Genomic DNA, 72,089 nt, shown 5'->3' on the forward strand with positions numbered 1-72,089 from the left:
TGATATTGTTAGCTATGACGTTTTGAAATGTAAACAAAATTGTGCATTGGTTTTATATTATTACTATATTAATAATATTGGTTATTCTAATAATATCAGTGCATTTTACTTCTAATATTGGCCAATATTGCATTTCTCCTATTGCAGGGGAGAGATATAAACATATAATCTTTTCCTTTCATTATTGTTGTTTGTTGTATATAATAACACCCACACCCAGTACATTACAGCCACCATTGCAGTTATCCTATTGCACTGCAGTGCCATTTGACTGGTAATATTGCATTTCTCAAACATCAGTACCCTTTCTTTTTTTCCAATATCACTTTGGTTGTGGGCTGTATGACAGTGGAATTTCTAGTGGTATAATAATATATAATGGTATAATAATATATAATGGTATAACAATATATAATGGTATAATAATAGACAAATAAGCATAGGCATATAATAACATAGGCATACAATACCACTGACATGGGATAGCAAAGAAATAGGGTAACACAGACATAGGACAACATAGACCTAAGATAACGTTTCACATAGAATAGCAAAGGCATAGGATAGCATAGACGTGGGACAACATAGACATCGACATGAACTAATTTGAACTAATTTATCGGTTAGTCTGAACAACAAGTAATAACACAATTATACTCTACTGGGTAAATAGTAATGGCAATTATGAAGTTAATTTGTAAGATCTGAGAACGGTAGTTACAGGTTTACAAAGCTGGGTCAAGTCTTATCAACTAATGATTTTACAAATTTTTGCTAAAAAGTCTTTTTAAAATCAGAAAAAACTCTTTTGACCTGTCCATACCACCTGTATTAACAACTTTTATGACCTGCCCACACCACCTGTATTAAAAACTTTTATGACCTGCCCATATGACCTGTGCTACAAACCTTCTAAACAAAAATATGCAGCTGAAGCATTTTATCACTCATTATGAGACTTGAAGTGTCAGTCAGCAGTCATGCACAAGGCACATAAATTATGACAATAAGCTAAATGATGCCTGAACTGATTTTATATTTTTTCAGATCTGCTGACAATAGACAAGAAAAGCTGTCAAACATGGTATCATGAAGATACAAAGGCACAAACTCCAGTGCAGTGAACATATTGCTAAAGGTTTATTTCATAATGCAATGTTGAAACTATGGTTGTACCAGTCATATTTTGCCAAGAGCTGTTTTTGTATGATACACTGTAAGCAAAGCTGCAACACTGTGTTAGGGAGAGAATCTTTACCTGTCTTTATATTTAACTTTTACATAAGCTAACGGGATAGGTTACTCGTCATGTTTCAGTTTCGTACAGGTTAATAGACACAATCTACTTGATATTAAAAGGTCATCTTATTCGAGTTAATAGTAAGCAGTGGGCGGAGTCAGCATTGTTTACAGTGTATGCAGTTTATGTACCTTTTCAGTAACTCACTGATCTCAAAAATTCCTGCCTTCCTTGGCTTGAGTTCGCCTACCGTTAGCCGTTAGACCGGTAACTGTCTACCAGTAGCCGTTAGACTTGGTCCCGCCTACCAGTAGCTGATAGACTTAGTTCCGCCTACCACTAGCTGTTAGACTTAGTCCCGCCTACCACTAGCTGTTAGACTTAGTCCCGCCTACCACTAGCTGTTAGACTTAGTCTGCATTTCAACACTGTCCTGTGATTTCTGTTTATATAAGAGTCTGAATTTTACATAAGCCAACCTTATTTTTAACACTACTGACACTACCGACCTTTGATTATGTAACTTTTTATAACTAGCAAGATAATTATTAGTAGGCCTATATAAGTTATATTGATATATAAGAAGAAATATAGATATTATTGGTAAAATCTGGTAAGACAGTTATTACGCAACAAAATAAGAGATGGTAATGAATAAAAAAACGGAGGAAATGGAGAATAGTACAAGAGAAGATAATAATAAAAAAAATACAGGAACGATTGTTTTTCAGCGAGTGGGGATCATGAGCTTGGTTTTGATCCAGTGTAGTTGATGGAGGTTGATCCAGTGTAGTTGATGCCTATTTACTGAACCCTGCTTTTTAACCAAGCTTACATGACTCTTCATGAGATCTTAACTAACCATGAGATTGATTTTCTTTTATAGCTAGTAGAAATAAGATCTTGCTGCACTATCTTTTGGCTTTGATATAGAATGTGACACAAATATTTATCACAAAAATTTTCTAATAATAGGTCAGATGTAACACACCATTCCATATTAATACAGAAAAAATAACTACGTTATATGTATAAGGGTAGCAGGAAGTTTTGTACTTATGTTACATTCACCAAGTTTTAAGGAGTTCTTGCATGAAAGTGGGTTACAAACTATAGTTTACAACTTACCAATCTTAGGAAGTGATTATACCTACCTTTTCAGTTTTTAGGGAAAATTGTCTCCCTTGGTTAGTCTACCACAAATCAACAAATCAGTCAAATGAAAAACCTACCTTTTTAGCAAAAATTGTCTCCTCTCATTGCCTTCTTCCGCTATCCACATTTTTTTTATTCAGTGAAGAGAGCAATATCGAAAGGCAAATAACAAAAATGTAAATGTTTACTGCAAATTAGAGCTTTGCTAACACTTCTCTTTAGTTCATCTGAGGTAGCTCGCTGTTGAACATGGGGACTAAAAAGGAAAAAAGAGGAAGACGAGGGAGTGAAGTGTTTGGATATCACAGAAGAGGAGAATTGGAACCGAGCGCAACATAACAATTGCACCAAGTATTAATATAAAGGCAGTCAGGATATAGTGCTTTTATGCAGAAATAGGGGAGGGGGATAAACCTAGCTGACCGATTTAGCTTCGCTGAAAGGAAGTCGATAATTTGAAACATTTCAGAGTATTTCGTCTAGTCATTATTAGTCATAATATGGCAATGATGAACAAGCGTAAAAACAGCTCATGAAATTATGAAGCAATTGTGTACCTAAATTACGCAACGCGTTCAGTTGAATAGTTTGTGCATTGATGTGTGACCGAGAACGCCCTTCCACACAAAAACTTTGTATTTGCTTATGATACGGTTAGTTGTTAAGTGACAGTCGTTGTGCACCGACAGCTCAAACAATCAACGGATGTTTTGTTCATGTGACCATTTTACCGAATAAGGAATGCTAATGAAATATTATGCAACGCTTCTCTGTAGAGAAAAGTATGTGTCAGCTGATCTACTACAGACAGCCATTCTTGGTGATACTCATCTTCCTTTTCTTGCAAGAATATGTTACTTACTATTAGCTCTAGCAAATCTTCTTATACACATTTTTGCTGTTCAGCCTATGAGGAAACGCCTAGCGATAAACGATTTTTGCAATGTAACAAAGGTCGGTAAGCGGATGCTTGTAGTACTAATAACACAAGTTTGTAAATATATGATGCATCACTAGTATAGAGATCATTGTGAGATGCTGCAGGTAAATACTTTAAAATGTGTCAGTGCTTATGTCTATCAGGACACCAGTCAGTCATTTGCATAGTGGAACATCAGAATGTTAAAGATCTTTATGAACTGCCATCAGAAGTCTTGTCAAAGACTTAAAGTTACTAAAAATTAAGCAACAGCTTGACTATTTTTAACTATAAAACTAAATATAAAACTAAATATAAAACTAAATATAAAACTAAATATAAAACTAAATATAAAACTAAATATAAAACTAAATATAAAACTAAATATAAAACTAAATATAAAACTAAATATAAAACTAAATATAAAACTAAATATAAAACTAAATAGTTGCCTGTTTTTAGAAATTGCTTGAAAGCAAATGCTTTAGGAGGGAATGATAGCTTTCATATTGCACGTTAGAAAACTTAGAGAAGATGTTCCACTTGACATAATTTTATGTTCAGATATTACTTTAGCTGAATATCATATGATATTGTCTGCAATGTAATGCTATAGCTAAATCTTGCTTGATTATGTCTGCCCGGTATGAATACAACTGTATATTATATAGTAGCCTTCTAAGTACTGTTAAATGGTCTACAGGATTCCGTATGACTACTTTATTTATATATGTATAAACCAGCAGATCAGATTTTATGACAGTGTATACTCTAATATTGGTGACACGTGAGTTGAAGACGACAAGACACTGTAAACATTTGATAGGGGAAACTGAGTGAAAGGTTACAAATTTTTCTGTTTAAATATTTATTTTATACAATAAAACTTCTAAAATACTAAAATAAATTAGTTTTAACTCTAATTTTAGACTACAATAAACCATGGAATACAAAATATATTAAAAGATTCTTTGATACTGTCTTGGACTGCACCTTCAGCAAAAAACTTTGCAAAGGATAGATTGCATATTTCAAAAATAGAATAAATACAATAGCACCAAATTTGATGATTTCCTAAATGCATGAAAAATGAAGAAAGTTCTTGACTAATTGCATTGCAAGATGAGGAAAAGGGAAGCTCTGGAATGCATAGCGTATGGAAAAAGTAATAACAGCAGAACGCTGTCAATGTAGGCAGGATTTTCTTAAGTAACGTTCCCAGCAGCATCACAAATATAATCTTCTTTATCTGTTTAACTCACATTTTGTCATCGTCCGATACTGCAATAAAAGGACAAGTTCCGTAAAGGATGCAGTCAGAGCACTCTCCCAAGGTCAATTACACATAGAGTACATTAGCACGGTTGCCAGAGCATTAGCCTAAAGGCCATGCCAAACCATGCAACAGAGATAAATTAGAAAACAGCATCATCTATTGTAACATAGGAGTGTTTGTGTTATATCAGGTCATGCCACTAGACACACCATTGTAACAGTGAGAGCAATGACCTCTTTCTAAACTCAAGAGTTGCTGTAGGAAGTTCTGTTCAAGTCAATAAGTGCAACACCCTGATTACTGGGTAGCTGTGGTATAATGTAATGCCTCTATTCAACTGCTCTTTTGCTAAGACACATTAAAACTAGACAGCACAACTAACTATATTAATTTAATTACTATCTTGCATTTAATTTTTTTGTAAAATGAACTTTAATACATTTTTAACCATGTACAAAATAAAGTCATTTTACCTGAGCAATGGCAAACGGGAAATCTTTCTGTTAGTATGATTATGGCGGTGAGCATGGGTATCTCTTAGAACCCTCCTCAGATGTGAGAATGGACGGATGGCTCTTACTGGCTGAATATTGGCTGGCTGGCTCTCCTTGGACAATCTGTAACAGTACTTTATCATTATTTTTTGCTGGCTAAAATGGCAACGATTTAATGTCTTTGCTATTATAAAGGTAAAAGAATGTCTGCTTATCTTAGAATGTAACTGTCATAAAGGTTTCAACGCATATATAGCAGTTACCTAGTATTAAACCTTTCCTCTCTAGATTACTGGTTTAATTCACCTCACAAAGATAAATATTGCATGCTTTATACTTACGGCAGAGCATAAGCATGCTGTCCTGTTGTAAATAAAACTACTATGGTTATAATGTATACTTTGCTGCCTGTTGTCATTAGACATTTCATGGCTGCGTCCTGGAGTTGAGCTGTGGCAGGTGGATGCTGTCTACCTCTTATAAGATAAGCTCTCGTAATTGAGCCTTTTATAGGAAGAATTAGATTCGGATCACTAAACCAGGCAATTATTCAACTCCTTGTTGCCTAGCAACAATTACTGGGCATTATGTCGCAACGCTTATCAGCAGCCTTTGGCCAGTGCAGCAGACTCCTTAGTGCGTTTGCTGTCACACTGATAATATCCTATGAATAGAGAGTGCAATTTTTGGCTGCAATATGCTAACCTAATGGTAACCTAAGACTGAAATGGTAATATGCTATTCGAAGAAAGTGCGAAATATTAAAAGCATATTTAGTATAATGGCTTGATATATATTTAGATAAAAATCAATTCTTGCATATAAAATGGATGATACTCAAAACTAACCTATTTGAAAATGTAACTAAAAAGTATTGAAATTTTTAAATTACATTTCAAATTACTTTGAAATGTAACTAGAAAGGAACGCTTTATATTGGTAAACCTCTTTACCAAAGTAAAATATTAAAAACTTAGCAAAACATGTCAATATTTAATCACAAATACTCAAAGTATTAAGTATTTGTCAACTGTCTTAATTTATTATTGAAATTACTTGAGTACTAAAAATGAATAAAATATTATTTAATTATGATTTGTGAAATACAGATAGCACACGGTGGTTATTGCACTACCACAAGCATAAGTTTATGTTGCATGCCTGTACTTCTCGTATCTCAAATATGAGAGAGCTTGTTTAGAAATTCACTCTAATATAATTTAGCTATAGGAATATCAAAGTCAAATTAAAAAGACTGAGCTGATAATACGTTTAAGTTTATAAACAAATGACTGGCCTGACTTGAGCAACAAGAGATGTTAAAACTGTTTAAAACTTGTATCTCTCACTACACTAGCCAGTTTTGGGACTCGGATTCCCTCAAACATAAAAAACAATCACAAATAATAGAAAAATACCGACACTTTTTGATAAAATCTACTAAAATTTCGTGTAAGTTCGTCTTTAAAGCTGTTATCTATCGTTACACAAGTAAGTGTCGGCAAACTGGGAGAAAATCTTATTGCCAATTCATCAGACACACAAAACAGCTGGAGGGTTTTAAAAATAGCTGTATCGTCAGTGCTGTTTTCAGGTTTTTTATCTGGAGTCAGCAATAAGAGTACAGAGTATCGGTATACTGAGTTGGGAAAGTGTGCTGTTACGGTTTATTTAAGTTGCTCTGTTACTATTAAGTACGTACTTCAGAATTCATGACTTTGTATATCAGCTGCTCATCAACTCGTAATAGAGCACAACTCCGCGCTGCCATAGTTTTATGTACATTACATTGCAGTGACCTGCAACCATCAACTATCCCATGCCTCTCTTTAATTTTACAGTTTTTACCATGTATGTTGTAGTATGCTAGTTGATAAAAATAGTGGCAGTAGATCGACATGCTGCTGATTACGTATTTTTAATATTTGTAGTTGAGTAACAGTCGCTGCCAATAACAGGTTTTAATCATTCTTAAACTTTGTATATTTTGTTCCTCATACTATTCAGTAAGTGCATGATTTGTGTTATGTTAATTTAAGCATAACATACACCGATTTGACCTCAGAGTGAAAATTGTATCAATAGGTTTATGCACTCCTGTTGTACACTGCAAACAGGAATGTTTTGCTTTTCAAACATTTTCTGTCCTGCTTAATTCATGTAAACTGTGGCAACATCAAACATCTCTGTGAAGGTTTTTAAATTTTATATGAGTATTTAAAATAAACTGTATGTAGTAGGAGGGAAAGTTGGCAACAAAGCCTCAGGATTAGGGGCATATTTTTGCGGGTGGGTCTACATATACCCTCAAACTAATCTCTTTGAAGTTAGCCTATTTGCTAAGTGAACACCAGCCGAAGTTCTTTATAACCCATAGTGATGGGCCGCTATTCAAGGATAGACTAAGAGTATTCTAAGGACACTCGACTAAATAGCTAGTGTTCCACATATTTACTACAAGTGTTGTGCAGATGGTCATCTACAATCCCAATTTGGAAATTTGCCTAAAGTTGACAATAGCATTAGCCTAAGTTCCCTAATAGTCCTGAGGCTTCAAAACTACCAGCTCGTGATCCTTATTGCAACCTTGACCTAAAGACTAGCCACAGATTAAGCCTAGATTAATAAATTGTCCTTTTTGTGTGTGGTGGTCATTTATTATAATACCATAGTATAGTTAGCCGTGCAATTGGATATGGTGCTATCAAGTGACAAAACTTCTTACCATTACCTTAGGCGCGACTTTTAACCATTACCTTAGGCGCGACTTTTAACCATCACAACTTATCTATATAGGGGTAATAACATACAGTCACCCAATACGCTTTACTGCCTGAAATGTATGCAAACATGTAAAGTATAACTGCAATTTGCAAACTTCACTAACATGTAATTGCAAATATGCCTTACTCAAGCGTATCATACATGTACATATGTTGTGTCCTAACTTGTAGCATCGTTTTAGCTTGTTTTGCCATAATGAAGTTTCACCTTCTGGGTTGCTTTTAACATACGCATTTGGCTCTCGATAATTGACTACTCTCATGAATTTTTGAGTTGTTTTACAGCCATAAGATGAATAATTTCTGATGCTGTTTCAAGAATTTCAGTTCTATAATACAACAGCCAGCTTAATCCTTCATACTTAATCTTTTGGATGACTTCATTTTCAAAATCTTGGCCGTCTGCAGGTACAGAACATTCCACCCAACTGAGGCTTAATTCTGGCTCACCATTTTGCCACTTCCATTCCCATTTCTATTTCTTGTTTGAAGTCCTTTTCCATTTCTATTGTTTTTGCTTTTTCAGCTACCCCTGTCACAGCCAATCTTTTGGTTGCCCCAAATCTAACTCCCATAACTGGGCTCACATGGCCTCTGCTCAAATGTCTCACTAAGTCCGTACCAATGATAACTTGGAAATCAACCAGTTGATGGGCCACTAAGCACTTCATTACAAAGTTCTGTCATTAATATCAATGTGTACTTGTAAAAAATTCTCTATAGGATCTTGCGTGTTCCCCATGCAGCATTTAAACTACTTTTGTTGTATTTACGGCTGCGAAAAAAAAAAAATTGATGGATTCATTGGCGATATCTGTCGCTATGTGGGTGAAAATACGCATACCGCTCACGTTACGCTGACCTTACAACGCAACATCATTTTATGCTTGCTCCCACAGCTCTTATTTGTAAAATTAACAATACTAGCTTACTTAAACTAACCATTGACAATGTGCCAGGTTAATGTCAAGTGGCAGGCTAATGGCAAGTGGCAGGCAACTACATTACTTGTCACTGTTTATAAGCTGATTTTTAATACCCGTGCAACGCCGGACATTCTGCTAGTTTTCACATATATCACTCCATACTATTGTCTGCTTACGTGCGGTATTTACAAGAGCTTCAAAACTATTGTCACCTATCTTTACTATTACAGTTTGAAGCACTAAAGCTATTGCTGCTCAGAGGTGACGCCCGGTGCTGACAATGTCATATGCTCGTTTTCACGCTGGTTTCAGCATTGTCGAGCCATATGGCCTTCATCGCCATGAGAATAACATCTACAAGGTTTATGTTGATATCCAACATACTGACGCTCCTGAGTCATACAGTCTTTTGCACCATGACCTCTGCAGGAATAGCTGTCAGTCTGCCGCACACAAAGCCTGTTCTTGACAAGAAAGCATACTCCTAGCTCTTGCAACTGAAGTGCTTAGATTTTGCCGTTTTACTGAGGCTATAGACTTCTATTGCACTGGGATAGTAGACTGTAATGCTGCCATGAAAGTACATCCAATCAGTGGCTCAGGTGATTTTTAATCCATCAATGTTACTAACGTTCATAAGTCAGACGAGTACACATCTACTAATTTTCCTTGTTGTAACACTCTCTGTCAAAGCTGATTATATTCTGAATAGGTGTCAGTACCAAAAGCCTCCAGTAAATCATCTTTCATGTTGTCACAGTTGTCATCTCTTTCTTCCGCAAAAGGTTGTTTGTATGCTGCTTAAGAAGTGCGGTAAAAATAATTCCACAATAGTTTTTCCTTGAAGTTTGGCAAGCAACTCTAGTTTTTTGATCTAATTCGCTACATCTTCAAATGTAGATTCTTCTTACACTTTGCTATTATGTATTATAATTATTATAATTAAACGCTAGCCATGATATATAATATACCAGAATAGCTTGAAATTAAATGTACAGTTTTAGAGGTGTTTAACAGTTACTACCTCCTTATTCACATTCATAGGAGCAAGTGACGTTCTGCCAACCTGGCACAAGTGAAATCTAACAGCATCGCATAATAGAAAAAATGTAGATTCTTCTATACCCTTTGCTATTATGTATTATAATTATTATTATTTAACGCTAGCCATGATATATAATATACCAAAATATTGCACAAATAGCACTAATTCACTAATAGCACTAATAGCTAGCTAGTTAGTTAGTCTACTAATGCGCTAATAGCACTCATAGCACTAATGCATGAATAGCATTAGTCATCATTCATTAATTAATGAGAGTAGTTACAGATCTATTCCACAAACAACCTTGACACCCGAGAATGAATGAAGATGAGGGCAGTGAGAATAGTAAAACTGTAAAATGTGGCAGCCATTAAATGGAAACAAATGGTAATCTTGTCAAATTTAAAATGTATGAAAAAAATGATAAACAAAGTTACTGATATAACAATATATATAAATCAAATTGATGCAGTCTAACAGTAGACTGTTCATAAACGTCTGTAGAAGGTAAGAACAGGACATTGTGTGATAAATAGATGTCCACAATAATAAAGTTTTTACCTTGTATGCACATTGAAATAATATTTGGGCAAAATGCGGATGGGCAACCTCAAATTAAAACCATTATTAATGCATCTACCAGTTGTAATGCCGATGCTAGAAATGTTAGTCATCTCCTAAAGCTTATGGAAAGCTATTTGTCCCAAGTGAGTTCCATAGAGAATGATGATGAGTAACAAACAGCTACATGGTAAAATGATTTGAAAGCAAATAATCTGGAATAATGAAAGGAGGTTAGGAAAACAATGAAAGCAGATGCATGTTTTAATATGGCCTTAGGTAGGTTTTTAACAGAAACAGTTGAACAAGTGTTGACCGCTGAAAAAACCAATTGCTGAAGTCGGGACCTGGCCCATGCTACCACTTGAGTTTATCCTGTCTGTTTTTTGGCAGTTAAAGACATAAACCACAAACGACTTCCCACCAGCAAGCTTGTTAAAACAATGGTATAAATGGAGCACATTTTTGAGCTAGTAAGCAACAAAAACAAAAAATGAAAATAGCATCAAGATTAGAGTAATATTTTATGAATAATTGCATAAAAAGGTGTTATTGTGCTTATTGCTATTGCCTAGTATTAATATATAATCTTGATTTGTGGCTAATCTAGGAGTGCGTTTATTTTGCACTAATAGTCAAAGCCAATAAAAACTGTGCTAACAGCGGGAAGTCCTTTACTTAATACACTAAATCATGAGCAACAATAGTGAGAGCAAAACTCCAAATAAAAATAAAACACCACAATACAAAGCAAGATGGTGAAAAATGAAGTAATAAGAAGAAATCAAGAATTGTGATCAATAATGTAAATGATTATCAACATCATCATTACAATGTGCATCAATTGCGGACAGACTATACTAAAGATAGTCAAATTGAGGCTAGTAAGACTGAAATGGTAATATGCTATTCGAAGAAAGTGCGAAATATTAAAAGCATATTTAGTGTAATGGCTTAATATATATTTAGATAAAAATCAATTCTTGCATATAAAATGGATGATACTCAAAACTAACCTATTTGAAAATCGTTTCCCCTTAATAAATGTAACTAAAAAGGAATGCTTTATATTGGTTAACCTCTTTACCAAAGTAAAATATAAAAAACTTAGCAAAACATGTCAATATTTAATCTTTTTAGTCTTGTAAGATTTCAAGGAAAATAAAGAATTTGTTAGTATTTGAGAGCTACATGTATAACCAGAATTGTTATATCAATAAACACTGTGATGCGAAGTTCTACATGTAGGTCATGGAACAGCAGCTGCCCAAGGCTGCAAAGCAAATATAGATGCGGAGAATTACTTGATTGATTTAGAAGAAATTATTGATTGTATTGATGGAAAGTCTATGAAAGAAAGACTGCTCTTGGCTGAAAATTAAGTAAAAACATGAGAAGATAGCAAAAACTATGGGTTCTGATCTGATGTGACAGCAGACCTTGTTTTGATATATGTATATGTTACAGATTACAAGCTTCTCCTTAAACATCATGTAAGGCTCTCAAGTGTATCACTGAGCCTGACGCCTCTCCTTTGACCCACACTAGGTCTAAGATTTCTCAGTTCACCATCGTACAGAGACATGAGGCTGCGTATGGCTGGCCCATAAGGCATTGCTTGATACACTGTATTAGTTGTTACCTCACTTGCTCCTATGAACCTTCCAATTAGAAGACCTAAGATGTAGCAAACGTCTTCATCTTCGTTATGCACAAGAATTTCACTTCCGCTCTTTCCAGGAAGCAGCCTGTCAATAATAATTACTTTTCAAAGAGGTTTAAAATGGCACATTTACTATACTGCAGAAAACATTTGTGATCAAATTCATATTCACCATATTAATAATAAAAAAGTTGCAAACGGGATCTTTTTTGCCAGACTAACAGTTACCAAGTTGACCAACACTATTAAAAAGTTTTAATATGATGATCAACTGAAAAATATTTGTTTAACAGAAGATTATAATTGGACTATCGAACTTTCGTTACCAAATATGATTATATAGAACATCCGTTGGAGTCGTGTTTCACACCAGTAAGTACTTTCACCACTAAGTGACTACAACATTCCATCTTAGATATGAGTATCACTATTTTGTATGCTTCCGCTTCCTGTATATGACTAAGCTAAAGAGGTACTATGAGTGAGTATGGTAAACACTTGGTACAAGTGACTATAGTAGACAAATAGTGTAAGTGACTATGGTAGACGAGTAGTACAAGTGACTATAGTAGACAAGTATTACAAGTGACTATAGTAGACAAGTAGTACTAGTGACTATAGTAGACAAGTGATACAAGTGACTAAAATAGACAAGCAGTACAAGTGACTATAGTAGATAAGTAATACAAGTCACTATAGTAGATGAGTCTTACAAGTGACTATAATAGACGAGTAGTACAAGTGACTATAGTAGACAAGTAGTACAAGTGACTATAGTAGACAAGTAGTACAAGTGACTATAGTAGACAAATAGTACAAGTGACTATAGTAGACAAGTAGTACAAGTGACTATAGTAGACGAGTAGTACAAGGGACTATAGTAGACAAGTAGTACTAGTGACTACAGTAGACAAGTAATAAAAGTGACTATAGTAGATAAGTAGTGCAAGTGACTATAGTAGACAAGTAGTACAAGTGACTATAGTAGACAAGTAGCACTAGTGACTATAGTAGACAAGTAGTACAAGTGTCTATAGTAAACAAGTAGTACAAGTGACTATAGTAGACAAGTAGTACAAGTGACTATAGTAGACAAGTAGCACTAGTGACTATAGTAGACAAGTAGTACAAGTGTCTATAGTAAACAAGTAGTACAAGTGACTATAGTAGACAAGTAGTACAAGTGACTATAGTAGACAAGTAGCACTAGTGACTATAGTAGACAAGTAGTACAAGTGTCTATAGTAAACAAGTAGTACAAGTGACTATAGTAGACAAGTAGTGCAAGTGACTATAGTAGACAGTAGTACAAGTGACTATAGTAGACGAGTAGTACAAGTGACTATAGTAGACAAGTAGTACTAGTGACTATAGTAGACAAGTAATCAAAATGGTTATAGTTGACAAGTAGTACAAGTGACTATAGTAGTCAAGTAGTACAAGTGACTATAGTAGACAAGTAGTACAAGTGACTATAATACATGTAGCAGACAAGTGTTATTATAGGTGACAACTGCAGGTCAAGGTTAGACAAGGATTGTTTTTGCTATAGCCGACTGTTTTGTTGGTGAACTAAAAAAATAATTAATTGGCATTGAATTATTACCACACAGTGTGTTTTATCTAGCCACTATTTTAGAAATTTGTCAGCTATAAATCAAACATTGGTTAAGAACAAACCCTTCTACTGCAGGCATCTCGATGTAGCTATTAATAATCTCAGTTACCCAGCTGAATTTCGTTCGTTCTGGATAAGTGACGAACTAAGTTTATTTTGTCTTTTATGCCTGCCACAAACCACTTTACCGTCATGATTGTTACAATTCAAAATAGCTTTAAAACTCCAAAAAGCTTGTCGTATTTGATTTACATTAATAAAACCTCACCTAATAATTATCACAAAAATTGTATAGAGTATTTTATCGTGCTTGCACAATCAATAATTAGACAAACTATAGTGCAATGACCTTGACCTATACTTGGCTAGTATTGTTTTCTGTTAGAGCAGTAATTAATTAAATCACATTTGACCTTGAAAAAGTTTTGCCGTAGTAAACTTATACTGCTGAAAAAGAAAGCCATTCTATAGTACTGTCAGTCCTTTACATATCAGTGCCCAAACATGCAAAAAATTCAAGAAATGAGCTGATTTTTGAGCAAGTGTAAAGGCATTTGCAGGCCTTTACTTGGCACAATCTAGACTATTTTATAAAGAAAGTTTTCCATAGCCTGGGAGACATTGCTAGGTGTCCGGAGTCCAGGTTTGTAGCTAATTCACCGGGGCTTTTGAGAGGGCAAGGGTTTATTTTCACTCCAACTTCGCTTTCGGAGGTGCTGCAGGAGGTCCAGAGTTCAAACCCTCACGCAAGTTCTCTTTTTCGGCATTGGTCTGTAGAGTTGCCTTTCCCATTTCGTTGAGCCTATCAGTTATACTCATTTAAGAAGGGAACTCCATTAATTCTTCATCAGGCTGCAGGCAGTTTCTTCGTGAGGACCCTTCTGGCTCCTTTCATATTTGGCCCTCTTCGAAGCCCAAGCGTTGCCGGAGCACGGCCAGAGCTCCCTGGGCTGGAATGATAGAGTTTCAACCTGGACTCGTGTTGAGTCGACTTTTGGCCCTATCTTTCTACCACATAGGTGTGGTTGGGCCAGGCAGTTATGACTCGGTAGGGACCCACGAACTTAACTTGTAGCTTAGCGTTTGCCCCCTTTGCCGCCGCCTGTTTACTAACCACACCCAATCCCCAGGTGCGAAGAGCGGTGGCTCTTTTTGGCCTGCCTGCCTAGTCTCCATCTGCACCTCCCTGAGAGCTTCATGCGCTTCTTCCAGCCTCTGCTGCCTCCGCAGCATGTAGTCACTAGCAGATTGCATCTACGTGGGAGGGGGTGACATGCTAACTAGTCAGGCAGATGCAGCTCCCTGCCGAACATCATGAAGTTGCCCATTTCGCCTGTCCGCGATATGCCCGCATAAGCTGGGGCAGGAGCTCATTCTATTTTCTTGGCCTCGTTTCAACAACATGGCCCTCAAAGAGTCTCCCAGGCCTCGATTGTTCTTCTCTATGATACCATTGGCCTGGGGATGGTAAGGAGTAGTTCGTGTCTTGCTCACCTTCCAGAGCTGGCAAAGCTCCTCCATCAATTGGCTCTTAAGTTTAGTGTCTTGGTCTGTATAGATTTGCTCTGGAAGCCCCAGGTAGCAGAACACTCTTTCATCGAATGCACTGGCCACCACTGGAGCCGTGGCCTCCAGAATGGCAATGGCATTCTGCCACCGGGGAAAGTGGTTTGAGAGCACTAAGATCCCCTTATTGCTCCTCAGGCTGGTGAGGAGGGGTCTACCAGGTCAACGGCGACTTTCTGCCAAAGTCGACCAGCGTATAACGGCTGCCGGCTTCCTGCTTGGCAGTCTGGCACACCTCACAGCTTTGTACTAACCTGCGGACAGTGGTTGTCAGCCTGAGCCAGTACCATGTAAGCTGGAGGCGGGTTACTGTCCTCCCCACCTAGAGTAGGTCATGGTATGTGTCTGCCAGATAACTGGTTCCCTCATAGCCAGGGCACACGGCACAACACCGAGTTTGACCATGAAGAGCCACTCTAGATTCCAGCACACCCTCCTGCCTGATTTTCAGGGATTCCCTCCTGCGATGCAAGACCCTGAGCTACTGGTTCCCCTACTCTAACTGTTCCGAAGGCACTTCGGTGTGGCTTCAAAGTGCTTGGTACATTATGGTTACGACACTCTTGCCCTCACTTTGCAGCCGAGTCAACTGGTTAGTTAGCTGAGCCAATGCCTCGGGTCCCAGAGCAGCCTCGACCGACTTCAAGCCGGCCTATGCCCTTGTGGGGCAGAGTGCCGGCCCATATGGCCAGTCGTCTCAGGCGCAGTCCTGGCGACCTCTGCCCAGCTCTTACGGGGTTTTTGGTGGCAACTAGTAGTGCCTCAGGTCATCACTCGCTTAATGTCAAGGGATTTCAGGATGGCCTCAACCAGACCCGGGTCAACCTTAGCTGTTTTAGTGGAAACAGGGAGTCGCACCCGTGCACCAGCCACCTTGCGCACAGGCCTGGGGACTCTTGACAGAACATGGTTTCTCCCGATCACCCTAGCTTCATCCTGGTTTTTTTGGTCCAACTCCAGCCGAGTTGGACCCCTATCGCGGTACTCTATATAAGCAAACTGTCAACAGTCTTCGCAAGTCTGTCTGCTCAAGCCATTGGCGTTGTCGTGCTTTAATCCTGCGTGATGTTCCAGCTTGCACTTGAACTCGGCTAGCACCTCTAGCCAACGCGCCACCTGGTGAGAGGGCTCTTTCCTGCAGCGGAGCCATTGCAGGGAGTCATGGTCCGTGCGAAGCCAAAACTCCTGTCCATATAAGTACGGGCGGATGTTTTTTACTGCTTTAACCACTGCCAACAGCTCTTTGCGTGTCACGAAGTAATTTCGCTCCGAGGGGGTGAGTGTTTTGTTATAGTTAGCAATCACTCGTTCCTGGTCGTGTTGCTGCTGTGACAGCACAGCTCCTACTCCGCTCCCACTGGCATCCGTATCTAGGATATAGGTATTTTCCGGATCCAGATACCCCAGCACGGACGCTGTGGTCCGCTGTGGCGCAGTTTGTCAAACGCTGCCTGCTCCTCGACTGTTTATTGCCAGGGCTCTTTCTTTCCCACCAGCCGGTGGAGGGGTTTCGCAATGGCGGAAAACCTAGGGATGTACTGCTGGTAGTACCCGACAGTATTCAAAAACTCTTGCAGTTCCCGGATTCTACACTACACTGGCCACTGCTCTACCACCTCCACTTTGGCTGGGTCCATGGCAACCCCTTCACTACTTACTACGTGGTTAAATTACCGCACTTGTGACTGTAGCAGTTCACACTTTGTTGGTTTGAGCTTAAGTCCGGCTTGCCACATCTGCTGGAACACTTCCTCCAGCCACTGGAGCTGGGTTTCAAAATCAGGTGCAGTAACAATCACATCATCCAGGTATAATAGTAAGGTTTGCTAGTGGAGCCTGTGCAACACCCTCTCCATCAATCGCTGGAAGGTGTTTTGGGCGGAGGTCAGTCCGAAAGGAAGGAGTCCTCATTTCCTCAATCCCGAGTGGATAATGAAGGTTGATTTTTCCTTGGCATTTTTGTCCAGCGGAACCTGCCAGTATCCGCTGATGAGATCGAGGGTATTAAAATATCGGCTTCCAGCCAAGGCATCCAGACTTTTGTCTATCCGGGTAATAGGTACCTTGTTCTGTTACCACATTGAACCTTCAGTAATTCACACAAAACCACCATTTTTCATCCTTCTTCTTTACTAACACAGTAGGCGAGCTCCACCCTCCTCCAGCCAGCTCAATCAACCCTCTGACCAACAGGTCCTGTACCGGTCTCTCGGCCTTGGCTTCCTTTTCAGGCCTTAAGCGGTGAGGGGGTTGACGAATAGGTCGGGTCCCATCTTTCACAGGTATGTAGAGCTCCACGAGTGACGTTCTACCCATATCGTCATCTCTAGTGCTAAGCACTGACCCAAACTTGGTCAGTAGAGTAGCCAGCTTTTTAGCCTGCTCTGCATTTTGGCACGAGGGTGTAGCAGCCTAGTACAGTTTTTGGAGATGCTTGGGGATCTGTGGCTCTGCTTCGACTCAGGTAATCGGGACAGCAGGGCCTCCCTTGAGAGGAGGGGCGCCGGCGATAGGAAGAGTCACTTCCACACTAGTGTAAGTGCCTATGGTAGTTCTCGAACAGATGGTCAGGAGTTGGGAGTTTGGGCTGAAACACCTAACCAACACCTTTCCTACTGCTTCAGGCTCATTCAGGCTTGTAGCTAGAGGCGGGCTTTCATGGTACCCTTCTATTATCCCAAGTGAACAAAAATTTTATGTGGTCAACCTACACCTGACCACAACCTCTGTTTTAGCTGGCACAACCAAGTCCCTAATTATCTGGACTTTGTTCTGGAGGAGCTTCCCTGTTCGGTCGGTACAAGCCAATGGTTTCCCATACACTTTCACCACAGGTCGTGCAAACTCTATCGGGCATTAGTGTGCCATAAAAAGGACATGCCAAGTGTATCGTCTTCACTAATCCGACTGACTATGAAGACTTTTTTGGTCTTCACTTTGCGGAGCCTCACTGGGAGCCAGGTTACACCGTAAAAGGGTAACCTGGTCCCATCAGCGAGCAGGCCATGGGTGCCAATCTTCTCCAATCGCTCTCTCATACCCTGAGAAAGTCGGTCAAACACCTGTTTTCCCAGCAAGTTAGTGGTGCAGCCGATATCCAACAGGAAGTGCACTGCTCGACCTTCAATTTCACCCGGAAGGAAGTAACTAGTAGAGTGTGGGCGCCCTAGCAGGCGTGCTTGCGCATGTTCCTTGTGCTCAAAAGGACCTGCCTGAGGCTGCTCTATTTGAGCAGGTAGAGAATGTGCCTGGACGAGTCTCTTTGGATGGCGGAAAGCTGTCTTCTGCAAAACAGGGCGCCAAGGTACCTGAGAGGAAGGCATATTGCTTACTTCGGAAGGACTCTTGCCTTACTCTTTTAGGTGTAGTGGTTGGAACGTGTTCTGAGTAGCTGTGGGGGTTGCTTGAGGTGGAGTTCTAGATCGGCCTGATTTTCTTGGATAGGTTCATCCGGATGAGGCCTTGGCCGAATCGGTACTTCGGTTTTTTTCTGGTTTCCGAAGGGGCCTTATTGCAGCTAGTAGTGATTGCTACTGCTGCGGCTTTTTTTGTTTCCTGACTTCTTTTTCTTGCACACCTTTTGGATATGTCCCGTGCCTCCACATTCCCAACAAATGCCATGCCTAGTTTCTAAAGGCTCTGTTGGCTTGTTTTGCAGCTGCTTGACCTCTTCCACCAGCTGCTTTACAGTGAATAGCAGTACATTTAAGGAGTCCTGTTTGACACTGTGTACTGCACCATGTCCTGTATTGGTTTCTGAGTCTCCTACGGCTCTGCTCAGAGCCGATTCTCCAGATTTGATTTGGAGATATTTTCCTCCAGCCCGTACTGCATTTGCGGGAGTCTCCGTGGGTACCACTAGGAGGTGCTGTTGTAGGGCAAAATGGTTTAGGGAGTTTGAGGAGTACTTTTTTGCCATGTTACTTCTGAATGGTTCAAGCAGTTCAGCGTAGGCTATTTGGCCTAGCCGTTCAATATTCGTTGCGTGCTCATGCAGGGAGGTTTGGGTTTCTTTTTTCAAACTGTTCAACTCTGCTCTGGCTTGTCAAGGAGATAGTCCAAATCAGGCTCGGATGGCGTCAAAGATGGCTGCCATCCTGACTGCCCTTTTGCAGGGCTCTGCCTTTCCTTTCTAAGCCTCTCTGAGGTGCAGTGTGCTGGCCTTCTCGGCCCACTTATTTGCAGCTGCGATTTCTCTAAATCTGGTAATGAAGTGTTCTGGGTCTCCGATGTCATTATATTTGGGCGTTTTGAACTGAAAGCCGGTTCTGGGTTCCAACTTAATCTGACAAGTTGCCCAATGGCGTCAGCTAGGCGGTCCGTGTCTCAGTCTACACTCCTTGTCCTTGTTTGAGACATGACCTGAGCTTCTCTTCGAGTGAGGGAGACCAATATAGACGATCGTGGCCTGACTTAGAGTGCTTAAGCTTCTTTTGGCATTATTAAGCGCCTTACAAAGTGGGGAGTGGTTGGCGTAGTGCCAGTCATCAACCATTCTCTGGAGTGCTAGATAACTTGCTTATTCTAAAATACCAGGTTCCTCTACGAATGTGGGAGATAGCTGTACAGCTATCTTGGCCAGATTCGGAACTCCTGGTGTTTGCGGTACTACACCAGTTTTCCTCTACTGAGGTTGATTTTGCTAGCAGGGCAGGAGGTCTGCCGGAGTTTGATTTTCAAATTTCTACATGGTGCCTGCCAGGTTCGGCTCAATTCTACTGTTACTACCAGTGTAAAGGAATTTGCCGGCTTTGACTTAGCACGATCTAGACTATTTCATAAAGAAAGAAAATGCATGTGATTTCGTTCCCGTTTTTATTATAGAAGGAAGTTCCACTAGCCGAGGAGCATACAGCTAATGCTCTGCTCAACTGAGTGAGCGGGCTTTTTTATATACCATAAACCCGCCCATTACGGCTAACGGAACCGAGCAAAAACCGTATAACATCAGTAATAAACAGAATCGGTAATCCGTTGGCATGGTTATATTACAGTGATAAACAAAGACATAATAGCCATATAATTAATGGAAAAATTAATAGCAACATAATAAAAAAAAACAACACAGCATGCAAGATATAACATATAAAAACATCTACACGAATTACAATTTCATGGCCTGGCGTCCACCACACAAGTTTCCTCCTTGATGTATGAGTAATCTTTGAGATACAAGCATGCCAGAAGGTTGTCAATGACCACTTTATGGCCAAATATGCAAGAGGCCGCTTTTAAGACCAGCATCTCTCGTTTTTTCTCCTCAAATAAGTTTGAAGAAAGTTTTCAAAAGTTTGGCTAAAAATTGTTGTGAACGCGAGGCAAAACGCAGCTAACCGGAAACAGACATTAAAAAAATAAGACAACAAAATTAAAATGAGGTCAGTGAAAGATTAAAACTTAACTTCGAGTGTGCGTTTAGTAAGCTAAACTCATTTCAAACAAACAAAATTTCTATTACATACGGTCACAAAGGTTTAGTGTACCAAATACGTTGTACTCAAGTCGTTTAGACGGCTGTTATTCACAACGTCTATTTCGAAGGTAAAACTCCATAAAGTTGTACACAGTGTTGTTGTATTTTTTGCAGAACATAACAACTACCGTAAAACCTTTAATTGAACTCCAATGCGTTCTATTTTTCAACCTTTATTCTATAGTGGCGGTCAATTGGAGGTGGCGTTCAAATAGAGGCTGGCAGTCTAATGTTCAAATGGCTCGTCAAAATTTTCGAAAGATAACTTCAGCACTATTACGAGCGATGTGAATATCGTCTATATTTTGCTCTTTTTTTTCGGTTTCCGGTGGAGCGATATTAAACCATTCTGATGCAATAATCTGCTAACTTACCTTTAACTTGTCAAAAATCTCTTAACGAGCGTGCATTGAGAAACCCAAAAATATCTTTACCAGTTAATATCTATGGCTTGAAATTGACCTGCGATGATATAATAGATTGTGTCCTTCTTTGCAATTTGTTGGCGTTTTCAATTTTTTTTTCATTCTAAACTTGAAAACATGTTGTTATTTGATATCTTTATTTAACACTGTTGAATAAAAACTCATTGAGCTCTTTGATATGTTTGCTATAGTTTGCAACAAAAACTAGACTTTTATGTGCAACGGAAGGGAAGTTATGAGCATCGATCCATTGTAAGCCGGGTTAAGATAGCCGAAAGGATAAGGATGCTATTAAATAAAATGCCACAAATCTGAATATTTATTAGTTATACAATAATAAGCCATCAAATTATACAAATATATACTTATGAACAAGTGACATAAACGAATCATACTTATATTACATGCAGAAACAAAAATTAACGTTTTTAAAACTGAAATAGGTCCATTGTTTGCTAGGATAGCTGCATTCTGATTGTTGCTTTTGATGAAAAGAACATATTCTAGTTTTTCAATACCTTCCACAATATTTTCTAGCCTCAACACTTCTTTTGCACCGCTGAAATAGTCAATATTAGCGTCCAAACTATTTTTAGCAGAGCACAACTCTTACACGCTGCATTTAGAACTAATGCAACATGTAAAAGTTTGCTTAGTAAATGTAACCTTTGGTTCAAAACTTGTGAACAGGTTTGGATATGCATGTCCTTTGAGGTATTAGGAATGCATTAAACAAAGAACTAATATTATCCTGAGACAGTAATTATTTCTATGGCGTTGCTTTCAAAGTTCCATCTACCATTGTAAATTTAAACCGTTTTTATATATGTACATGTACATATACCTGGTACTTCAAAGTATCAGGGCCGCATTAGACCGCATTAAACAAGTTGTTAGCCTGAAACCGTAATTATTTCGATAGCGTTACTTTGAAAGTACATCTACCGTCATAAATTTAGGCGGTTTTTTTTATATGGAGGCTACTTTGAAGTGGAAGGACCGTGTTAAACAGAAAACTACATACTACTAGCCTGAGACGGTTATTGATTTTGCTAGGGTGTTGCTTTCAAAAATTTAACAAAAAAAACCAAAAGCTTTGAAATTGGACAACGGGAGAATTAATTGTTATTGATATAAGTGATTCATTATTAATACAATTTTGTAACCACTTTTCTACTGATTTGTTGATATTATGGGCTTGTAAAGACCAAATAGTGTCAAAGTGGCGGTCAAATGGCGGTGTTGTTTAATTGGAGAGTGGCGATCTATTTTCAACCCTTCTCTCAGGGTGGCGATCAATTGGAGGTAGTGGTCAAATAGAGGTGGCATTCATTTAGAGGTTTTATGGCAAATAGGTATTTGTTACTTGTTTTAGCTCATGTACGGAATTACAACAACTAGTAATACTCTTCCTACCGTAATATCCTGTTTAGGTGTTTTATGTTTTTTTCATCGCATGCTAATGGATTAATTTGTACTTACATATTTTATATAGGAAATAATGCTTCAGGATGCAAGTAAATTGACATACTAGATCAATCCCAAATTGTATCAAGTGGGAAGACCCTGTATGACTGTATATTTAAAACATCAATGGCTTAGACAAATGCTCTTTCTGACCAGTTATTGATACAGTAAATAATCATGCTTATTGACAAACATTTAATATTTTACAGTGTTTAGATGATTCACTCCATTGCAACTCTTTTGGTAGTTTTTAGCAGTACCAGTAGAAATATCCAAGCATTACTGCAAAACTGAATGTGTAATGACTCCATAACTCACCTTCCGGTATTGATGGTGAATGCGAAGTGAGGAGCTATCACACCTGCAGACTGTCTTGGTTGAGACTTTGGAGTAAAAGCAAATCTCTTATCATTCTTGTCAATGGTCCGTGGCCGTTCTATAAGTTTGCCATCTTTGACACCATCAACAATCAGGGTTACATTTGCAGCACGAAGTTTATCAAAATCACTCTCATCCGTAATATCGATGTAGCCTGATACGCGAATGCTACGAGCTGGGTGAATTCTGCTAGAAATCGATGGTCCTTCAGATATGTGTGAAAGAAATTCTGATTGTTGAACTGTATTTGCTGTGATATGTTCATCCAGTTGACTAGCATTTACTTGCAATAAGCAAATGTCTGCAAGAAATGAAGGCTCGGATCGTTCTTCACAGGATGGAATAAAATGGTTATAAGCTACAAACAGTTCATCTCTGGCATAGATGCTTGAGGCATTATGCGGCTCAACTTGAAGTCTATTTCGAGATCTTTCCGCAGCCTTATCTCTAATATCCCGTGTTAAGATTTTCACAGCGTTCGGTTGATTACTATCTGCTAGCTCTCTTTGTTCATTCTCATTCAAGATGGCGTGACCAGCAGTAGCAACAAGTATCAGGTTTTTGCAGCTGTGAATATCATCTTTTAGATATCCGCCAACAACAGATAGATGTGTGCCTGCTCTCGGGTACGACGTACAAATGCGGCACGATATAGTAGAAACAAATGGTTCGGTGTAAACTGGTAAATTAAGCTTCTTGGTTCTGAAAACCGGTTCAAGTTCGGAAACTATGATCTGAAACGAATTGAAATTGTCATTCAGTCGGGTTATTTCGTCTCTAGCTTTTCCTACACCTGGTCCAAGAACCAAAAGCTTTGAATCTGAAGGTGATGGGAAAAAAAGAGGGGTTACGACTTCCGGATGTTTTTCAAATATCCTACCAATTAGAAGAAAGGATAGAATGTTACAAGTTTAGGAAGAAAGCCTTGCATTGTTACAACTGACAGTAGTAGTGAGTCCTTAGGTGGTAGTAGTAGTATATAGTCACAACTGACTGTAGTAGTAAGTCCTTAGGTAGTAGTAATAGTATATAGTCACAACTAACTGTAGTAGTGAGTTCTTAGGTTGTAGTACTATTTAGTCGCAGCTCACTGTAGTAGAAAGTCCTATTTCTGCATATCCAAAGTATATCATAACTTTTTCTTTGTGGCATTATCATGACACGACATAACCCTTTGTAAAGTTATTATTTCATGTACGTAACTTATTCTATGATAAGATGATTATTTACAGTTTTACAAAACTGTAAATGTATGTCACATGATGAGAAACTGCAGGTACTTGCCGTGCAATTTCAGGGAGCAGTTCAACATACGAAGGATTTGCACTTGGTAAAAACCGTCTTCTCTCAAGGTGGCCAATCATGGCATTGTTCAAAGAAATTCTCATTCCTTCCGCGGGGTAGCTGGCTTCAGTTGATCCAACAGAACCCATTTGAGTGCTGGAGTTATTTGGTGCACTAGGGTTAGTTGGTGAAAGAGAGTCATATAATGCACTGGTGTCAGCTGGCATCCTGGAGTCAATATCAGAGCTTAACTTCAGCTTCATGCAATCAATACTGTTGATCAAGTCCTCACTGCTTTGCACTACATAAACCAAAGAAATACAAAGTTCTATTTTCTATAACTATATTAACCCCAAAGCTAAAAACATAAATTGAATTTTACACTATAAAATTTGAAGATGATTTATAGAAAAGCTTATAATTAAATCCAATAAGTATTAAAAAGTTGAGATCATTTCCTATAACAAGCAGTTGACCATTTTCTGCCGATACAATTAATTCACAAATATTTCCTCTGACATAGCTGAGAGAAATTTCCAAAATACCATAAAAATACATAACTGAAACTATAGAAAATTAACAATTCATGTTGTCCAGTGTACAACAGTGTCAATTGCTGAGATGGTCAACATTCAGCTTCTGAGGTAAGTGAGGAACCCAAAATGGTCAACAGAATCTGATTGGTGTCATAGCTGGACAGTACGATAGAGCCATGCTTGTGGGAGATTGTCTACTTCCCGCTGTTGAAGAGTTGTCTCACTTTAGGTAGGGCTTGGCACAGATTTAATTTTGATCAGATACATGATGGCGCACAATAACCGAATTGGGTAGAGTTTGTTGAGAATTAATACATGTGTGGGTTGTGATCTAAACTATAATTGTGTTTAAAACTATTTCTAATGTTTTAAGATAAAATAATCAAATCCTCACTTTACAACAAACACATTCAGTGTGTTAAAAACATTTTGTTGCAGTTTAAATGAATCAATGAACGAGTAGTCAGAGTCGATATAAAGAAGATAACTCTAAGTTCATACAAATCTATAGAACTAAACAAATGCTTTTCACATACCCATTCCACGACAGGAATATTGGGATATTTTGACAAGTGTCCAAGTTTTGACAAGAGTACGGAATCACTGACTAAACTTGCTAACAGAATCACTTACTGAACCTACTTACGGATTCACTAATAGAAAGTACCAACTGAATACACCAGCTGAATAAAATCGATGAGCCTAAGCTAAAAATGGTTAAGAATCAGAGAATCTTCATATCTTTGATCTTGAGTAATAATAAGTGATATACAGTGGTAAATATTCTGTAGAGACAAACTAGTCCATATTCGCATAATATTACAATAGCAAAAGTTTAGTAAACTCACTTGTTGATCAGTTAAGCCACAAAATAAACGACTAATTAGTGAAGTTGTCTGCTTTTACTCAATAAATTCACTGTTTACCGTAATATGTGTAAGTGCATATTACTGTGACTATTTACCTGGCATGATATTAGCAGCATCATCCTCAGAAGATTGAAATTCAGGTAAACTGTAATAACAAAACAGTTACACTTATACAGATATTTTATAAATATTTAAAATGATTGCATAATCTTATAAAAATTAAAAGATCTTGTATTAAAATTGTGCTTTAAAAAGATGGGGGTAAGAATTAATTAATTTTAATGGCTCTGTTCAAACTACTACACATTTGATAGTAACAGATAATCCAACTCTTTCGTTACTAAATTAAGTTTTTCATTAGGACGTAATTGTATATTTGGTATAACCTAATATTTTTCATGGATACATTTAGATTGTCATACATGTAACTTTTGAACCAGTCTATAAAAAAGGAACACAGTCTATAAAAAAGGAACACAGTCTATAAAAAAGGAACACAGTCTATAAAAAGGAACACAGTCTATAAAAAAGGAATACAGTCTATAAAAAGATTTTGATACCAAACTAATCAGCATAAAATTTTACAACAACTGTCATAAAAATGTCACACTGTGTTGCAGACTGAGCTTGATCATTTTCTTGACTATTTTCACTACAACTCTGAGCATATTCGAGTTATCAATATTAGTACAGAATGCAGCGTTATTATTATTGCTAAAGGTAAAATAATATCTCTCCGCAGTAATATTGCTTAATAAAAAATCAACCAAAGTTCATTCATTCACAATTAATGAAACAACTGTAGCAGCTGTAACGCGTATGACATGACTGGTCTTTCCTCAGAACGAATAGCGATAAAAAACAAAATTGTTGCAAAGTGAAATTATGCTCAAGATGAAATGTAAACATACTATCTTTTGGCTCAATGGGTGCAAATAATTGTTTCCTTTTGCTTAAGTACAGATCTGATAGGCTAATGAGTAAATATTCACTAATCAGAAACATTTTGTACAAAGCCTACTAATTTAGCCGTACCACGAGGCGCTTGGCTACACACAAACACTGTGCCAAGTCATACTACGCGGATACTGGTACTTTTCAATACTGGTACAAAATTGAGATATCGGACTGCCTTTGTCTGGTACTTTGTCTGATCTTACAGAAATAAAATGTAGAGGCTATACCTACTCGAGATAATACAATTGCTATGTGAAAATAATTTAGCCTTTACAGATCTGGCAAACGAACGTTGAGGAAAAACCGGAAATCGGATTGCAACGGCGCATTTGAAATTGAAATGACCATTTTAAAATTACAAATTGAAAAAATAAGCAATGGCAGCAAAAAATTGATTTGTAAAAAATTTCAAAAATAACAAATGCAAAAGATAACTTTAATTAATATTAAAAAGTGCGCATTTAGCATGTGCAATCGTAAAAAGAATACAGACTACGTATATAATAAGTGCTATTGACCCGTAAGAGTTTCCATAGACTTGTGGTTAGAGAATTGGTTTACAAATATTTTGTCGTAACTTTCATGAGTTCAAATCGAGCATGGAACAGATATTTCATTCTTTAATTTTAATAATTATACATGTAGCTGGACACCCCGAAGTACAGAGTCACAGTAAAACGGTCACACAAACTTTGAGATTTATATATAGATAACATAGTTTTTCGGCTCAAACTAATGCCTACAATTGTTTCTACTTAGATTCTTGAAAACATTTATTCTGAGTAAGAAAAATAACAATACAACAACTACTTCTTCTTCTACCCTTGTTTTCTCGTTTCCTACAGCCATTGCTAAGCCTTGTCGATATGGCCAATGCCAAGAGTAAACAAACATATCGTTTGTAGTTTTTATTTGTTATTTTTCTGTTCTATCTTCTTTCCACAGTTTTGTTTTCTATTAATTATGTAGTAATATAATTCTAGCATGCATTTGTTACAGGTGTTCACCATTACATGTATTTATACAAATATTATTTCCAAGTTAAGTGGGAGCTTGGAAAGAGTTAGGGCAATTACGTGAAAAAAATCAGTTTTTACGCAGAAAACTTTTTACTTACCAAAAGCATTCCAGACCGATTATTATGTAAAAAGAGGTGGCACTGTCTACTCGATTGCACTTTTGATAGTTTCATAATTTAATAAACTACTGTTGTGAAAGAGCGCTGTGGTCAAAGACATAGAAACCGATCCCATGATAACCTGTCTCACTGAACCCAACTTTCAAATAAAGCTTGGTCACCAATGAACTGGCTAGGACGACCAAGTAATAAATAAATGTCCAAGCGATAAATAAAGAAAAGGTCAGAGCCTAACATAAAGCGATCATTATAAAAGAAGGAGAATGCCATCATTTCAGCAGGATCTGTACGTGAGTGTCATTTGTATGCACACACATTTGAATTCATGTATTTATATATATTTGTGATAAAATGTATGTTTTTTGGTGATTAAGCACGGGGTGTGTTTATTTATTGCTTTAGTTGTGCAGAGAGTAAAGGAGCAGGCAGATTCCTTTACACTTGCAGCAGCAGTGGGATCGAGAATCTCAGCTCCACAAGACCGAGTCCAGAAACAAAAGCATGTCTGAACCCTAGGGGCCGTGGGCTGGAGCAAACATCACTGTTCCCTAGTGGTTGGCGAGTACTTGCTTGAGTGAGTCTGTAGAAATGGATTTATCTGAGCTTGACAGGCCGTGTTGCATGAGCAACGCCGTCCCTGAGCTTAGCAAGCTTTTTCCAGTAAACTATGAATGGCCAACTCTCAAGGAGCAGGCCTGAGATACCGATCAGTTGAGGTCCTTGAAGGACTAACGATGCTACCTTGAGCCTAGGCCCCGATCATTCAGTTCAAGGTACCTCAATACCTTCAGGTACCTTAAGGACTCTCATACCTGCTCGAACATCATCCAGGTTAACAGGGTTTGCGCTGGCCTGCTCTCGCTCCAGCAGCCAGTGAAAAGTCAGCTAAGAGGCAAAAAGAAATGGAAGATTCTGAGAATAGCGCAAAGGAATGTTCAAACACTGATGGACATAGCTGGCTCAAGGAGAACTGAAAGGCGAAAAGCACTCATAGCTAAATAACTAAGGAGTTACAACATCGACATTGGCGCTATGAGTGGAATTCGATTGGCTAGTCATGGCGGCATGGTAGATCACAGATACACATTAGTGTGGAATGGCAAAGGTAGAGAAGAAAGAAAAGATTCTAGAGTGAGATTCGTGATCAAAAATGATCATGAATCAAGCACAAGAAACATTATCAAACCACATGGATGCATCCTCGGTCAAAGCCTTGCCACCTTTTGGACTATGTGATAACAAAGAAGAAAGATCTAAAAGATATAGTTGTCACCAGAGCAATGCGAGGTGCTGAATGTAGAACCAAACACAGCATGGTGTTATCCAAAGTTGCATTGGCACTGGAAAAACCCACAAGAAAAGTTAAAGGAAGCCACCTGTTAAGTTAAATGTGAGGAAGCTAAGAAATCAGGTTGTACTTCAGGGGTTTCAGGAACAGACGAATGAGATTATGACCTACACGACTGATGAATCACTAAGCATTGAAGGGAAGTGGGACAAGCTGAGGTTGGCTTACGGAGCAGCTGCTGATGTTTTAGGGAAACCAGAGAGAAAACATTAAGACTGGTTTGACAAGAGTGATGCTCAGGTCAACACACTGCTTGAAGAATGCAACAAGGCAAAAGCACAAAATTTACAGCGGAGCAGTCGTGTTAACACCGCACAACTTACCAAGGCTAGAAGTGATATTTGGAAATACACTCGAGATATGAAGTCTATAATATGATGAGAGGAGATAGCAGAAGGTTTACAACTGGAAGCTGATAAAAATGATATGCAAGCATTTTACAATAGCCTGTGAGAGGTGTACGAACCACAGAAAGAGGAACTGCTCAACTCACTTCACACGATGAGAATACAGTATTGAATGATGAGGTAAAGAGCTTGAAGAGATTTGCAGAACAATTCTAACAGCTCTTAAATGTACCTTGAACTGTGGATCAAGAGACACTAGACAACTTGCCAAACATGCTGACTGATAGAAGTTTGAATAACACAGTTAGTCGGGAGAAAGTTTCAGAAGTCTGGAGATATGGCGGTTTGAACCTATAAGAGTAACTGTACAAAGTGATTGTTGACATCTGGAAGTCAGAGCAAAAGTCTCAAGACTGAAAGAATGCTAATATCGTGTCTATTTTCAAAAAGGGTAGTAAGAAAGAATGTAGGAACTATAGAGGCATCTCTCTCTTATCGGTTGCAGGAAAGAGAATGGCTCATATTATCTTAAATAAAATAAATGCGAAGATCTCACTAAAAATTTTCTCTAAAGCACAAAATGGTTTCCGAAGCAGCATGAATGCTATTGACAGGGTCTTCAGCCTAAGACAAATTCAAGAAAATGTACAAAACAGAACATGGAACTGTATACTGTATTCATAGGCTGCACAAAAGCTTTTGATACAGTAACAAGGGAAGGTCTCTGGTGTGTACTGAAAAAGTTTCGCTGCACAAAAAAAATTATCAACTTGATACAAGCTCTTTATCATGGTATGAAAGCCAAAGTACTACAGGGCAAAGCTGCTTCTCAAGAATTCACAGTAACAAGCGCTGTGAAGCAAGGGTGCGTTCTAGCTCCATTGTTGTTTTCACTTATCTCACAGTAATTCTCCAAGTCTCATTCGAAGACATCATGAAGAAATTTACATCCAGACAAAGCATGAAGCTGACCTTTTCAATGTATCCCAATTCAAGGCAAATACATGCTCCACAAGATACCGCGTGAGAGAAATTATTTTTGCTGACAATAGCGGACTGGTGACGCATAGTGCTACTGACATACAACTACTGGTGGATAGATTTTCATGGGCAGCAGCTCTGTTCAGCCTGAAGATCAACACCAAGAAAACAGAATTAATGTATCAACCAATCAAACTCCTTCATTCCCTTCCCGAGCCTGTAAAAATTACCGTGGACCAAAAGCTGATCATTCAGACAACAGGCTTCATATGTCTAGGCAGCACTGTTTCAAGCTCCTGCTGGATTGACAAAGAACTTCGTAACAGAATGGGAAAGCAAACAGTTCTTTTGGCAAACTTTGGGACAGGTTGTAGAACGACACCCTTGTTTCCATAAAGGCAAAGTGTAAAGTTTACAGAGCAGTGATACTATCAACTTTACTCTATTGATCAAAAGACTGGATAGTATACAGACCTCAGGTAAAAAAACTACATGTGTACATGATGAGACAACTGAGGGACATTATGATAATAAAGCGGTACAACAAGGTGACACACAAAAAATTCGTAGATGTGCTAGCCTGCCTTTTATGGCCAACATCCTTGTAGAGAAAAACCTTTGATGGCTTGGCCATGTACACAGAATGGAGAAAAACAGACTACCCAGAAAAATGCTCTACTCACAGCTCTGCGAGAGAAAGAGGAATCGGGGAAGGCTTAGGCCCAGATTCAAGGATGTAGTGAAATGGAATATGTCCTGGAGAAACATCTTAACAACATGTTAGCAAACAACAGCAGACAACAGACTGCCTTGGAGAGCCACAGCCAAAACAAAGCTAAAGCCATAGTACGGTCTTAGCCCCTTCGACTGGCTGCAAGAAAGAAAGAGAGAGTGTTTAATAGTTGATAGTGTGCATTATTGCACAAGACATGCTACCATTATCAAAATATATTACAGTGATGCTCAAAAATAATGAACCGCCAGCACTTTCACGTGAAGGTTGCAGTTTATTACCAAATATGTTTTCCTTTGCCTGTCACAAACTATAACCAACTGTGTAGCTTTGAAAAGAAAATTTTTTACCTTTGCTTTGCAATGAAGAAGCCTGATTAAATGCTATTAATATGCATGAAGGGACCAAAGTCTTCCTCAGTCTGTTAGGATGTCTGTTACTCTGTTTTGATGCAAATGATGTTCGGCCATTGCATCATGCATCCTGTTTCACAACTTTATGCAAGGTCATCATGATTCCATTACGTATTGAGTCTTGCATTATGGTCTGTCATTGCATTAAGCATTAAATTTAAACTGCAATATCATAGTTAATCGGTTTATGAACAGCCGCCACCATTAAACATCAGGGTTGAAAAAAATTTGCTTGCATTGTGCATTTAATAGTGAAAGTCGGAGAGCTATTGATGTAAAAGTGGGTTGCCCAAAAACTAAAAGAGAGGAAGCAAAGACAAAAAATAATTGTGTTCACCCAAAGATGAGTGAGTATTAGTACGATGATCGACGGCAAATGATCAGCTGTCAAAGGTGAAATTAGGCTGAGAGTTAAAAGCCTCAACATGTATAGCCATAGCAATTTTATATGTACATTGATTTTTACTAAAGAATGAGATGAAAGGACGCAAAGCCTGACAAAAAACCATTGTTGAATGGCTGACGATGCAAAATTCAAGTACGGTAGGCCAAAATGCATCAGTGTCGTACCAAGTTCTTTGTCACAATGTGCTTTTAGTTGATGAGAGTACATTCACTGTCTAGAGCAGTTTTGGAAAAAACTATGTTTGTTGTCGCCTTGATGAAAACTTTTGCCCCAAATAGATTTTACCCACCATAAAATACCCCACATCAGTAATAAATTGAGGTAGTTTTGCTGTCATCAGTTTCCGTCGGCTTCAAGGTATTGATGGAATTATAAATTTAGCAAAGCAATGTGATGTAAATGAAAAGTGAATGCTGTCATCGATCAAAAATCTATTTACTGGTCAGCGGTTTGCTCAACCAGACAATGCACCATATCATGAGAAAGCTAAAAAGTGGTTCAAAAAACATTTTGTAAAAGTTCTCAACTGGCTGAACTCGCCCAATCTGAACCCTTATTAAGAACCGCTGGCAAAAGATTGGCTGAGCAATATCTAGAGACAAACCAGCTACAAAGGTTGCAAAGATTGGAGCAATAATAAGAACTATGAAAAAGGTGGTAACACCAGAATATCTGAAGAAATTGGCAAACAGAAAATGCCAAGTGGTTCGTTAAAACAAAAACTGGCGCAATAAGTACATGTATTATTGAAAGTTTTGTATCTCAACAGCCCTTTTGCAAAACCACCAATATTGTTCAACAGCTGTTCTATTGGCCAGGTAATAGCTTTTATCAATTTCAGTAAGTTGAATATTACTTGAGAAAACCTGTGTAAGAAAGGTATGCTTTGGCAAACTTGAAGTTATCATGTTGTCAAGTTTTAAGATTTTACACATTTTCAGCTTTCTAAAGATGTAAACTTTTGCTAGGTTTGGCTCAAAATCAACTGTGTAAATCTACAAAAAACTATGGACATGTTGGTGAATTTGAAATGTTTTTTTTTTAACAGAATCGTAGTTGTATTCTAAATAACTGCTGGAGATAACCTAGGTAAAAGCTTCAGCTTGTTATTTTCACTTTAACATGTGAGCATATCTGAGGCACCAAGTGGACTCAAAAGATTTTGCTCAAAGAAGACCTAGCACAGGACCACCTAAAAAAGGAAAGATAAATATGTGTGTACATTGCACACCAAAGAAGTAAATGAACTTACCTTGGATTGAGGGTTTTTTCAATCACTGCTTCTGCCTCATGGGTGACTAGATTTATGCTAAACTCGTTTTTATTGTCGATGTAATGGAAATTACCTGCATCACCACTGTCGATGTACCAATCTGCAAATGTTTGATTGTTGCATAATACATGAATAAATCGTTGATATATGCTTGTAAAGTTTATATTGGACACTTACATAAGACTACTACATAGACATAAAACTAGTTCATAGATATAAGACTACTACATAGACATAAGACTACTACATAGACATAAAACTAGTTCATAGATATAAGACTACTACATAGACATAAGACTATTACATAGACATAAGACTGCTACATAGACATAAGACTACTACATAAACATAAGGCTACTACATAGACATAAGACTACTACACAGACGTAAGATTACTGCATAGACAAAATACTATTACATAGACATAAGACTACTACATAGACCTGAGACTACTACATAGACTTGAGATTACTACATAAACATAAGATTACGACATAGACGTAGGATTACTGCATAGACATAAGACTATTACATAAACATAAGACTACTACATAGACATAAGACTACTACATAGACATGAGACTACTATATAGACATAAGACTATTACGTAGACATGAGACTATGTAATAGAAACCCAGACATGTAAACAAGAACCCCAGATACGTCGGAAAAGTTGGCAGCTGTCAAACTTTCTCGATAGTTCACTGCGCGTCGACATGAGCCTGCAGTTAAAATGCTCAAAATAAAAAGATGTATTTTCTTCTGAGCATTTCAACAGCGATTTGTTTGCCAATTTTAATCTAAAAAACGTCCTGACAATAACATCACCTCAAACAACAAACCAAGCTCAAGTGATAGAAAAATCTCTATACTTCTTGATACAATTTTTTTAAACTTCACATTAGAAGCATTTAATTTGAAACAGGCCATTCATGCTTTTGATTTATATTATAGTTTGTATATTTACATGTATCTACTAATAAATAAATAAATGGACTTGTGACAGTGCTCTGATAACTCGAACACTTTCGCTCGGTCCCGTGAAGTTTGAGTCATCCATGTTTGACTGTATATATTTTACTCGATTGGACGGACTTTTCATAGAATTATACTGGTACATGGATTCATTAAGGAGTTGTTCACCCATGGCAGATTTTTTCTGGCAGGTAAGACAACTCCGAATACCATACCCGATATTTCGATATATCGGTTGGCTACCCCATCATATCGTACCGAAATTTATTTTTGATGTCGTCCCAGCACTAGCCTGCATGGTGTGCACCATTTCGGCAATGATTCGCTGTCACCGATGGCTTTATCTATTTATTTCCATTTCTGATAGTCACTGCGAGACTAATATTTAATTCGAGTAAGTGGCAAGAAAGATGTTAATTTAGGAATAAATAAAATGAAAAGTGAAAATGGAAGCAAACAACAATGTCTGTTTATGATAGTGTGGACATTGCTATCACTCATGATCGTCAAAGTATTTTGGCATCAACCCCGAGATACAACGATATAGTGTGAGCCATCCTTCAGCTAAATCTAGATACAAACTTGCATAAGAACTGCCAGCTAATTGAGTTTTGTTTTAGTTAACATACATGGTGGTGTACTAGCATGATAACTAGCATATTCAGGCTGTACACTTTGAAGTTCCAGACTGAGACTTGATTCCATGTTATCCACGGCAGAGGTTTGTCGTGGAACAGATGATTCGATTGGCTGTACTTGGTGGGCAGTTTCAAATGCTAGCCTATCACTGGGTTCAGATTCTAATCGACTATGTCTTTCTAGTATTGAGGTAGGAAACCTGACATCGTCTGCAGCCACAGAGCTGTTGGAGTCCACACCTCGCTCTTTATAATAAGTGAGGAGTTCAAGCAGTCGTCCATCACTAGTTCTCCAAAGATTTTCATCTATACGAGTTACCTAGGAGAGACTTAGATGGTTGATGTTCAGTGCTCATAACTATAGCAAGTGAGCCAGCTGGGTGCATCAGCAAAGTATGTACAATATTCACAGTATTCATAACCTAAGGTGATAATACAAGGGTTACGCATTGTCTGCAATAAACTCAAAGCAAATGCAATCGTTAGTTACTTGTCTAGTTTTTGAGTGAGTGTTAAATTTGCTGTAGATATTATTTCTGTAGAGCTAAACTGCCATCTAGCTGATTTGAACTATAAATATGTTATTTTGCTTGTTGAAAACTGTCAAAATGCTACCAGAAAACCACCTGACTATTGATTGAGTATTTTGGGTATCGCCCGTGCAGGCTTATTTGTACAACTGGAAATAGGCTCTGAATACTAACAATCTACCAATATAAAAGGCGTGATATTTCTTATATTCCCTGAGTTACGACAATCATATTTCATAATATAAGGTGGGGAAATCTAAAGACAATTCATGACTTGAGAGACAGTATCATAATGAACAAAATAGAAAACCTTTTTATATGTATAAAAAGTTTCATGTATCAGATTTTTACACAGAAGATACGATCAACATGAAATTAATATTGGTATTAAAGTTACTTGTACTCAGTGCTTGCTACATTTATGCTCTTATGTGAGCACTCAAACTATCGTGGCTGATTCCTAACAATAGACGTGTGGTTAGTTAACTGGTGTAATAGTAGATGGCTAAACCAAGAGTTTCAAGCATTCAGGTCTGTATTTCTAGTTCTGGTCTGTAATTCACGCAAATGCTGAATGTGCCAATTCACATTATAAAAAATGGTTCTTAATTCTAAAATAGAAACTGGCTATATTCGGTCTAATTTATCAACATAAAATATTAGCGAATGCTTCCATACCTCTTTTAGAAAAGTGCACAGCTCTAACTAATACAAAGGCGCATATCTAGACTATAGACTGCATACCTTCAAAGTATGATGATAGAAGCTTTGCAGGCTTGTAGTATCTTTTTCTGGTAGGTGCTTTTCTCTAAAACACCAATCTGTTGATGGGGAGTACCAACAGTTTTCTGTATCTAAAACTTTCTTTAGCTACAATAGATCGAGAGTTTAAGAGTTATAATAGTTTAAAAAGTTGTAAAAGCCTAAAAAAACTGGCCACCTTGAAGCCTTCAGCCAACTTTAATCCCTTGTCCAACTTGTGTTCTACACCAATCTATATTAATAGAGTCTACTTTGTGTTGTGCATGTGTTAGTGCGAGTGTTAGTGCATGTGATAATATGTGTTAGTGCATGTAATAATGCATTTGTTAATGTGTGTATTAGCGTGTGTTATTGTTTGCACTAGTGTGTGTGTGTGTGCGTGCGTGCGTGTGTTAGTGCGTGTGTTAGTGTGTGTATTAGTGTGTGTTAGTGCATCTGTGTGTTAGTGCATGTAATAAATTGTGTGTTAGTGCGCGTGTTAATGCGTGTGCTAGTGCTGTGTTAATGTGTATGTCAGTGCAGGTGTTAGTGTATGTGTTAGTGTGTGTGTGTGTGCGTGCGTGCGTGCGTGCGTGCGTGTGTGTGTGTGTGTGTGCGAACTTGTAAATGCATGCAATTGGGGACTCACACCAGAATTTAACAGACAAATTGGGGACGTTCGGAAATTGGGGACGTCCCCAATCTTTTAAACCCTTTTTTCTTATAAAAAACTAAAAAATATATAGTTTAATCCAACTCCCGACAAAATCTGAGCACTGTCCCCAATTGCCTGCATTTGTACGAGAACATCTGTGAGTGTGGGTGTGTGAAAAAATATGTAAGTCCCCATAAAGTTTGTTAAATTCTTACACACATTTGACTTGTTTCCATTTGTTAGTAGGCAAATATTTTCGGAGTTTTCTTCTCATAGAAACTTTTTACCTAACAATTGGGGACATTATATCTTATTGGGGAGCTAATTTCTACCTTGTAAAAACTCACAATATTTGCGAGTTTCTACAAGAATGAAATTACAAGAAATGAAAACTCACAATATTTGTGAGTGAAAAGTCACAATATTTGTGAGTTTTTTTTAATGTAGCTTCGGAAGCAAATTGAGCCTTTACACTATTTTTGAACTTATGTTTAGCTAAAGGCTATATTTGCTCTTCTGCATTACAAATGTATTTTGTAGTTTAGCATTTGCAAAGTTTTTTTTACATTATAATGTATTTGGTCAGCAGTTATACACGCTCAGCAGACATTTGAAAGTGTGTCTCGTTTGCTTCCTTCAATAGTTCAGGCCTTTAATAATCCTTGAGAGCTCTTGTACTTTTTCAAATATTGTCACATATGCATCCTTCTTCACTTATTAGCTTTCATTTTAGTATGGTTGTAGTTTATACGCAATTAAAAAAAATTGCGCTTTTTTATTCAAAAGATTTGTTTGAATTCATTACGTACATTTCTTACATAAGTTATAGCTGCATAAAATCTCAGGTTAATTTCACGTAGTCTTAAAAAACTTTCGTTGCTACTAAAAGATCAGAGTCAATTACAAAGATTGACAAGGTAGTATATCTTTTGAGAATGAAATAGCTAGATAGAAAATTCTGCCATACATTTATCGCTCCTCATTGAAAATACTTATAGTTGTTTTAGAAAATATATATATTTCATCAAGTTTATATTGAGTATGTTGACAATACCAATATTTTTATCTAAAGCTTGATTGTAATTTAACTCCTATGTTCCTATGCTTGCTTTTTATGTATGGCTTGAAAACAATGGAATTATACAAGTTTCAAGTTTAATCAATTGCGGTTATCAATGTGTAAAACTAAGCAGCAGTGTCAACATTTAATGAATATATTTAATTATTTTTGGCTTTTGGATTTTTGAAAAAGTGCTTGTCATCACCTCACTTGTTCTTTTTACTTTTGTTTATAATAGTTAACTCATGCTGACGCAATGTAAATATGTTGATGACTGGCATTGCTAGCAGTATAAAACGAGATACGGCAACAAAATTAATTCAGTAACGTAATTAAATTTGTTGTCTGTTTATGCCAATCGCTAATGGCCTAACGCTGAGTTATCCTTTGTAAATCATACATGTGTAGAATTAATAGTTCCTAAAAGTAAATTAAAAAAGTGTCATAATATGTATATTTATTACTCAACAAAGATTTCATAGACAACTATAGAACTTTTGAACTGAGTTTGAAGTAGAAATGAAGTCATGCATAACTTTTAATAGCATAATTATGAAAGTGTGCACATGAAATTGCACATGAAATTGTCCACCGAGCACATGAAATTGGCAAAAAGTTAAGTATACAAAGTATACAAACAATAAAAAGATTTTTTGGGGTGTTAAATGGGTATGAAATACTGAACGCAAATAATCGTCGACATGAATGATTTTTTTAATGTTTATTACTACTTCGTTCATGGGAATGCAAAAGATAAAAATTTTTTTAATTTTATTGTAGTATTCATCATATATAATTTTAGTTGGATTTCAGTAATGTATATATGTAAGAGCCTAATACGGTTCAGTGAATGCATGAAACTTTGTTTGTTATACGATACAAAGCCAAATGCGCTTAGCTAACGTCTCAGCAAATAAGCAATGCATACTGAAAATCTATATATAAATATCAGCGTCTTTTTGTCTTTTATTGTATGTTTATTTATAACAAGTATGCATTGTTTTAACATAACAATGCATAACTTACATGACTCTCGCATAAGCTTGATTGATATGCTAAGCAAGAATATTGCAATCAGTAGAGAGCTGTAGTAGGACTGAAACAGGCACAGTATGAATTACACAAATATATAAACAGTACACAGAAATAAATGCAGTACGCAGAAATAAAACAAAGCTTTATTTAAAACCGTCATTTTTATTACCCATGCAAAATCGGGCAATCTGCTTGTTTTATATAAAGCGAGAGAGGCTGCTACCTATTTGTAAAAATTCACAACAATAAAAAATCTAAAGAAGTTAGATCAATATAAAGAAAAACATTTTTTATAATTAAAACACAAAATGAAACCAAAAATTCTGTTGATCACCAGAAAATACCAAATAGTAGATCTATTTGTAGTATTTGTAAATCTATAGTAGATGCTATTTTTAATTTTGTTCCTAAAACTTTGCAATTATTTTTTATAGATTGCATTGTAACAAACTATTTTTAAATATCAATAGCGATAGGGCAATAATTTAATTATGGTGCTATTGTTATTGTGATTCCTAATTTGAAGTAAACAGTATTATGAGAATTAATCTATAGCTGGCCATTGACTACTTCTGTTAGAAAGCTTACCTACATTTTAATGTTTGAAAAACCGACTTTTTAACTTTTTGTTGGTCATAGTTGATTGTTCTTTTAATAGTTACTTTAAAAAACTCTCACAGCATTGGTAAAATTTTCGTGCTATCTGAGATTTATTTGAGCCAACGTGTTATCGCTTCTCAACCTTTGCCTGTCATACATTTACCCTGTAGTGTCTCGCTTATGATTATGTAACATCGCAGAACCACAAGTTAAATATAGAGAACAAAGAAACTTATTCAGTACTGCTGGTCATCTGTAATAACAAGATTATAACATTGGATGCTTTACACACCAAATCAAAGACAAATAAGATGTTTACTTCCATAAAATTTGTGCTCAATAGCATATACAATTTACAAATATTCAATGAGTTTATTATTTTCCATTTACTCCATTTTATAATATTCTATTGGCACAAGGCTTTATTGTTAATTAAAAACCAAGCAGATGCAGTGAGTGAGACATGTTTTTAATAAAATAGTAGCTTGTAAATTTCACAGACACTGCAAATAATTTGTCAATAATTTACCTAGGCGCGGGATTTTGAACTTCCTTTGCAATATCACCCAGTTAGCCTCAAACAGAACAAATTGTATTTGTTTTGTATTATTGATACTCATGTTTACGTTCACTTTAAATCACATGGTTTTTACTATGCCAATCTTTTTAAGAAAATGCGTACTTATTTGCCAATATAAATAGCTTTCAAAATGCATCAAATTACTGCTCAGGCGCCAAAGAGTAATGTTATATGTTTTAAATAGAGAAAATAAAGTGAACCACCTGTAATAATCAAGTCGGATCATATTTGCAAAATATTACATCTGAATTGATGTTGCACACAAAGATCACTGTTATCATAAACTATACAGACATAGATCAATGTTGTCAAATATTTCACATGGAAACATCCTATTTGACATTCGCAAGAATTTTTTATAGATTGCAGTGTAGCAAACTAATTTTAGATATCAATAGTGCAATAATTTACTTATTGTTCTATTGTTATTGTGTTTGCTAATTTGAACTAATCAGTTTTATGAGAATTATTTTATAACTGGTCATTGACAACTTGGGTTGTAAATTTTATCTACAGTTTTAATGTTTGGAAAACCCATCTAATTGTATTTTGTGTTACTGATAGTTGCTCTTTTTTCCATAATTACTCTGAAAATGTCTCACGGCATTAGTGAAATTTTGATGCTGTTTGCGATTTGTCTGACCCAACATGTTATCGCTTCTCAATCTTTGCCTGTCATACCTTGAGCCTGTAGTGTCTTGCTTATGATTATGTAATATCAAAGAAGCAGGAGTTAAATCTGGAGAACAAAGAAACTTATTCAGTACTGCTGGTCATATACAATAACAAGATTATAACATTCGATGCTTTATACACCAATCAAAGACAAATCAAATGTTTACTCTCATAAAGTTTGCTCTTGCTAGCATATACAATTTACAAATATTCGATGAATTTAGTATTTTCTGTCTACTTTGCTCTACAGTATTTTATTCTGCGCAAAGCTTTATGGTTAGCTAAAATGCAAGCAGACTCAGCAAGTGAGACATGTTGTAAATGCTATTGTGGCTTCAAAATCTCCAGACACTGCAAATAGTTTTTAAGAATCTACCCAGGTGCCAGGTTTTAAACTTTATTTGCAACATCACCTAGCTAGCCTCAAACAGGAAATATTACATTTGTTTTGGATTAATGATAGTCATGCTCACGTTCATTTCAGATCACATGATTTTCACTAAGCCCATTTTTTAAGGAAATGCGTACATATTTGCCTATCTAAACAGCTTTCGCAGTGCATCAAATCACTGCATAGTTTCCAAAGAGTTATCACATGCGTGTTAAATAGAAAAAATAAAATGAACAAAAGCTAACAATCAACACAAATCATATTTTTAAAATGTTTCATCTAAATTGATGTTGTTCCCATAGACTACTATTATCATACGCTATACTGACATAGGGCAATATTGTCAAATGATTTATTTGATAACATTATGAAAAACAACCTGTAATATGGAACACAAATTAATTCTTTAATCAGACTATCGAATTTAAAAAGAGTTGAACAGTTATATTTTAAAACAAATATGAAGGATCTTTCTTATGAAACCTTTATCAATTTCTCAAGAGAAATTTATTATTTTGACAATTTATATGCAATTTAACCATGAGCAACCTATACCAGAAAAAAATTATGATAGACAATAGAATTATATCACCCCCAACTATGGAAGGCTTGAAGTCATGTATTTACTGATTTGCTTTAGTTTTTAATTTAAATCGCAATTGGAAAAATCTTTTAAACTCAAAATGCATGATTCTCAAGGTTGATTGTTGGAATATCACACTCACAAAGTTTTTTTCTTTTGCATCACATTAGATAGTTCGGTTGATGTAACGGCTTGCACAGCAAGAACTCTAATAGTGAGCGATTATTGCTAAGTTGTTTTCTAGTGCCGTTGTTTTTCTAATAATTTTTGTTTAATATCCGTCGTTTTGGTATACTTTCAGTGTTGTTAGAGAATCTCCTGAACCAAGTAAATATTATTACTTTCCACTTATTTTCTGCTAAACATTAAGCAGCAAGGGCCCGGGTAATCATGATGCAACATCAAACAGCAACAAGATCTATTAATAGAACAAAGCAAGTTATGCAATACGGTTACTCGCAGGCAATAATAAGATTATATGGTTTGCGACTTTTACACAGTCTCTCATCCAGAGAAGAAATTTGTTCTCTTAAGATATGCTCTCCATAACATACTACACTGAAAAATATTTAACAGTTTTAATTACAATGCTAATTTTATATGAAGCAAGAGAGGCTGATAATTGCTTATAAAATTCACAATAATAAAAGGTCTGCAGGAATGATACCAATTTGCAAAAATATTTCTGAAAATTTAGATACAAAATTAAACAAAAACTTGTGTTGAGCACCAATAATTACCAACTGGTAGATCCCTTGTTGAAAATTCGCAAAAGCACACTTGCAAAATTGCCTGAAGATCCTTGTCAACTGTTTTTATTACTGCTGACAAAGTTATTACTTTTGGTCTTTTACTCAAGGAAGCTCACGAGCCAAAATTCCTGTTTTGTCAATTTGTAATTTTGTTTAAAAAACTACACAAGTCTTTTTAGAAATTGCATTGTAACAAAATAATTTTAGATAGCAATAGCAATAGTGCAATAACCTACTTATTGTTCTATTGGGATCGCTAATTTGAACTAACCTTTTTTTTTAGAAATATTCTATAGCTGGCCGTTGACTACTTTTGTTGGAAAGCTTACATATAGTTTTAAAGATTGGAAAACTCATCTCACTTTACTTTGCGTAGCTCATACATGTATATAGCCACCCCTTTTTATTAATAATTGCTTTGAAAAAGTCTCGCAGCATTGATAAACTTTCTGCGCTGTTTGAGATTTTTCTGAGCCAACATGTTTATCACTGTTGAAACTTTGCCTGTCATACATTGAACATGTCGTGTTCTGCTTATGATTATGTAATATTGAAGTAGCACCAATTAAACTTAGAGAACAAAGAAACTTATTCAATACTGCAATCAGTAAAATTCAGTACTGCTCATGCACAATAACAAGATTATAACATTTTATGCTTGTACACTACATCAAAGACAAATAAGATCCTAAACTCTCATAAAGTTTGTGCTCAATAGCGTATACACTTTTCAAATATTCAATGAATTTAATATTTTCTGTCTATTCCATTCTATAATATCCTATTCTGTGCAAGGATTTATGGTTAGCTAGAAACAAAGCAGATTCAGTGAGTAAGACATGTTGTTAATAAAATGGTTGCTTGTAAATCTCACATACACTGCAAATAATTTGTCAAGATTCTACCTAGGCGCAAGGTTTTAAACTTTATTTGCAACATCAGATAGTCATGCTCACTTCTATTTTATATCACATGGTTTCCACTATGCCCATTTTTTAAAGACATGCGTACATATTTGCCAATCTAAACAGCTTTCACGATCCATCAACTTACTGCACAATTGCCAAAGAGTTATGCCACGCGTCTTGAATCGACAAAATAAAGTGAACAACAGTTAACGGTAACGACGAATCACCTTTTCAAAATATTTCATATTATTAGTTGTTGCTCACATAGATGATTATCATCATAAACAATACTGACTTAGTAAAACATGGCCGAAGGTTTCACACTGAAATGTTATACTTAAAATTTTATTAAATACTTAAAGAATTTGATAGTTACTGTCTATTTTTATTTTTAAAAACTTCAATATGAATTAAAAGCCAAACAGGCATAGCAAGTGAAATGTGTTTGAAAGGTTGTATTCTGTTTCACAGGTTCTGAAAAGAATCTGGCAAATATCTACTTAGTAGACAGCAATTCACCTTTAGTTGCAATATTGTCTTTTAGCTGTACACAAATTATATTATATTTATATTGCATTAGTGTTGTTGTCTTGTTTACGTGTGCCAATTATAGGCTCAATAGTTTCTATCATGCTAATATTTGAAACAAATAAATATATTTTATTACACCCAATAATTTTCGTACAAGATTTAGTAAAAATCCCAAACTAATAGATTATATGGCATACACACCCATGATAATAATTCCGAAACCGAAATGAGGATATGTGTTCAATGAATTTTTCACGGATGAAAGTATAATTAATTAATTCATCAATATTCTAAAAGTAATGGTTGTATTTTAATGAATGGTTTTGATAATATTCGTAGTTATTGAAATAGCATTGAGAAATTTTATGACTGTATGTACAGTTATGAGATTTGCTTTATGTTTTCAAACCAATGGCCATACAAGCAAATGTTCATGCACTGATATTTTTACCATCGATTTGGGAAAATCTTATTACAAATGTTTTGAGATTGGTGGCGACTAATTCTGCTCTTATAATCATTGTGTAATGTTCGAAACTAATGGTTGTAATATAATAAGTATTTGTTGGGGTATTCGTCTTTCCAAATTAGAAATATTTTATTCTTTGTCATCAAATGTAACAAAAAACTGAAGGAAACTTTTTATAACATCCTTGATATGAATTAATACTATGCATGCACCAGTAAATTTTGACAATTATTTCAAACCAATGGTTAAAAGGTTATGCAAACTCGTGGTTATATTGGAACCCTCAAATTAGCAACAACATATCACAATGGCGTTGATATGCTATATCACTCAAACTGCTTTTGTAATAATTGCTCAATATCCCCGAGCAAATGGTTAAAAAATCATACACGCTTTGTGGAGATAATGGAGCAGGCATTAGGGACATTTTATTACATATGACTTCTACATATTTGTTTATACATATTTGTATGACTGTGAGCGGAGTTGCATCAATTGGCCAACTTCCCAGAATAGTTACATAATTATAAACACTGGTGATGGTATCTTAGCATCTATTTAAGGACATCTTGTCACAATAGCTATGAGATGCTTGATCACTGCGTGTAGATTGGTAATAATTGGTCAATGTTTCAAACTAATGGAAGCAATATCATTCACAGTTGCAATAATAGTTTTGCCACAAAATTGGTGAAATCTTCTCACACATTCGCTTTAAGATGGTTAACGAATAAGTGTGCACTTACCATTATAGATCAATTTTTTCAAGCTAATGTTTCAAATATAACAAAAACTTGCTGTGATATTTGTGCCATTAAATTAGAGAGATTTTACCACAGCCCAAATGCTTTGAAATGATTAGTGACTGTAAGTGAACTTACAAAAAATTGTAAAGTCATATGCACATGTGATAATAGTTCTGTCATTAAATTGAGACATCTTGGCATAATGAATTTACATGGCTTAAAACTGTACATTCTTTTATCAGAATTGGTTAATGCGACCATACAAATGTTTAAAATAGCGTAAACATGTCTGAGATATTTGGCTGTCAAATAACGGCCATCTTACAGCAACGGTTTTTAGATTGTTCATGACTGTGATTTCACACATAATAATTGTTCCATGTCCCCAAATTAATGATTAAAATATCATACACACCTGTGAGAATAATTTTACCATCAAATTGGGGACGTATTGTTGCAATGGTGTTGACATTGTCTATGACTGACTGTGTTCTTTTGTTCTAATTGGTCAATGTGCTCAGAAAACTGTTTAAAAAAGCATATTTATTGGGGTTGATATTTTGGCATTAAAATTGGAACATCTAGCAGCAATGGTTTTAATAATGATGATGACTGTGATTTCAAATAAAATAATCAGTCAACGTCCCCAAATCAATGGTTAAAATATCATACACACATGTGAGAATAATTTTACCATCAAATTGGGGACATATCGTTGCAAGGGTGTTGACATATTCTATGACTGACTGTGTTGTTTTGTTATAATTGGTCAATGTGCTCGGGAAACTGCTTAAGAAGCATACTTTTTGGGTTGGTATTTTGGCATTAGATTTGGAACATCTAGCAGCATTATGGTATTAGGAATATTCATGACTGTGATATCAAATAAGATAACCAGTCAATGTCCCCAAATCAATGGTTAAAATATCATACACGCGTGTGAGAATAATTTTACCATCAAATTGGGGACATATTGTTGCAATGGTGTTGACATATTCTATGACTGACTGTGTTGTTTTGTTATAATTGGTCCATGTGCTCAGAAAACTGTTTAAAAAGCATATTTATTGGGGTTGATATTTTGGCATTAAAATTGGAACATCTTGCAGCAATGGTATTATGAATGATGATGACTGTGATTTCAAATAGAATAATCAGTCAATGTCCCCAAATCAATGGTTAAAATATCATGCACACGTGTGAGAATAATTTTACCATCAAATTGGGGACATTTCGTTGCAATGGTGTTGACATATTCTATGACTGACTGTGTTGTTTTATTATAATTGGTCAATGTACTCGGGAAACTGCTTTAGAAGCATATTTACTGGGGTTGATATTTTGGCATTAAAATTGGAACATCTAGCAGCAATGGTATTATGAATGATGATGACTGTGATATCAAATAAGATAACCAGTCAATGTCCCCAAATCAATGGTTAAAATATCATACACACGTGTGAGAATAATTTTACCATCAAATTGGGGACATATCGTTGCAATGGTGTTGACATATTCTATGACTGACTGTGTTGTTTTGTTATAATTGGTCCATGTGCTCAGAAAACTGTTTAAAAAGCATATTTATTGGGGTTGATATTTTGGCATTAAAATTGGAACATCTAGCAGCAATGGTATTATGAATATTCATGACTATGATATCAAATAAGATAACCAGTCAATGTCCCCAAATCAATGGTTAAAATATCATACACACGTGTGAGAATAATTTTACCATCAAATTGGGGACATATCGTTGCAATGGTGTTGACATATTCTATGACTGACTGTGTTGTTTTGTTATAATTGGTCCATGTGCTCAGAAAACTGTTTAAAAAGCATATTTATTGGGGTTGATATTTTGGCATTAAAATTGGAACATCTTGCAGCAATGGTATTATGAATGATGATGACTGTGATTTCAAATAAAATAATCAGTCAATGTCCCCAAATCAATGGTTAAAATATCATACACACGTGTGAGAATAATTTTACCATCAAATTGGGGACATTTCGTTGCAATGGTGTTGACATATTCTATGACTGACTGTGTTGTTTTGTTATAATTGGTCCATGTGCTCAGAAAACTGTTTAAAAAGCATATTTATTGGGGTTGATATTTTGGCATTAAAATTGGAACATCTAGCAGCAATGGTATTATGAATATTCATGACTATGATATCAAATAAGATAACCAGTCAATGTCCCCAAATCAATGGTTAAAATATCATACACACGTGTGAGAATAATTTTACCATCAAATTGGGGACATATCGTTGCAATGGTGTTGACATATTCTATGACTGACTGTGTTGTTTTGTTATAATTGGTCCATGTGCTCAGAAAACTGTTTAAAAAGCATATTTATTGGGGTTGATATTTTGGCATTAAAATTGGAACATCTTGCAGCAATGGTATTATGAATGATGATGACTGTGATTTCAAATAAAATAATCAGTCAATGTCCCCAAATCAATGGTTAAAATATCATACACACGTGTGAGAATAATTTTACCATCAAATTGGGGACATATCGTTGCAATGGTGTTGACATATTCTATGACTGACTGTGTTGTTTTATTATAATTGGTCAATGTACTCGGGAAACCGCTTTAGAAGCATATTTACTGGGGTTGATATTTTGGCATTAAAATTGGAACATCTAGCAGCAATGGTATTATGAATGATGATGACTGTGATTTCAAATAAAATAATCAGTCAATGTCCCCAAATCAATGGTTAAAATATCATACACACGTGTGAGAATAATTTTACCATCAAATTGGGGACATATCGCTGCAATGGAGTTGACATATTCTATGACTGACTGTGTTGTTTTGTTATAATTGGTCACTGTGCTCGGGAAACTGCTTTAGAAGCATATTTATTGGGGTTGCTATTTTGGCATTAAAATTGGAACATCTAGCAGCAATGGTATTATGAATGATGATGACTGTGATTTCAAATAAAATAATCAGTCAATGTCCCCAAATCAATGGTTAAAATATCATACACACGTGTGAGAATAATTTTACCATCAAATTGGGGACATATCGTTGCAATGGTGTTGACCTATTCTATGACTGACTGTGTTGTTTTGTTATAATTGGTCAATGTGCTCGGGAAACTGCTTTAGAAGCATATTTTTGAGGTTGGTATTTTGGCATTAAATTTGGAACATCTTGCAGCAATGGTATTAGAAATATTCATGACTGTGATATCAAATAAGATAATCAGTCAATGTCTCCAAATGAATCGTTAAAAGATCATACACACTTGTGAGAATAATTTTACCATCAAATTGGGACATATCGTTGCAATGAGGTTGACATATTCTATGACTGACTGAGTTATTTTGTTATAATTGTTCAATGTGTTCAGGAAACTGCTTAAGAAGCATATTCATCGAGGTTGATATTTTGGCATTAAATTTGGAACATCTTGCAGCAATGGTATTAGGAATGATCTTAACTGTGATATAGAATAAGATAGTCAGTCAATGTCCCCAAATCAATGGTTAAAATATCATACACACCTGTGAGAATAATTTTACCATCAAATTGGGGACATATTGTTGCAATGGTGTTGACATATTCTATGAATGACTGTGCTTTTTTGTTCTAATTGGTCAATGTGCTCAGGAAACTGCTTAAGAAGTATATTCATTGGGGTTTATACTCTGGCATTAAATTTGGAACATCTTGCAGCAATGGTATTAGGAATGATGATGACTGTGATATGAAATAAAATAATCAGTCAGTGTCCCCAAATCAATGGTAAAAATATCATACACACCTGCGATAATTTTTCTACAACCAATATAGGGATATCTTTTCTCAATAATATTTCCACTAATTTGTTAAACTAATGGTTACAAACTTGCTGATTAAAGTACCAAACATTCCCTTGTGCTCAAATTGCCCTCTAAATAGTTGAGGGTGAAAAGTACAGATTCCCTATTAGACTAGCATTGAGAGAACTTATGATATCGTGTGCACTTATAATAGTTGGTCAATTGTACCTAAATAATGAATATACTTGTATACTAATACAAAGACACTTTTGTTTTATGTTTACATCATACATCAGAAAAATTGTATGACAACATATTTGAGACTATTTTTGATGGTTTGCAGTTCCAATAACTGGCCAATTACTTCAAAAAACATTGACTGTAGTATCATACGTAATGTGGATGACGTACACGCCTTCAAATTGAACAAAGTTTATTTCAATAGTACCGAGATAGCTCAAATCAGTGTGTGCAGTGATAGTATTTATTTAACACTCCCAAGCTAATGGTTAAAATATTTTGCAAACTTTTGATCATATCTGCACTAAAAATTGAGTCAATCTTGTTATTAAACATTTGAATAGATTACAGTTAAATGTATGGCTTTTGCAAAGATGGGCAACTCAATATATTTTTAGGAAAATGTAATAGAAGGCAAATTTTTGGTACGGATAACACGATTTATTAAACAAAAAGATATTTTTATAAGGTAAAGGTTTTTGGGCTTACATTAGGCATATTGGAGATACCAATGCTTCATTTCCAAAGCTTGATTCTAATATGTCTCCGTCTATGCTTGGCTTTTTATGCATGGCTTACAAACAAAGGAGTTGCGCAAAATATTAAATTGAAAGTGATAATCATCATGTGCAACCAAACAGAAAAGTACGACTAAAATTAACTATATCCAAATTTATTTGGCTTCCTGATTTTAAAAAAATTACTCACATTTGCTGGCCTGGTTATTTTTACTTTTGTTTAAAAAAGTTAACTCATGATCGCGCAATGTAATATTTCTGATGGCTGCTCTTGGTAGCGATAAAAATGAGATGTAGCAAAATACTTTATCGATTATAGTAATTAAATTTGTTGCCCAGATCTCAGGGCTTAAGAGTTCTATGAAAACTATGTTAAAATGTTTACCTTGAACATACTCGCGTTAAATGTTGAAAAGTCGTAAATCTAGATAGACATCAGCCTGCAACCTTGGCCTGGCTGTTTGCAATTCAAAACCTTAACTTGAACGGATCACCATAAATTCTGTGAAGCAATTGATTACACTGAATTTATTAATAAACATAAAAGTCTCAGGTCGATTCAACCTTTGCGCACCATACATGTGTAGAATTAGTACTTTAAATAGGTTTAATAAAGAACTATTAAACTTCTAAGTTGATATTTGAGGACAAAATTAAGTGATGGATAACTTTTACAAGCACATTTACGAAAGTGTGGGAAGAATATCACATACCGACAACTGGTATGGACAAAATGGTTGAAAAAGACAAAAATAAGCCAGAGTTATCTTCTCTATGCAAAAGTCCCCGTTTATTAGATAAAAAATTCATACATGTGTGTGAGGTGAAGTCCCCAAAGTAAGTGTTAAATTCTCACGGGCTATAACTGAAAAACGGATAAGATGACAGCTCCAAAAATCAGTGCATTTGTAAACCCAACAAAAAATGTTTTAATATGTTGTTTTTTAAAGCTCTCAATGATAGATGAAAATTGTCCTCAAAGTGATGGTAAAAATATCGCGTCCCCAATTGCATGCGTTTACAAGACCGCGTGTGTGTGTGTGTGTGTGTGTGTGTGTGTGTGTTGTGTGTGTGTGTGTGTTGATGCGTGTGTATTAGTGTGTGTTAGTGCATCTGTGTATTAGTGCATGTAATAATGTGTGTTTTAGTGCGTGTGTTAATGCGTGTGTTAATGCGTGTGTTAATGCGTATGCTAATGCGTGTGTGTGGTGCGTGTGGTGCGTGTGGTGCGTGTGGTGCGTGTGGTGCGTGTGGTGCGTGTGGTATGTTTGGTGCGTGTGGTGCGTGTGGTGTGTGTGGTGTGTGTGGTGTGTGTGGTGTGTGTGATGTGTGTGGTGTGTGTGGTGTGTGTGGTGTGTGTGGTGTGTGTGGTGTGTGTGGTGTGTGTGGTGTGTGTGGTGTGTGTGGTGTGTGGTGTGTGTGTGGTGTGTGTGGTGTGTGTGGTGTGTTTGGTGTGTGTATGGTGTGTGTGGTGTGTGTGGTGTGTGTGGTGTGTGTGGTGTGTGTGGTGTGTGTGGTGTGTGTGGTGTGTGTGGTGTGTGTGGTGTGTGTGGTGTGTGTGGTGTGTGTGTGTGTGTGTGTTTATTAGTGCATGTAAGAATGAATGTGTTAAAGTGTGTGTTAATGAGTGTGTTAATGAGTGTGTTAGTGCATGTGCTAGTGTGTGTATTAGTGTGTGTTAGTGTGTCTGCGTGTTAGTGTGTGTAACAATGGTGTGTTAGTGTGTGTGTTAATGTGTGTTAGTGCGTGTGCTAGTGTGCGTTAGTGTTGCGTTAGTGCATGGGTTAGTGCGTGTGTTAGTGCGTGTGCTAGTGTATGTGTTAGTGTGTGTTTGTACTAGTGCATGTGTGTTAGTGTGTGTCACTGAGGGTGTGTGCACATTCGTTAGGGTGTGTGCAAGATCAAATAAGCTCCTAGCATATAAGCTCCATGCCTTCTATTAGGTGCCCAAAAATACTTGGATTAAAAACTGTTTGGTTGCCAAAAACTACCCTCTTAAACTACCTATGTGGAGATTCTGATTGAACATGACAAAACTGGACAACGCCAAGCTTACCGCTAGTTCAACAATATTCAATAACAATAACAATATTAAATAACAATGTTCAATAACAATGTATATTTCTGCAAATATACATTGTTATTTTGAAAATGAGAGAATTAATTACTTTTTGCTCATAATTTACAACAATGGCTATTGGTTATGTTAAGGAAAAGATAAAACTACAAAAATAACGTTTAATAGTGTTTATCGCTCAATGACGTATAGCAGAGACACCAACTAATTCCTTTCAACAATATAATGGTGTTGAAGCTACTTTTAGGTTTTTGAACTAGTAAAATGCACACTTTGTTGTACATCTGCTGTAAACCATAATATGACGACTAAAATGTCAGAGAGTAAACCTAGGCTCGTAATAACCTCCACTCTTTGCTGACATAAAACAGATTATCCCTTTCTATCACGTAAAGTGGAAGGAAGTAGCCAACTATGTCATTACCTCAAGGCTTGTTGCTTGACGTTCCATTCGAAAAGTATTTGGTCCTGAAAAGGTGCTAGCCTGGTTTCCAAAACTCTGCAGAGTAAAGAAAAAAGACATGTTATGCAGTCTTTTGACAAAAACAATAGATAATCCATAAAAACTGAATCTTAATTACCATAAACCTTTGAGTATAAGCTGCACTCATAAACGTGAGATTTGCTTGAAAGATTGCTTATAGAAGCAATCTAAATATTACACCATTAGACTTTGCACTTTGCACTATGCTTGGGGTTAAAGTATTTTTCTAAATGCTCAAATGCTAAAAACAATTTATACATCAATAAGACGCTTAGAAATATCAAGAACTTGTGCTGACATAATGAGGTTATTAGTCATGGTCATTGTCATGCGACATCTCCAGCCCTTGATTCCATTTGTTGGGTTGCTTTTCGTGGGTGCAAAAGCTGCCACAACATTGCTTTTGGTGGTTTTCAAAGCTATAACTACAATGTTAAACTTAAACACGGGCGCTGTTTTTGCCCTTCTCGATGACGTGTGTTACAAAATGTGCTTGTTGATTTACAGTAGTTCTTGCTGACTGTACAGTAACAGTTGCTGAAAGCTAAGGCATGCCCCTGCAAAGCTGGGCACTCTCATTGGTTAATTTTCAACTCATCAGTCAACGGTTGAGTGTAACCACAGATGGAGACTGTTGACTTTGCTAATGACTCACGTGACTAAGTAAAATTAAGTTAGTTAAACAAATATGGAAACGGTGGATCCAGCTTACACACTATGTACCTGAAACCAAAAGCCGGTTTCAGTTTTTAGGGTGCAGCCTATACATGAAGGCGGCTTATATACGAGGATTCACAGCAGTTGTATGAGTATAGATTCATATCCTACTAGAGTATGAATTACTACATGTATATACTGTAGGAGTATATAGTCATAGCATACTAGAGTATGAACTACTACATGTAATTATTGTAGGAGTATAGAGTCATATCCTACTAGAATAGGAACTACTACATGTATGTATTGTAGGAATATAGAGCCATATTCTACTAGAATATGAACTACTACAAGTATGTATTGTAGGAGTGTAGAGTCATATCATACTAGTGTATGAACTACTACATGTATGTATTGTAAGTGTATAGAGTCATATCATACTAGAGTATGAACTACTACATGTATGTATTGTAGGAATATATAGTCATATCATACTAGTGTATGAACTACTACATGTATGTATTGTAAGTGTATAGAGTCATATCATACTAGAGTATGAACTACTACATGTATGTATTGTAGGAATATATAGTCATATCAAACTAGACTATGAACTACTACAAGTATGTATTGTAGGAGTGTAGAGTCATATCATACTAGTGTATGAACTACTACATGTATGTATTGTAAGTGTATAGAGTCATATGATACTAGAGTATGAACTACTACATGTATGTATTGTAAGAGTATATAGTCATATCATACTGGAGTATGAACTACTACATGTATGTATTGTAGGAGTATAGAGTCATATCCTACTAGAGTATGAACTACTACATGTATGTATTGTAGGAGTATAGAGTCATATCCTACTAGAGTACGAACTACTACATGCATGTATTGTAGGAGTATAGAGTCATATCCTACTAGAGTACAAACTACTACATGTACGTATTGTAGAAGTATAGAGTCATATCCTACTAGAGTATGAACTACTACATGTATGTATTGTAGGAGTATAAAGTCATATCTACTAGAGTATGAACTATTACATGTATGTATTGTAGGAATATAGAGTCATATCCTACTAGAGTATGAACTACTACATATATGTACTGTAGGAGTATAAAGTCATATCTTACTAGAGTATGAACTCCTACATGTATGCATTGTAGGAGTATAAAGTCATATCTACTAGAGAATGAACTACTACATGTATGTATTGTAGGAGTATAAAGTCATATCTACTAGAGTATGAACTATTACATGTATGTATTGTAGGAATATAGAGTCATATCCTACTAGAGTATGAACTACTACATGTATGTATTGTAGGAGTATAAAGTCATATCCTACTAGAGTATGAACTACGGCATGCATGTACTGTAGGAGTATAAAGTCACATCCTACTAGAGTATGAACTACTACATGTATGTATGTAGGAGTATAGAGTCGTATCTTTCTCGAGTATGAACTACTACATGTATGTATTGTAGGACTACAGTCATATCGTACTAGAGTATGAGGTACTACATGTATGCATGTGTTGGTAAATTATCTGTTGCACCTACTCATAAATACTGTCAGCTTTTACAAATATATAGAAAGCTACTTATTAAATGTAAAATTCAACTTATTTTTTAACAAGATTGAGATAATACACAGAAGACTCACCTGAGATCTAACAACTGTCTTCTGCTCATGAGGTATAGTCGCTACAAAAATTACACAAATATTCTATACAGAACTACTTGGGTGACACTCGTAAATACACTTAAACATATCTCACGTGTTATGCTGTTAGTACACAAACCTTACTAAAAAGATTCATGTAGTATACTGTTTACTAGCCGAATGCTCAGCCTTTCAGGGTTATGTGCTGCACATTTGTTCAAAATTTAAAACAGCTTATAAACAGCGGCAGGTAATGTAGTTGCCATTGGATAAGTTTATCTACCCTGTGAATTTGAGCAACTTAAGCTAGTCTTAGTCTTTACGATATCAAGAGCAATGTTCAAAGCTAATCTTATGTTCAAAGCTTGCATCCGCAGCAGCTCCGCTTATTATTATGCTTGTAAACATCCGGTTATGCTAGTAAGAGTAACGGGCTAATAAGCAAGCTAGTAACTAACCAATAGTACTTTTGTACGCACTACTTAAGTATGTGCGCAATTATCAACAATAATTTAGCTTTAACGTAGTGGTTTTTTGTGCCTGTCTGTAGACTTAGACATTTTGAGTTCAAATCCAGTGCGATGCGCACTTTTCATTGCTAGATTTGAATGACTATAAATAGATAAACAGTCAGACACTTTAATCTATCTACATAAACCTCAATGGATGTCTGTCGTTCATCTGTCTGTTTAGTTATAGCGGTAAAGATTTCGCAACAAAAATAACCTTTGCGTTAGATTTGAACTCGCAACATTCAAATGCTAGTCTACCAACAAGTGTGCATAACCACAAGGCTAGGCCGTTATCACCTTTCCCACCGCTCTTAACATATACTGTATGTCTTTTGTTGCAATTACACACGCTAAATATGCACTTTTTACTATTAATTAGATGACTGCCTGGCATTGCCTCGGCAATAAAAAAGCCTTTGCGTAGAAAATTAATTTTTATTTAACAGATAACAACAGTTAGCGTTCTCACTTTCAAACTTCATATCATGAGAAAAGAGTTTTGTGCAGCTGAAATTAGGAAAAAATAGAACAACTGTAAAGGTGTTAAAATGTAAATGTGTTACTGTAGTTACCTAAAGTAGCTTTAGTGTATTTGGTGGTTATAATCTGCAAGAAAATGCAACATTACAATGTACTATGTGCAGTACGTAGCGTGGAGAGTACTTACCGTCAAGATAGACGTATACCATAAACATTGAATATAACTAACAAAAAGTTAGCTTACTAAATGCATGTTTTGAGCTAAGTTGTAGTATGTATTTTGCTAAACCAACTTCAACTCCGTCATAGGCTAAAATTTTATCAGTAATCTGTTTCAAAATTTGCTTTTGAAACTGGTTTGCTTCAAAGAACAAGGCAAAAAATTTTTTTATAACAAGGCATCGTAACCCGTAGGCACATTGTATTAATTAATAATTAAGCGTGTGCAATTGTGAAAAGAACATACAGTATATGGTAAGAGCGATAAGAATGGTAAGAGCAATGGTAATGGTAAGAACAGCTTTGTGGTTAGGCGTGTTGGCTACAAACATGCGGTTGCAATCTTTGTTGCGGTTGCAATCTTTGTGAGCTCAAATCTAATGCGAAGCGTGTTGTTCATTGCTAGATTTCAATCAGCTATAACTGGAACAACAGATGCCACATTTTTTCTAATGCGAAGCGTGTTGTTCATTGCTAGATTTCAATCAGCTACTGGAACAACAGATGCCACATTTTTGGAATTATATATATAGATAGATCAGTATTAACTTTCGCACTTGTTATTTTTTTTAAAAATTTTCAAAGCCATTTTACCATCACCTATTTTTTTAATTTGTGATTTTCAAACACGCCGTTTAAATTTGAAATGTGTCGTTCCACTCATAAACCCACTTTCAGTAAATCTGTAAAGCTAAATGTTTTTAAGGTGGACATTTGATTTTACATTCTCTCTCCGTTTGGTCAGACTAAGTGTCAGACAAATAAAGTCTGACATCTCATGTTTATGTTAGTACCAGTATTGGGAAGTACCAGCATCATTCATCAAAACTTCAAATACAACGAGCTTCTGTTCCAACAGTAACCTTTTTATACACACACTTCAATGTACTCATTGTTTGTTTTTTCTCTTATTTCACTTCAACTGTACAAAACACTTTTCTCATGATATGAAGTTTAGAGGTTAGAATAGCAAATGTTGTATATGTGAAATAAAATTAAGTTGTCTGTGCAAATACTTCTTGTTACCCAGACGACGCTGACCACTGATCTAGTTTGTGTATATAAATACTGTGCAAATAGTCTTTAGTGTTTTTTGTTTCATTATCTGTTTATTAGTCGTTAAAATATTAGCATCTATATTTAACATTTACTAAAGCATTCAGAAAACAGAAAATATCTCATCTTTAACAAATGTAGAACCATTAAATTGTAGACATTTAATAATTTCATAGAGTTCACTCTAGAATTAAGTTGGCAGAGTCAATGATGCAAACGTTTGTCATTGTGCTATTCCACAAAAATTATGTTGTTATCTTTTGATCGTATAAGGATACAACGCCTAACACAACTACAACAGATATTGAAGAAGATAACATAATTTAAGCTGAAATAAAAAAATAATGTAATAATTTTGAAGCCGCAAACCAGATAAACTTCAAGTTGGAAGAGAGGTGTTCACAAGGTTGGCCAAAATACTCCAATCTTAAAGTATCTAACAAGTAGCATCCAGCTAGTGAAGCCATCCGCATTAAAAATTGTTTAAAAATCTATATGCATTTTTTTGGTTTGGTGAATTCCATCCTTAGATATTTTCTCTAAGTGTAAAAAACATACATTGTTTACATATATTTTTGTAAAAATAATATATCTATACTTGTATATAACATATGGTTCAAATATAACAATTGCAACATGTTCTTTTAGGACTAGATTTTTTACTTTTTTAGTTTTGGTAACTGAAAAGCTATAAGTTTCCTGATGTGATAAAATGATTGCAAGAGCTATTATATGCTAAAGCAAAAAACTCATAGGGGCCATTCACCTGAGTGTTGTGTTTGATACATCAGCTGACATGAGTCTGCCGTTTTTGGAGGGTTGCCCATATAGTGCAAATCAGCCTACAAAATATAGCTAAAAAAGGTAATAGGGGCTATGGCAAACCACACTCCTGCACTGACCTCTTCTAAACACACTCGCATACGCGAATAGAAACTGGTACAATAGAATGTGCAAAAGCTATTGGTTAAGGTCTACCAGCTGATAAGAGAGCTACATAGGCCTACTATCCACAGACTATACTGCAGAGCATACCATAATAGATAACAACTAAGTGTACAAATACACTACGTGACCTAAATCCTTGAATCAGCACTTTGAGAGTTGATTTAAAGATAACAATAGTTTTGTCTCAGCCAGTATATCTAATGTGCAGTAATAGCGGACTACAGCTACTACATAATGCTACGCTTAAAATAGTCAAGTCAAAGCTTATGAGTTATTTGATCATATGACTTTCTGTTTTTACTGCCTACAAACCACAACCTGGCCTCTATATCATACAGTTGCTGCACAGGCTTCAAAAATACAAACAATATCTGCTGGCGTCACACCATGCTCTTCTTTCACTTTTCTTAATTTACAGACATAACAGTGAGGAGGGCAGCTTCATCTTGCTGTGGGCTGGAGAAGATGCATAGCATGTATCGCAGCATATATATGTTAGCAATCAGCGTTAGAGACTTGATTTTGGTCTACAGAAAGTGGTATTCCTGAAAGTTTTCTATAAAATCTATTTCTCTTTCCGTTGCTGCAGTAAGTTTTAAAAGATATCAGGAAAAACATATTCATTCAACATTTTTTATACCGATAAAGTGTCTGAGTGTTTAAAAGTTTAGCTTGGATGCTCAGAAAATGGGGCATTCAGGTGCAGAGCTTAATGATAATTAATAGACTAATAGATTTAGATCAACAATAACACACAGAACTAGACAATGGGCTCAATGTGGTGTTAAAGCTACGAGCTACATTTACTATAAAATGGTATGTACGTACAGGGAGTCCTCGAATTAGGCTGGTGCCTTACACTGTTTCATCATTCTGTCTTACACAGTTTAGAATCATACGCTAACATGACCCAGTTTTGGGAGCATGGCTGACAAATTTCGCTTTGCTGCTCGTATTGAGTGAGAGAAGTGGCATCACTTCATACATTCAGTCTCAGTGCTTATGTCAATTTAGTTGCACCTCAAGAATGGATTAAGTGCTGTAACCCAAGGACTCCCTGCACTTAAAAAGCATTTCTCTGTCTCACCTGCTCCACAGAAGATGCTACATCACCACTACCTCTAGGAGATATTGATGGTGTCACTTGAGTTGCTGTAAAGTACAAGTGTTGCCATGTAAGCAAACCATTATAACAATAATCTTCACATATCGCTTAAGACCAACCAAAACTAATGAATGAAATCAAGCCTTCAAAGATGAGTATGATGTTTTATTTACATGATGAAAGCAATGGCTGTGTGTTTTTAAGGGTATTGTTGAGCAAAACATTGATTCTGTGATCTTGGCTGGATATGCCTGGGCCCAGTAAAAACCTCGACAACTGGAGGCGTGACCAGTTGCAATTTAAGGTTAAACACCGTTCCTGTTATCACTGGGGTAGTTGAGGGTCCTTTTCTAGGAATTGAACTATAATTTCCTATTTACAGGTCAAGCACTTTAGACTGGTAGTTCATAGCTGCTCCCTACCAACTAATGCCAACCAAGATATTCCTCTAAATTAAAGTAAACATACAACTCTCATCCGCCAACGTCTTTGCTCTGAGTATGTTTAAGATCACAGCAACGGAGATTTCTGTCAGCCGAAGAAGGTTATTGCAAACAGAAAAAGTTCTTACAAGCTTATGACTAAGATGTGGGCTGTGGCTAGTAGTAGGCAGCTAGTAGCTAACTAGGCAATAGTAGTCAGTAAGTGTACCTACACTGCTCAGTTTGAGACAACTGGTGTCTTACTTCCAGTTCTGTATCGTGTTCTTCTTGTTCAATACAATCCTCATGTTTCTTCGTTTTCTTCTAAAGTTGATCATAAACTTGTGAATATATGTATATGCCATTTTTAAACTTTTTAGTCACCATATGCAATAAACTACAGATTGTAAATGATGGAGTGTAGACTATAGGTGACTACGATCCTACGAAGATGTTTTTTATTGATTGTTTACTATGGAGTATAGATTCCAGGCTACAAAGTTTAGGCTATAGTTGATGGTAATCATATCACCAATAGGGCGTTTTGTACACGTACGAATATAATTCTACCAGATTCCTTAATCTTCCACATCAGCAGCTTTGTCAACTGAAAGTGACTTCGCATTATTTTTTCTACCACTCTGTACAATGTTACAATTAAAAACTAGTTTATGACCATCGTATTGCATGATTAACATCATCAATAATATCAATAAACATTGTGTTGGCTGTATTAATACAACCAGTACCTAATAATATTGATGATGCCTCACAATACTAACAAAACATACTAATGGTTATAACTTAACATTATTGAAAGATCAAATAATATTTTAATACTTAGTAGCGAGTGATTTGTACATAAATAGTAATATTCACTTACCTTGCGCTTTTTGGTTCTCCTTGTTTGACTTAAACAATCAAAAAGAAAAAGACCTGAATTCATTTGAGGGTCTTTTAGTTAGTGACCTATGATGTACATTATTTGCCACTTCCTGTTCTAGTGCAGCAACACATAAAATTATCAGTATTCTGTCATACGCTGTGCAAGTACTTGCGTTTATGTGTTTGCTGAATAAATGAATTTCATTGGCTAGTTTCAATAAATGAAACGGTATATAAGCTAGCATTCAAAGGTCAAGACAATGTATTATTGTAGTACAGGACTAGATGTCTATGGGGCTTCGCTAACAAATGTATTTATGGGAAATTCCATCTACAGTATGCTTGAGTGAGTTCAGTCCTCGTCTATTGTTTGTGTAGTGGTGATGACATTGCTGCAGTTAACAAGTCTGCAGAATTTAGAATGACTCTCCTGGGATTAAAATTCTCTTGAAGGCTGACTTGCAACAAAAGTTACATTACAGTTATTTGGTATCGAAAGGTTCACCATGTCTTACTCTGTTATGCAGTGGGTTCAAAATATGTGGAAATGTGATTACAAGCTCTTAAAAGCTTGAAACGAACAGTTAAAAAACGGCCATAGGTTGGAACCCCTCTCAAAACGGCTCAAATGGGACGAAGTTGAATAGATGGCTTGTTTTACTATTTTCAAAATCGAATAACATACAACTAGTTTTTAATGCTGTCTTTCAATACACAATTTTCGCTAGCTGAGTGTAAGACCAGCTCAGCCAGTTGTTATCTATTTGTGGAGACAGTCTTTTAATAATCATACTTTGCTTTTCAAGCAATGATTCAAAAGTCAAGTTTAACAGATCTTGTAACCAAAGACAAAGGTTTTATTCCAAAATATTTTGTGTAAGTAATTACAATAAAAAATTAGAGGTAAGTAGAACTATCAGTACATGTTTTTATCTTTGAAACTTGATAAATCTGTCGTATGGATTCCTACTTTAAGTAACTATTTTGTTTAAAGGTTTAAATGACATAATTATAAAATTATGACTATTCATAACAATATAATCATGATATTTCATTTTTCAGCAATGCCAGCTATGAATAAAAGATGCATGGTATACAAGCTTTTGGCTATGACGTAAGATCATTTCATTGCAAAATATCGACACGTGAATAACCGATATCAATGTCATAGATTGGCTAATGCATAAAGGCCAAAAAACGAAAAAAATTTCTCCTGTCTATTGGGAGCCGCTCACATTTTGATCATTTAACCTGGTAGATAATTACAGCTTGCAGTTTTTGCTAGGAGCTTACAACAAGGAACATTAACTTGAGTTGCTGATTTTTAAGAGCACTTCTAATGATTTAAGTTTTATTACTACTCATTATTTAACAGCGACAATAGTTTCTCTCCGGTAAAACAAGTCCTGCTATTAGCTGAAATATATTCTTACATGAGACAAATATTAATTTGGTTAGTTAAAAGCTGAACTGGCAACCACAATGCTCATTCGTTTTCGTTAGGAGTCAGTTGTAATTATAGCAGTTTATTGTTGCTACACTAATAATACCTTGACATGACTATTGCTGTAATAATGTGGAAATATTAAACTTTATAACAGTAAGGCTTTTTCTACCACCTCAATCGCACTCTAGCAGTTATATATTGGCCCAGTTGATGCCAAGGTTGCTGACCTACATCGTTCAACGGTTGATCTTATCTTGCTGAAAGTATGTACTTTTCACAACTAAGGTGAATGCATGAACACCAAATAAAGTAGATCGATTTAAAACAGCAAAATACTATCTTATAATCTTAAAAATCTAAATACATGCGCTGCATTAAAAAGTCCTCATGTTCTATGATTAAACCAAGCCACACTATACTTAGATTAAAAGATACAAAGAACATAGAAAACCTATCACCAGCACCACCTTATACATTTACCATTTTCCTAAAAGACATACACTTTTGTCATAGTTTGGTGGACCCAACACTACACTCTACTATAAAGTACTAGTATGACACTATGGCCAGAAACTTCAATTTTACTTACTTGAATCTGTTGGTTTAGCAGCAATCGTACACAATTAATACCTTATGTCTGTTGATCTATTGATCTATCTCATGTCTGTTTGATCATTATTTACCTAACAGATAATTTTTAGAAACACTTATGATAAATGATAGTATGCATCTTAAAAGCTTATAAATAAACTGTAATAAAAATTCATATTGAAAGAATATCTCTAATAATGTTTACCGAAGACTGTTATAAGCTCTATGTTTATACATACATGTATGTGCTCAATCTGCCAATACTCTGAGAATGTGAGCAAGGTTAAAGATCAAAACCAGTATGTGCCACATTTATACATTCTGCATATGTTTTGAGCTGTGGTTATAAAATTATACCAATCAGCTTGTATGTTTTATTTTGGAGATTGAGCTGGCAGTAAATTCCTTTACACAAACTGGAAACTTTAAAAGATTGTCTGTTGAAAATAGCTATTCTCAAAAGTTATCTGTTTAGAACAAATAAGCTCTTTTATCATAAATAGGAATTTTGAACGATCAGTTTTTATATAATTTAGTTAAAAAACCTAGTGGGTTTAATATAATTATGTAATGAAGTAGTTGTTTTTAATTGATATTTTGCAAATATTCTTGCCTATTTCCGCAACTCGGAAATGTTAACCAAACCTACTTTTACATCACAATTACATATGTCTGAATATATGCCTGCTTCCAATTACTTGGAATTGTCATATCCCACCATGTTCTGTTCGTTTATTTGGTAAAGCGACCAGATTACCATATAAGATGTAGTTTCACTTCCTTGGTCTATGTGAGTTTTCACTTCAAGGCTGGAGACTAGATGTTCATTTGTAAAATCTCTCGTCATCTTGGATGGGATGACCCTAAACTGCACATCCATGCTGTAAAATGGCAACACAAAACTAACGAGCTTTGACAGTTGATACTCTTACAGTTACACAAGCAAACAATGTGTGTGGCAGCAGACAAATGATGCATGTTCGGCCCAGTCATTTTGTTCTTTGAAAGATTCTTGGAGGCCTTACTGTTGCTCATGCAACTTCAGTAAAATATTATAATTTGATAACAATATAATTTTTAAGCTTTATCCAGCCAATAACTCTTTTGCTATCGTAAGCCGATGTATCGGCTTGCGCAGTAATAGAAGTACAGACCGAAAGCCGATGTATCGGCTTATCAATAGGGTTTCACTTTGTTTTCATTTCAAACCCTACAAATTAGCTAGACCAATGAACTTTTGTCTCAAAAGAAACAACCTTGCTCCCCAGCACGTGCATTTAATGCAAAATCTTTTTGCTAAGCACTTCCATTTCTAATCATTTTTCAAAATGAGAAAACCAAAGTGCTATTGTCATGGCAATAATAAACTCACCGGATCCTTTCAAGGCAAAGAGAGCATCAGCAATTTTGTGCGAGTGAGATTCACTAAACAACTTTATACTTGTAGAAAGTTTTGTTTTGAATAAGATGCATTTTACACTAAAACAATATCTACATTGATTCTCAAAATATTGCATAAATATTAGCAGTATATCGAGTTTTCGAAAATTCGCTTGAATTAATTAATGTGGTCAGAATAGCGAACTCAAGTAGTGAGTAGCCAGATGGCACTGAAGACATCGAGCGTAAATCTTTAAGATCAAACTTTTCAGGGATGCTGACAATTACCCAGTAGGTAACAAAACACCAATCTGAGACAATGATACACTGATTGTCGCAATGGTCAGTATGTGATAGACTTCAAAAAGTTCCCTAACAAATACAAATTAGATATTGTTGTACAGGAGTTCTTCCGTTTGATCAAAGCTAACTGGAAGATTAAATCAGACATACTTGACAGCATTTACTACATGCTGAAGGAGAAGTTCTTTATGTAAGGTGACTTAGTTACGCATGATAACAGGTAAATTGTTAGTTTAAATCCTGAAGCGTATCAGGGAACTCAGAGATCATTAGTATGATTGAGAAAGCTGTTCGCAATTTCCAAACATGCGAGATAAAAGACAAATCTTGACATTATAAATGAGAGTTTGGACAAACTGCCTCATACTAATTAGGTTTGGCAGAAGGCTGGTGTAGGCTGTTCAACATTAGAAATGGTGACCAACGATAAGCTATTATGCCGGTAGACTATAATTTGTAGTGTATGGCAAAGGGAGACATTCATGATTAGTATTACATCAATGAATATCATTCAGCTCCTTGAAAGCATATTTACTAAAAAGGTTTCCAAGAGGAGTTGATGAATGATAATGCTGCAAATGCGATGTCAAGAGAATTTGAGGGTTAGCAAAATCTGACATATGAGACTAAGAGAAATAATGGATCGGGCATTTACCAGGCATCACCACTAGCACACGATTCCTGAGTGCGGAACAAGGTGATGGTGATGCAACAGACACGCATTAAACACCACCACTGCTACAGCAGTCTGGTATACTAGACAAAAAGAGAAGGTGCAAAATAATTGGAATTGTTGGTTGCACCAATTACCCGCCATGTGATTTGGATTGGTGTACTTTTACTCGGTGCGCGGTATCGTTGAATACTCTTGTTGGCTCGGTCATTGTTGAGCTTTCTTTGCTCATTCTGCTTGCTCTCTGGTCACAGGGCATGACACCTCTCACCTGGTGGTGAGGCTCATAGGGTAGTTAGGTAGCAATAGGTCCCATTCCCTCAGCTACATGAAATGATTTACGTTTGTGTTAAAATAAGGTTATTAGCAATTAAAGTTACTATGAGGATTGTTCAAAGAGACAAAGGTTAGTAGCTAGTTCATTTTTGTTAATTGAGTTTAACCAAATTAATATTGTGTTTCACTTTAATCTTTACTCAAACTTCTAATCTTCATATTTTATATCTTTTTATTGCAATTTTAGTTCAATTGATTAATGTTTCTGCTTTTAAACGTCAAAGTGTCAGTGTTATTTGCGAATAAATGAACTGGAGGCCAGAAGCTCATTCACTATTTCATTGTTACACTTAGGTATTTTTATCTCACAATAATTAATCTTCAGAGTTCGGAAGATTTGTTTAAAAGTTTCGCAGGAAATAATATAACAGACATTCTCCAGACACTATCTCGGCTACTAAGGAGCCCAACAAACTGAACGACAAATGATGTTTTAGAATGAACATGCACCTTGAACCATAACAGGTAAAATAGTCCAGAATACTTGTTTTGTAAACTGAACTAAAAGAAATCATGAAATAGAGGTTCACCAGAGACCATCAATGGCTAAGGAGCCCGGCACTCCGGATAAATAGGAAAGTGAAAGTAATTAAACAGACACAAATCCGGCACCATAATTGGCACAATAATCTGGCAAACTAATGTAGGTGAAGAAAAGTAATGAAGCACACTTTTGCCAGAGATGGCCACTGACACAGGAACCTGGGATATTAAATAAGATAAGAACACTAACTGACATGCACTAACTCAAACACAAGAAGGTGCGCAACATACTGGTAAAAAAAAGTACCTAATGCAATGGACAAGCGCCAAACAATACAAATGACATACACACTTGGCACACTGCAAAAAAGAAATGATGTGAAAGAAATTTACTAAACATCTACACTGGATCAAAAACATGGGATCCTAGTCTAACAGCAGAATTATGGCAGTGAAGATAAACCAAACACCACAAATGGCGCAAAAAACCTGGCAGACTAGATGAAAAAATAATGCATTAGACAGGTGCTGACGCTGCAACATGCGCATAAACTCGACATACTGGAGTATAAGAGTAACAATGAACCGGTAATGAATACTCAAAACACCGAATATACACCAAAATATTGGGCAAAAAGTAAGCGATTCTACAGAAATGCACCAAATCACCAACATGGAACAAATGCATGGCATATACATGTAAGTTTGAGAGCGGGAAAAATGCAAAGAACATTCATTAGATACCCTACTGATGCCCGTCCATTGAAGGCTGACAAAAAAGAAGCAATACATTGGACGTGGACAAGATGACAAGATGACAACACTGTCACAGGGTCTGAAAAGCTGGATAAAAAAAAGAAGTAATGCTGTGGACATGTACTGGACACCACCACAGCACAAAAGTTGGTAGAAAAGATAAAGAAAGGAAGCAGTGCAATGAATTTCCACCATCCGGCTCATACAGGAGTCTGACATCGGAGAGAAAAATAGAAAGTAATGCAACAAATATGCATCAGGCAAAGACATGGCAGTTTAAAAAACACACAACAGACATCCTGACAACTGGCAGAAGCGTGACACGCTAAACTAAGGCATCAGCACTGCAATGAAAATGCATCAGGTACCACAACTGGCACCGCAAGAATAGTATAACTTTGCTAAAAGAGATTTACAAATGAGGTTTAATGTGAGCAACATGTTGGTGCCAAGCAGCCATCTTAAGAGCGCTCTACCATATCAGTTAGTATGTCTGGGTGAATTGGGAAAGTTTTGATAAAAAAAATGGTATCTAAATTAAGTAATTCTAAGAACAGAGGTTTTCTGCTCTTCTATCTTTTGATAAGTTGTATGGTCTATCTGTGTCCACAAAATGCAAGTGAACAAGTAATTCGATTACCAGAACTGCGTTTTTGCTAAGTATCTTGGTCATTATCATTTTAGCAAGCTTGTCTGAATAGAACAATATATTCTTCCATATTTTCTACATTAATAAACTTTACTCAAACAAAATATTTGTTAGAGGTTAATTTTGTTTTTGTGGCTTTGTTTGGTTTACCATCTTGGCTACAAAGGTTTTTATTAGTTTGGTGTAATGTAATATCTCCGGCTTACTCTACTAATAACAAGGCTGCCCATAATATCAGGATAGCAGTTTCTGGCATCACTCATGTTATTTAAAGGTAAAACTCTAATTCTAACAAGTTATAAGAGCATGGACTGTGCCAAAAGTCTTTTAAGGATTAACCCCCAATAACAACCTTTTTTCGCTTCGTTTTGCTTTTGATTTTGGATATTGATCATCAGTGCAAAAACAAGTAGCCCTAATTAAGTAACACTCTGAAATTATTGAAGCTTCCAATGTACATGTGAAATATACAAAACGCCTGAACTAAGTGCAGGATAAAAAATTTAAACTAGAGATGACCTAATTCAAAATGCATCAGCTAATCCAAATACCGCACTGATATATGGTTCTTATTGAAAACTAGCTATGCTACCCGGCGTTGCCCAGGTAATAAAAAAGTCTTTGATTATAAAATTGATTTGTATTTAACATATAACAAAATTTGCCATTCTAACTTTCAAACTGCATGTCATGAGAAAATTTTTGATGAATAGCTTTTGATGAAACAGTAACCTTTTTTACACACACACTTCTATGCAAGAATTGTTATTATTGATTCAAAATATTCAGCATTTTTAATTTTTTTTCTCAGTTTGTATTAATTGTGTCATTACCGAATCATCTTTTATTGTAATCGTAACAAAACCGACTTAATTTAGCTATTACTTGCTAATTATTTCATATTTACATCTAACATTTACATCATTTTTATAACCGTTTTATTGTTTAATTTATTTGACCTGCATGAAACATTTTCATGCAGGTCATTTTTATAGCACAGCTAGTATATATATATATGTAGATATATATATATATATCTATATATATATATATATATATATATATATATAGATCATTCAGATTTAGACTTGATTTAGATACCGATCTTGTATTCCGTGGATACGGATTTATTTTAATGCAGAACATATAAATGTACTCATTTTTGTTATTTTTATGAAAGGATAAATGAATGAACCGCCGGGAAAATAAGTGTGATGAATTTACTAAGCTGGGCTGCTTCATTAGCGTAAGTGTTAAACTATTCTCAAATTAGCCCTGTAATTCAAAAGCTAGCTTGCATAGAAAGCCCATGGATTACCAGCCAGTCCTTGCTATATAAGCAAAGGTGCTTCAGTGTTAAGGGGGAGAACTAACAGCACAGAGCAAGGAATAAGGACTACAAGCTACAAAACTACAAGACAGAGAATTCTGTTTGTAATCAAAATTAAGAACAGCATGGTAACATCAACTTACCTCTGGACAGCTTTCTGTATACTTATATATTTTGACATTCTCACATTTACAAGAGAAGCTGTAAAGTATTTACTATTTATAAACTCATTTCAGCAGCTCGCTTGATTGTATTGAATTGCATCTAATTCTTCTGTCTTTTCATGCTTATAAAGCTTGTTTAATAAAGAGCCATTATTCACCAGTCACCTCGCTTGCAGCAATCACAGTTGTGCATGAGAGCTATTACTCAGTCGGTGTAAGACAACTTGTACACAGAACCTACTTGCAAGTGGCTAGTCAGCACCAACTTCCACTTCCACTTTTAAGGTTTAGTAATTGTAAATGTTGCAGTAAATGAGTTCACTAAAGTAGAATTAGTGCTAATAGTAAGACAGTTTAATTTTGCTGTACATTATAAAAAGTATCAATGAAACACACTTGCTCATATTGGCACCTAAACTGAGATGAGAATCGCGAGTTTTAAGTAAACATTGCAAGGTAAAGTTTACACAGAGCTAGCTATTTGAAAAAATTATTTCCAAAATCATAATCATTTATTTTAAGCTCAAAATTATATATATGAGCAATCTTTATTGTGGGAATCAATAGTCATATTTTACAACATGTTTTCCACAAGGCACCACAGCAAGTAAAATAACTAAAGCAGTCTACAAAAAAACAAACTTGAAATAAAATGTTAGTCTAACTGAAAAACTAATGAATAGTCTAATATAATAATGTTGGAACTGCAAGCATAAAATATATAAAAATCAAGCTTGAGGATTGATATGACTATTGTTTAAACAAAAAGTGGGCAAATATAAGATCTGTGAAAATAGTTATGCATATCTATGACAACAAATTTCTAGTTATGAAGACAACGTATAATGTAAAAATGCTAAAATAGGTAAGACTAAATGGTAAATGTTATTATTGGCCAGAGAATAGTAGGTATAATTTGAGTTTTGTTTTAAAAAGGTGCAGGGGAAGAATTCTTAAGCGAATGCAAAGGTTGTTAAATGAATTTAGGAGTTTACTGTTAAGTTTGTTGTGGTTTATGGCACTAGGTAATTTAAATCTGGTCCTGGTTTTGTGATCATGGTTTACGGTTTGAAAGCTATAGCTGAGATATTTAGGTCAGTTATTGTGGAGTATTGAATGAACAGTGAGGCAGGTAAAGTAATGTGACAGCTTAGGTAAGGGAAGAACACCAGTAGTGCTTGTTATTAAGATGGTAGGTGGTAAGTGATGGTTTTTATGGGGTACGTTGTATTGTAAGATAAATTGTGTGTTGGTATATTTTACAGGTGTTGTAGGGTAGCACACATGTAGGCCATATATAAGATAGGAATGAATAAAATTATAGTAATATAGTCTGGCAGTATAAAAGTTCAAAAGATGACAAATGTTATAAAATAAACGTAAGTTAGATGATATTTTATTTGAATTGAATGAGATGTGGTCTAGCCACGATAAAGAGTCGTTGATGATAAAGTCAAGTAGTGTAGAAAAAGATTGTTTCGTTAAGGTACTGTCGAATATAAAAACTGTTAGAAGAAAATTCAATGATGGATTTACTAAGACAAAGTGAAATTTTGAGATGTTAAGAGACATTTGATTCGTCACACCACTGTTGGATAAGTGTTAGGTCTGCATTTATTTTAGATTGGAAGCATGAAGAGTCAGTTTCAAATATAGAGAATGAGGTATCGTCAACATAAGCATGAGGTGTGCCGTGGAGTGGTAAGCACTTCAGTAATTCATTTATAAAATTTTGAAACAGTGTGGGTGCAACAATTGAACCTTGTGGAATGCCAGTAGCTGTAGGAAGAGCATCTGAGCACATATTTTCTGTGTTTACGTATTGGTGCCATCCAATCAGGTATGAATGACCTGATGGTGTCAAGAAATTTATCAGTTATTCCTATGTTTCAAGTTTTGAAATAAGGATACTACTAGAAATTCCTCTGTCATACAGCCCACGACCAAAGTGATATTGGAAAAAAGAAAGGGTACTGGTGGTTGAGAAATGCAATATTAGCAGTCAAATGGCACTGCAGTGCAATAGGATAACTGCAATGGTAGCTGTAATGTACTGGGTGTGGGTGTTATTATATACAACAAACAGCAATAATGAAAGGAAAAGATTATATGTTTATATCTCTCCCCCTGCAATAGGAGAAATGCAATATTGGCCAATATTAGAAGTAAAATGCACTGATATTATTAGAATAACCAATATTATTAATATAGTAATAATAGAAAACCAATGCACAATTTTGTTAACATTTCAAAACGTCATAGCTAATAATATCAAGAAGTTGTGATATTTATATAGATTTTTAGAAAATCTATTTAAAAAAGTGTTTGGTCATGACAAACAGTAATAATGAAAAAAAAAGATTATATGTCTATATCTCTCCCCCTGCAATAGGAGAAATGCAATATTAGAAGTAAAATGCACTGATATTATTAGAATAACCAATCGTATTAATATAGTAATACAGTAATAATAGAAAATCAATGCACAATTTTGTTTACATTTCAAAACGTCATAGCTAACAATATCAAGAAGTTGTGATATTTTTATAGACTTTTCAAAAATCTATTTAACAAAACTATTTAGAAAAAATAATAACAGTAACATATTGCCCATCATCGATGTTGTTAGTGTGACTATAACACTTCAATAGTCATTCAAACTTATAATTAAATATTGTAATAATCTCATAACAATCGTTAGAAAAAATATCATCATAATTTTCTTTACTTTCACTGCTTTGGACATCAGTTAGAATACCAAAGTACTCAAAAGTTTCCAAAATGTTAGTTACTTTGAAATCGGCAAAGAAACAATTTCAGTACTTCTGCATTAATTACAGAAATCTTCGACAATTCGCCAATGCTATAGACTGATGAAATGTGCACGTTATTCTTTTGTGAAATGCGCACGACTTGATGGTTCTATTCTCTGTCACTCGGCGGTTCGTTTGCTGGTCTTAATTTTGATAAAAGCAAGGCTTGGCAAGTTTTAATAACAGTTTTTGGCCAAATTAATCTGTCTATTTGTGTATAATCCGATCAGATGGGTAAGGTTTAGGAATATGTCGACAATTTTCAAAGACCTGGTAACATATTTAAATATGTTTTTATCCCACGACCAAACAAGAGTGAAACGATTGATTGGGAGAATTATGATAAATGCACATGTGCACACAACTCCCGAAAAATTATCCGTTAACGGCCGTCACCAAACCCTTGCAACGAAATCCTATCAACAAATTTAACTATTTTTCAGTAAAGTCGTTTAAGTATAATAATGATACAAAACGCATATAAACTTATTTAAATATGTTACCAAGCCTTTGAAAGGTTGACGCAAATACCTAAAACTAACCCATCTGATCGGATTATACATAAATAGACAGATTTATTAGGACGAAAATCGTCTCAAAACGCTTGAAAAGCTTCGTTTAATAAAAGTTAAGACCGGAAATTGAAATGCCGAGCGACAGAGAATAGAACGATAAAGTCTTGCCACAAAACGCTTGAACAGCTTGGTTTATTAATAGTTTCGACCGACCTACGAAACGCCAAAAAAGCCGTGCGACAGATAGTAGAACTATTTACTGTGTACTGTTTGTCTACTGTTAGAGGCGTAGACCGATTTACAGGTACGAAAATGTGGTACACAGTTTATCAGCCTACGGTTTTGTCCAATTACCGAAGGTTTTTCAAATTATCTAGAACATCAGCCAGATTTCTTTACATCTTATCTAAAAGGTAGGGCCTTTACTACAACTCC

At 35.8% G+C, this 72,089-nt stretch overlaps 1 protein-coding gene across 1 annotated transcript; it reads right to left on the reverse strand.

The window, feature by feature from the left end:
• Positions 1-11,069: 11,069 nt before the first annotated feature.
• On the reverse strand, positions 11,070-60,327 carry LOC137405149 (uncharacterized). The gene is made up of 13 exons (XM_068091374.1): positions 60,213-60,327; positions 59,563-59,653; positions 58,890-58,954; positions 57,621-57,696; positions 54,588-54,628; positions 52,197-52,271; positions 36,163-36,288; positions 34,880-35,207; positions 33,254-33,374; positions 25,774-25,823; positions 24,274-24,574; positions 22,930-23,865; positions 11,070-12,147 (listed from the first exon to the last, which is right to left on the reverse strand). The coding sequence occupies exons 1-13, from the start codon at positions 60,273-60,275 to the stop codon at positions 11,889-11,891; spliced, it is 2,532 nt and encodes an 843-aa protein (XP_067947475.1). The 5' UTR covers positions 60,276-60,327; the 3' UTR covers positions 11,070-11,888.
• Between the last annotated feature and the right edge of the window lie 11,762 nt (positions 60,328-72,089).

Source organism: Watersipora subatra, chromosome 9 (genome assembly GCF_963576615.1).
Source record: "Watersipora subatra chromosome 9, tzWatSuba1.1, whole genome shotgun sequence".
Taxonomy (NCBI): Eukaryota; Metazoa; Bryozoa; class Gymnolaemata; order Cheilostomatida; family Watersiporidae; genus Watersipora; species Watersipora subatra.

What these genes read in the sequence shown, in the direction of transcription:
- LOC137405149 (XM_068091374.1), bottom strand. Translation starts at nt 60,275, where the DNA reads ATGAATTCAGGTCTTTTTCTTTTTGATTGTTTAAGTCAAACAAGGAGA. An exon ending in AGACAGTTGTTAGATCTCAG is followed by an intron (nt 52,272 to 54,587) that starts GTGAGTCTTCTG and finishes TTTACTCTGCAG; the next exon opens with AGTTTTGGAAACCAGGCTAG. An exon ending in TCATGCTAGTACACCACCAT is followed by an intron (nt 33,375 to 34,879) that starts GTATGTTAACTA and finishes AAACATTTGCAG; the next exon opens with ATTGGTACATCGACAGTGGT.